Raw genomic sequence first — 72,089 nt, 5'->3', positions numbered from 1 at the left:
CTTGTCCAAGTAAGTATTCTGACTAATTCAAATTAGTCTTTTACTTTTGTTTCTTAATATCCTTATTCCCAAAATACAGGCAGCCTCTCCGAGGTCCTTCATAGTGAAGCACTTCCCAAGTCAGGACTTTGCTTTCTGCAGCGTCGGGATGTCGTTTCCTATGATTAGTATGTCATCGACATACAATACGAGGAAGCTAACTATACTCCCACTGACTTTGACATATACACATGATTCATCCTCACTTCGTAGAAAACTAAACTCTTTGACTTTCTCATCAAAACAAAGATTCCATTTGCGAGATGCTTGCTTTAGTCCATAAATGGACTTCTCAAGTTTACACACTCTATTGGGATGCTTCACATTGATAAAACCTTCTGGGTGAGCTATGTAAACATCCTCAGCCAACTTTCTATTAAGGAAAGCGGTTTTGACATCCATTTTCCATATCTCATAGTCATGAAATGCAACAATGGCCAGCATCACCCTAATAGACTTTATCTTTGCAACTTGTGAGAATGTCTCATCATAGTCAACTCCGGGAGTTTGAGTAAAGCCCTTCGCAACCAATCACGCCTTATAAGTGTGCACATTCCCATCCATTCCGGTCTTCTTCTTGAAGATCTATTTGCACCCGATCATCTTACGACCCGGTACATGATCAACCAAGCTCTAAACTTGGTTATCGTGCATGGAATGAATCTCGCTGTCCATTGTCTCTTTCCACTTTACAGACTCCGGGCCTACCATGGCTTCCTTATAGTTGTTAGGTTCATCCAAATTTATTTGTGTACTATCACTAATATATGTATCACCCATGATTGTTATATGAAAACCATACAATACAGGTGGAACACTAACTCTACTAGAACGTCTAAGAGGTAATGATTCGTCAATCGGTTCAACCAGAGTTTCCTCCTCGGGTTGAATGCCAGTGTTAGAGGTTCCTTCATCGCTCAACTTTTGAAGCTCTTCAAGATCGATTTGCCTCCCACTGTCCCCTTGGCTTATAGGTTCTCGTTCTCTGAAAACCCCTCTCCTCGCAACGAAGACAACATTATCACTCGGACTATAGAAGAGATATCCAAAGGAATTATGTGAGTAGCCGATGAAAATACATCGCTCACTACGAGGCTCGAGCTTGTCGTGAGTCTTTTTTCTTATGAAAGCCTCGCAACCCCAAACCTTAATATGTGCTAATGAGGGAGCTTTCCCTGTCCACATTTCATGAGGTGTTTTGGCAACCTTCTTCGTAGGGACTAAGTTAAGGATATGGGCGACAGTCTCTAAGGCATACCCCCAGAGTGAGATAGGTAGTGAAGTACGACTGATCATGGAACGAACCTTGTCTAGCAAGGTTCGATTACGCCTCTCAGCTACACCATTCAATTGTGGTGTCCTAGGTGGCATCAGTTGGAAATGATTCTACATTCCTTGAGGTAGTCATAGAATTCAAGACTTAGGTACTCTCCTCCTCGATCGGATCGAATCATCTTGATTTTCTTGCTCGACTGATTCTCCACTTCTTGTTTAATCTCCTTGAACTTTTCAAAGGTTTCTAACTTGTGCTTGATTAAGTAGATATACCTATATCTGCTATAATCATCGGTGAAAGTCACATAGAAGTGGTTTGTATCCCTTGTGGTGGATCTAAAGGGACCACACACATCAGTGTGTATGAGATCCAATAAACCCTCCCTCCTTTCACAAGTGCTAGTGAAGGGTGAATTAATCATCTTTCCAAATAAAGAAGACTCGCACACGTCATCGTCCTTAAGGTCGAATGACTCCAACACTCCATCCTTTTGCAGTTGGGCTATGCGTTTCTTGTTGACATGTCCAAGATGACAATGCCATAAGCATGCTTTATCCACACAACACATCATTTCCTAAATTATCTACAACCATCACAGTTTCATATATTCCATTACAAGACAATGCTTCAAAATATAAAACACCATTAAGAATAACATAAATAGAACCCTTTTCATTATCAAACGAATATCTAAATCCTTGTCTATATAAACCATGAAAATAAATGATGTTTCTTGCCATATATGGCGAATAGCAACAATTATTTAAATCTAAACCTAATCCATTACTAAGCACTGAGGAATAAACTCCAATCTTGGTGATAGGCAACAATCTTCTGTTTCCCATGATTAGGTTTATCTTCCCATGCTCCATATCCCTATATCTTCTTAGTCCCTACAAATCAGAACATATGTGAAAACCACATCTTGTATCAAGAACTAAATAAATAGCATGGGATGAATCATTAGATTTAATAGTGTAAATATCTACGAAGGATGGCTGGATCTTCCCATCCTTGATAGCTTGCAGATATTCTGTGCAGCTTCATTTCCAATGCCCTATCTTATGGCAGTGGTGGCACTCTACCTCCTTGGGGTTGGAGTTGGGTTTAGCAGAACCAACCTTGGTTCCACTAGAAGAGGTACCATCTTGGGAATTTCCCTTGTGGTGACCCTTTGAGGGAGCCTTCCTCTTTTTACCCTTCCCTTGCCCTATTGCCAAGACAGGGGCAGCAGTGGGAGTTGGAGTTGCTGCAACAGACTTATCTTTTAGATTGATCTCAGCAGCCCTTAGCAAGCCTTGAAACTTGCTCAAAGTGACCTCTTCCTTATTCATGTGGTAGGTCATGCGGAACTGGTTGTAGCAGGGAGACAAGGAGTGAAAGATGATGTCTATTACCAGCTCTTCATCTAAGTTAACATTTAACTTCAGCAGGCGATCAACATATCTCTGCATCTTTTGTAGATGAGCGGTAAGGCACTCTCCATTACCCATTTTGGCAGTGATCATCAAAGTGATGATCTTGTACCTTTCTTTCCTGACACTTTGGGGGTACTGTTCCAGCAAGTTTTGATTCATTTCATAGGGATACATATCCTCATAGGACTTCTGGAGTTCTGCAGTCATAGTTGCCAACATGATGCAATGGACTTTCGTAGCATCACGCTCATGGGCCTCAAAGGCAGCGATCTCTTCAGCAGTGCCAATGTTGAGGTTGATTTCCTTCATCTTTTAATATAGTACATACTCTTTGTCTTCATAACGAGTGACCATTTGGATGTTGCGAATCCAATCATTGAAATTGGACCCGTCAAAGATCACTCTCCCGCACAAGTTCATGAGTGAGAATGAGCCAGAGGAATTTGAGCCGGAAGCGTTGTTGTTGACATTCGGCATCTGAAATAGAAAAGGACAAGGTTTGATTAGAAATGAATCCCCAATTAAACACCCAAATGAGGAATTAGGGCTAGGATCCAACAACATTATTTACAAATTAGAAGAGGGATGCCATAATCTAACATGAAAATAATTTGAAGGTAGGTGAATGACGATTCACTAATTCTCCACCATTAAAAATCAAAAAGAGATCAAGTTATAAATGTATTGAAAACTCCTATATCTTTTGAGATTCATTGAACTTTTCAATGGCATGTTTGTATCTCAATATGTCCCTCTAATTTGTGATTGGGATGCCGAGGATCACAAAGCGGGTGTGAATAACCATGCAAATGTACATGGTGCCCTCATTGTTATAGTCACCTATTCGATGTGCCGGTTAACCACACACGCTCCATCAAACTATGACAAACAATGAGTCACTCTTTGCCACCTTTGCTTAGAGCCTAATTAGTGTGTCGGTAAACCACACACGCTCCACTAACGTCTTAGCAAGGATACAAAGTATAATTTCATGGAATTGCATCTATTCACTTTTGCCTAAAGTAACTAAGATTGAGAATTTTGGAAAAACATTTAGTTACTTTTATAATTCCTTAAACTTTTTAATGAGGAAAAGGTTGCCCCATCCTACCCGTTTGGCTAACAACTCTCCACCAATCAAGGAAGGGGTGGGTGAGAGTGGACACCCATTAAACAGCCATTTTATAGGCCATAACCTTATACCCCCTTATAGACCGGCTTCGTGAATAAGGCCTACTAATGGTAAGACTAGCATTTTAAGTTATACATACATACATACATACATACATACATACATACATATATATATATATATATATATATATATATATATATTAATCTTGTAATATTATAATAGTATATGGTGAATTTTAAACTTATAAAATTCTAGGGTTTCAAATTTAAATAGTTCAAATTAAACTTTTAAGCAAAAAAATTCAAATTTCAAAACTTGAGGGCAAGTTTTGAACTTTTCAAAACATATAGGATCAAAAAGCAAATAATTTAAAATTAAACATTTAATTTTATTGATTATCGAAATTTGACCTAATCCATATTATTTACAAGATAATTCAACAATTTATTTAAATAATCAAATATTATCAAATAAGGAATTTATTATTCAAACAATTGGTAATTATCTTTTGTCTTTGGCAAGGGTAATCATAAAACAACAATAAAATTTAGATTTTATCAGTTAAAAACGATTTTGGTAATTATCCTTAAGCAAAACAACAAGAAATACTGAAAATCCCTCTACTAGACGCTCCGACTCGCCGAGTCACTAATTGGACTCACCGAGTTGGATTGACTCGCCGAGTCCAGATAGTGACTCGTTGATTCAGGTCGGGCAGAAGGCAGAAGAACAATTTTCAGAGAGGATGAACATACAAGGCATCAATACAAAAGAAACCAACCTGGCTCTGATACCACTAATGAGTTTTACACAAAATAACATCCTATGTGTTTATGCAAACCCTAAAGCTTGGATCTAGGTTTCTCTAGTGTACATGCAATCCATCCAAGACTTACAAACCCTAGATCTAGCATGTAAGACTCGAAATTGACATAATAAAACATATCTAGTTGATTACCTTGATTGTTAATTGTAAATCTTGAAGCCTTGAGAACTTTAGCACCTCAAATGTTGTGCCTCTAATGAATCACACACACCAAGATCAACTGGATAAAGCAAGAGAGAGAGAGAGAGAGGGGATAAGAGAAATTCGACTCTAAGACTTCTAGGGTTTCAAGTGGCCGAATTCGCATGCCCAAGGGGTCCTTATATAGGTGTAAGAATTATGGTTTCAGTCATTATCCTTATCTGGTTACTTAGCCACCAAGCAGCCCATAAGATAATTCTAGAATCCCATTATGGACGAATTCTTAAGGCTTAATCCTTCGAATTCGTCCACCTTATCATCTAGGGTTTCCTTGCCCAACCTTGTAACTATCACATAATTACCGTTCAGCTCCTAGTTCAATTAACTTCTTTTGATTACAAAATTAATTCTTAATTAATTCTTGATCAATGTTAATTATGTCGGATTAGATGTCTAAGCCCATAACTATTATTGGTATGTATTTAACTCGACTTGGCATGGTCCATTTGGGTTGCATGGCGTCGGAACAATTGGATAGACAAAATGAGAAAAAGGATACTAAGTGATTCATATATATATATATATATATATATATATATATATATATATATATATATATATATATATAAGTTCTAATTTATTAATATGAAATCATATTATTTAATTAGTATTGATCTAGAATTAATTTAGTGAACAAAAGGAACTAATTAAATATGGACTCTTATATATGTGGTGGGCCACGTTCATTTAGGTTGGGCTAAGCTTTCATGGATAGTCCATGGAGTGTTTAACCCATAGATCCTATGGAAATGAAAGGTCATGGGTATTAGGGTTTACATGAATGCAACCCTAATCCTCCACACTATATAAAGAGGTCTATGGTTCATGAAATGACACTAGTGTGGATACACAAGAGGGCAAAACCGATTTGGTGCAAGTATCCTTATTCTCTAGTTATTCCAAGGGTTCTTGATGTTGTGTGAACCATTTGAGGTGTAACACTTGAGGCACTAGGCTCTTAAAGGTTCAAGACTTCAAGCTTCATCAAAAGGTATGTCATTCTACTAGATTATTGTATTGTATATACTTCATTGTATGCTAGTTAGGATGAAACCTTGGAATATTGAATATTTGCATGTATAATAGTGAAAACATAGATCCAAGGTTTATAGGGTTGCATGTACACCAGAGGAGTGTTAGAATGCTCAAAACCCATCAGTGGTATCAGAGTCTAGGCTTGTTTTCATTTATACCTTATGCAAATTACTAAAAATCGAAGTTTGTACGTTGTCTGGACAGCTGACTCGCCGAGTCCATTAAAGGACTCGATGATTCCATGCCTAAATTCATCCAACTCATCGAGTTGGTTCATGCACTTCTCGAGTTGGACCCCCTGAAAGCATATCTTCGAGTTTTATGGTTGGAATTGGTCTAGAATCATTACCTTAAACTTTATTGGACTTATAAAACATGTTTTTGATGTGGTAATGATTATGGTAAACCAATTTCAAGGTTGTTATCAAAATTTCAAGTTTTATGTGTTTTTACGTAATTCTTGAAATTGTTGATATGATTGTTCATACACTTATGAGTTTTGGTAGATCATAGTAATTATTTGCAAAATTGTTTGTTAGTTAATTCTTGATCTAAATGTGTTTTAATGGAGTCCATAATTTGTCTTCGAGTTATGGATTACCAAAAGTCATTTCTTTTAAATATCCATTAAAATGCATAGGTTACAAAAACTGAAGAGTTTTTGTTTTATGAATTCCATAACTTGTCCTCAAGTTATGGATGTTCAAGAGTCTCTTCATTAAAGGTTTTAAAACCTTAATTAAACTCATAAGTTATGAAAATCCAAAAGTTTTTGAATAGTTCAAAACTTGCCCTCAAGTTTTGGAATTTGTAAAGTTTCCTCTCATGAATACTTTAGTTCCAAGTAAAGCCTTTAGAATTTTAAAAGTTAAAATTCAAGCCTTATACTATTATAATATTAATAGTTAATAGTTATATATATATATATATATATATATATATATATATATATATATATATATATATATATATATATATATATATAAGAACAAAGTCAGTCTTACCGTTAGTAGGCCTCATTCACGAAGTCGGTCTATAAGGGGGTATAAGGTTACCGCCTATAAAATGGCAGTTTAATGGGTGTCCACTCTCACCCACCGCTTCCTTGACTGGTGGAGGGTCGTTAGCCGAATGGGCAGGACAAGGACTATAATTCTACCTTCATTATAAGTATAATGATAAATATAAAGTAATTAAACCTTTTATAAATTCTCAATCTAATTTATTTTAGGAAAATGTGAATTTGGTGCTAACCTATGAAATTATACTTTGCACTTTGTTTAAGTCGGTAGTAGAGCGCATGTGGTTAACTGGCACACTAGCTTGATTTAACAAGGTAGGCAAAGGGTAGATTAATGTTTATCATAGGATCGGTGGAGCACATATGGTTAACCGACACATCAATTAAGTGATAAATATTAAGGGTACCAAGTATATTTGCATGGTTATTCACACCTTGTTTTGTGATCCTTGGCATCCCAGTCAACAAACTTGAGAGGGCACAATCGAGATTGAAACATGTCATTGAAAAGTTCAATGAATCTCAAAAGATCTAGGAGTTTCAAATCCAAGTAAAACCTACTAAATTATTTCGTTTTTCATGGTGGAAATTGGGCAATCGTCATTCACCTACCTTCAAATATTTTATAGCTTGGATTATGGCATCCCTCTTCCAAGTTATAAAATAATTGTGTTGGGTCCTAGCCTTAATATTTCATATTGGGTGTCATATTAAGGACTTAAATCAACTAACTTGAATATCTCCCATTGTAGATGTCTGGTTCAGACAACTATGATCTTCCCAAATCTCTTGGAACAAGCTTTCCTAATGAAGATGATGTCCCAGAAATCATACTTCACTTCCTCCACCTCCTCCAATTATTCTCCCTAACCCACAAGTTCTTGAAAAGTTCAAGGTCACTCAAGCCCTATCGGCAAGAAAAGTCTATGTGTGCTCACATCTTGGAGATGAAGTCACATATTGACAAGCTGAGAGAGTTGGGTGTCAAAGTCCTGAGGAAGTTGGTTGTGGACTAGGTTCTTCAATCACTTTCTATGTCACATAGTGAGTTCTTTAAGGACTACTATGTAACAGACTATGACATGAACCTTAATGATCTTACCTATTTGCTTAATGATGTTAAATCAGAAATGATTTGGAGCACGGGTAAATCAAATTTGATTAGAAGATCGACTTCCCAAACTTCCATGGACATTGATAATGGTAACATTGTAAATCCAGAAAAACTTTCTTCCCAATGGAAAGGGATCGGCCATAGTCAACTCGATTGACCAAATGGTAAAGAGAAAGGCTAAGTCTGAGATTGTCATGTGTACCATTCCCAAAGGGTCCATATATTTCTATTGCCGAAGGAAGGGGCATTGGCTGCGAAGCTGCCAAATTTACCTGAAAGATCATAAGGATGGTAAAGTCAAAAAGTTTGACTCCACTTTGGGTAAAAATCCACTATCTTACTCTATTAAGTTCCTAATTGATGATTCTTAATACAAAATGTGACTCAGTTACATTTTGATGTTTGGCATGATCAAGCAAAGGGAAGGAAACTTAAAGGAAGAGTATGTTGAATCTGATTGCGAAGATGGATTTCAATTGCACGGTTCGAAGATCAGATTCTTGAGCTGCTACTTAGGAGTTATGATAGATTTCTAGGAAATATGTAATAGCATAGTTTTCATTTAAAGTTTCATTGTAAGGAAAAAAAATTTCCGCATTTTATAAATAAATAAAAATTTTGGTTTTATTTATTTTATATCTCCTTGCAATGGCTTTTATGGAAAATTGATGTATGTATGTTTCTAGCAATAATGGAAATATGAATTTGATTCTTTCATTTGTGGTGGTGTCTAAATTTACCAAATAAGGAAAGATTCTCATCACCTAATTTTCAATTTGACCGAAACTTGGAATCATGTAAGTTGTATGATGAATGAGAACTTTCATCTTTGGAAAACTAAGACTGATTCCTTGTTCACATGTATATGTGAGTCAAGTGAAGGACTAAGGGAGTGAGTATACATTCTTGTGTATTGGTCAAGTCCACCACAAAATATCAATAAGACTAGTCGTCATGATTTACTAAAGCTTAGTAAATATGGTTATACTTACAAGTTTAAGTATAATTCTGAAGCATTGGAAAAGTTTCGATGTATGGCAGAACGAATGAGAAGAATAAAATTTGGTAGAAAGATAAAAGTGTCTCAAATCTGAAAAGATGTGAGAGTACTTTAGTATCATGTTTTATGATCATCTTAATGATTGTGAGACCATATCACAATCCATCCTCTAAGGACATCTTAGTGCATTCTTATGGATAAGAAGATGAGTCATGAATTGTTGAAATGGTTGAATCAAGAAGATGAGTCATACTTCGTTCCAAAACAAGATTGTAACTTGGGTGACACATCTTAAAGAAGGTTTATTAACACTAGTAAAATGTAAGAGTAAAATGTGTCCTACTCTTGTACATTTGAAATTGGTAAGTTGTGATGTTGTGGATAAAACAGAGACCAACTAAGGCCAATTGTGTGAAGTGTTTGTCTTGATAAGAATCCACACTATCTCTTAAATATTTGTTTGTCAAGGAATGAGTCTTGGAAATATATTCTTATATGTCAAGAGGACAGTGGGAGTCTAAAAGATTTTGAAAGAGTTTCTGATCAAGAAGAAAACATGTAGTTTATCACTAGCACACGACTTGAGGTTTATAACCTATCGTGTTGACATATTCCTATTTCTGTGCCCATTCCAGCTAAATTTGGCTTTGCATATGAGTTTTGAGAATTCTCAATTGGTTGCATAACAACTTATAAGAAATGTTAGGCCCTTGTGCTGTTAGGTGGCAAGAACTTAAGATTGCACAAGTTCAGTCCATACGAGTTTGGATTTGTCACTAACCTTGTCTTGTGATTATGGTTTAGACAAATTCACATGGATAGGAACTCACACACCATAAAATCTAAGTGTCATAAGGTTTCTCTCCGATTCATGAAAATGATGGTGAGGAAACTCTTTCCCTAATTAGGTTTTAAGTAGATAGTAATTGTGATATTTGCATTCTTAAAGTCGTTAGTGGAGCGTGTGTGGTTAACCAACACACTAACATGGACTTGTGAGGAATGGAAAAGGTCTAAATAATTGAGACTATGATTACGACATCCCTTTTCATAGTTCTGAAATTGTATAGACACACATGTGTGCTATCTAAGGAAAGACATATGATTTTGATAAAGTTTTATCAAAGCATCTCGTATTAGGTACAAATCTGCACCTAATCTCTTGTATTGGATAGATCTCATGGATTTTGGGCTCTTTACCCTCTTTTGTAGCTAGGATATGAAGATGAGAGGTCCCTTTTCGATTTATACATTAGATATGGACGTTGATTGGTCCAGAGAGTCCCTTGAGCTTAGCTTTATGTAGTTCCATGAGTGTGTTGAGCCTAAAACACCATTAAGGTGGTTATTTCATCAAATAGAGTTTGATGTGTCATGCATGGACATCAAGTTCCGACCTTTACGTGACTTTTGAGTGCTAAAAGGCAAGATCTATGGATTAGAGGAACAGATCTGACCTTAGAAGGTCAAATGAGTAATGCCATGGAGGAAACTCGCTGAGTCCATTAGAGAACTCAACGAGTCGGATCGGGTAGCCCTGCTATTTGTGACCAGTGGTAACCTGTCGAGTTGGGAGGTTAGCTTGATGAGTCGAGTGAGGTCTTAGAATGATTCAAGGGTATACACATGAACTCGCCAAGTCAGCGAGTGCACTCGGCGATTCTGGTTAAATTTGACCATTGACTGGGGTTGACTTCCGAGGACCTTAGGGTTTTGGTCAACTAATTCAAGAGAGGCCATAGAGGGGTAAAATGGTCTTCTACCCATCCTTTAGAGATGAGAACATTAATAGAGTATTGATTTGAGATGTTATCATTTGATAGGAGGAGGCTAGACCGAGGATATCGGGCACGAGAGTTACTAGACATCTTACGAGGTGAGTCTTCTCACTATACATTACCTAGAGTGGTATCTATGTGCAGACCGGAGGGTCTTATGTGTATGTGTATGTTTGTGATTATGTGCACTGTGTTATATGTATGATATGTGATATATAGACTGGACTAGAGGGTCCAACGACTCATGAGGCCAGAGGCTCCTCGATCAGACCGGACTTGAGGGTCTAACGAGCTAGACCGGACTAGAGGGCCCAACGAGCTACGGGACTGGAGGGTCCCGCTGAGACACATTGACCGGAGGGTCATATCAAGTTATAGCCTCGAGTGGTTATGTGTTGTATGTGGTATTTTGGGGAACTCACTAAGCATTTATGCTTACCGTGTTGTGTGTTATGTGTTTCAGGTACTAGCGAGGATCGCGGGAAGGCGCCGACATGATCTGTACACACTGAGAAAGTATTGAGCATTTGAGATTCTAGGAGATGTTTTATTTGAGATACTATTTGATACATCGGGTTTTGACAATATTTTATGAAATATGTTATGTTGAAAAATGAAAAATTGTTTTAAAAAAATTCACATCGTTACAAGTTGGTATCAGAGCCTTGGTTTGAGGGATTTGGATGCACCTTCGGGCATATCTGAACTCAAACTGAGGATTTGAGAGAAATTTTCATAAAATAAACAATTTTTTCGATAAGTTAAAGATTTTGAGACATGTAGAACGAAGTAGTGAGTACGACCAGCCAACGCCCAAACGGTGATTTCCCAAAATACCCTTACATTATGTGATATTATGTGATATGCTATGCATGCTAGAGTAGGCTAGGTATTCATATTTAGGACTAGAGTGGCCTGATTTGTGATGCCTTAGCCTAAGGGATTACTGCTACTATGAGATGCTTCGAGAGTGAATAGGTAGCAGCGAGGAGCATATGAGTGGTCTACTAGAGAGTAGCATGTGCTTAGAGAGATATAGAGTACTTGCGATATGGGATCTGAGGAGGAGGACTTGGGGTGAATACTGATGCGGTGTGGAAGGTAGTATAGGGCCCGTACTACTGGAGGCACCAGGTTGGTGAATAGTCCAAGTAAGAATCCTTAGGGTACCAAGGAACAAGTAGGGTTGAGTATCGATTGTGAGTATACTCGAGTGAGTCTCTGATATCTTTTGTGTTGTGTTTCAGAGACATCATGGTTGGGATACACCATACACCAGGGGGCAATGGCGTTAGCGACGGGGAGATTCTTCGAATGATACATGACGAGGTGGCCGCGGTGATCCGGGAGGCCATTCCGGAGATGTTTGGGTCTATCAAGACCACGCTGATTGAGATGTTCGATGAGAGGTACAATGTTGTTACCGAGGCGGCTGCTGCTGCAGCCACAACAGTTGTTGCTGTCGCGAGGCCACAGGGGGTGACTCGTTGCTGTACTGAGACTTCAGCAACATGAAGCCACCAGAGTTTGATGGGACTCAGGATCCGTATTCCATGATGAGGTGGATTTCAGACATTGAGGGATGCTTCTACACCTGTTCTTGTATGGAGCATCTGAGGGTTCGATTCGCTTTAAACCAACTTCGCTTGGGAGTGAATGATTGGTGGAAATTTGTGATGGCTGATTTTACTTTGGCAGAGATTACAGTGGTGACCTGGGAGAGGTTCACCACTATGTTTCGAGATGAGTATGTTCCCCTGGTGGAGAGGGACCGACTGTCGTAGGATTTCTTGTCCCTCAAGTAGGGGACGGAGTCCGTGATTGTGATTACACGGATGTTTCATGAGAGGGCGTTGTTTTTCCCAGAACATGTGTCTACTGAGTAGGCACACATGAGTCGATATCTGAGTATACTGAGGAGAGAAATTCGTGAGTTCGTGGCGAACTCAACAAACCGGACATTTTCTGAGCTCCATACAAATGCCCAGAAGAAGGAGATCGAGTTGGAGACTCAGGGCAGGGAGGAGGTCGAGTCTCAGAGGAGGGATAGACGATGGGTTCAGTCTCAGCCGGCTGCCAAGCGGGCAAAGCTCGCTGATTCGAGATCTGGGGGTCAGAACGGTCGCACTTGTGGGAAGTGCGACAAGAGCCATGAGGGAGTATGCAGAGCAGAGGTGTGCTACAAGTGTATCAAGGAGGGGCATTTCGCGAGGGATTTCCCAAGGGGTTTGCAGTTTGCTTTCACTGCAACCAGACCGGCCATTGAAAGGCCGAGTGCTCGCAATTACTTCAGGGATCTGCACCTGCTGCTAGAGCTACCGAGGTCCGGCCAGTGAAGGCCGAGGCACCAAAGGCTCGCGGGAGAGCCTTCCAGTTGACAACGGAGGAGGTCCGCGCAGCGCCGGATGTCGTGGCTGATATGTATTCTTTTATTTATTTATGCTGAGTTTGAGATATTGTGATGATATTGTGGTATGTTTAGGTACTTTTCTTGTGAATTATGTACCTGCTTTGGTGTTATTTGACTCGGGTGTGAGTCGGTCCTTTGTATCTCTAGCATTTAGTAAGCACATCAGTATCCGATGAAAGGCATTGAGTCGACCTTTGCGAGTTTCTATAGCCGACGAGTGAGTGGTGTATGCTATGGATGTGATTCGAGGATGTGTACTCGAGATTTTCAGTGTTGAGTTACCAATAGGTTTGGTACCGATTGCAATGGGGGATGTCTGTGTCATCATGGGCATAGACTGGCTGAGCTGATTTGGAGCTGTTATCGACTGCGAGCGTCAGTTGGTGACCATTCTAGACCTTAGTGGGGGAGTACTTACGGTATATGGCGAGGGTACCCGATCTGGGTCGGCATTTTACTCGTCTGCCAGGGCAAGGCAGAGTCTACAGCAGGGCTGCAGAGGGTTTGTAGCCTACGTGATGGATACACAAATTGCAACTGAGAGGCCGGGTTCAGTCGATGAGGTCCCGATAGTGCGTGAGTTCCCAGATGTTTTCCCCGAAGAGTTGTCGGGTGTGCCTTCGGAGAGGCTGGTGGAGTATCACATTGATTTGGTTTCGGGAGCAACGTCTATTGCCAAGGCACCCTATCACCTTGCGCCACCAGAGATGCAAGAGTTGTTGGGGAAGGGATTCATTCGGCTGAGTAGCTCACCGTGGGGAGCATCGATCCTTTTTGTCAAGAAAAAGAACGGAACACACCGGATGTGTATTGATTTCCAAGAGTTGAACAAGTTAACAGTCGAGAACCGTTACCCACTATTGAGGATCGACGATCTGTTTGATCAGTTGCAGGGAGCGTCTTGGTTTTCCAATATAGACTTGAGGTCGGGATATCATCAAATGAGGGTGCGTGATGAGGATATCCCAAAGACGGCGTTTAGGACTCGTTATGGGCATTACAAGTTCGTGTTGATGCCTTTTGGGCTCAGCAATGTACCAACAACATTCATGGATCTCATGAATCGAGTATGCAGACCGATGTTGGATCGATCGGTGATAGTGTTCATTGACAACATTCTAGTGTATTCAAGGTCCAAAGAGCAGCATGAGGAGCATCTGAGAGAGATCCTCAGAGTATTGAGATCAGAGAGGCTTTATGCCAAATTCTTCAAGTGTGATTTCTGGTTACGAGAGGTCTACTTCTTGGGGTACCTCGTTAACCAGAATGGGATATTGGTCGATCCGGCCAAGATTGAGGTTGTTATGTGTTTGGAGGTGCCGAGATCCCTCACCAAGATCAGGAGTTTTCTGGGATTGGTCGGCTAGTATCGGAGATTTATTAGGGATTTCTCCAAGATTGTCATTCCCCTCACCAGATTGATCCGGAAGGGTGTGGCTTTTACTTGGGGTCCAGAGCAGCAGACCTCGTTTGAGACTCTTCGCCAGAGTTATGCGAAGCCCCGATGTTAGCTCTTCCAGAGGGAATGGAGGATTTTGTGGTGTATTGTGATGCGTCCATATCAGGGCTGGGTGCGGTGCTTATGCAGAAAGAACACATGATAACATGCGCATCGAGGTAGCTGAAGCCTCATGAGACGAGGTACCCCAACCACGATTTGGAGTTGGGGGAAGTAGTGTTCTCCCTCAAGATATGGCACCATTACTCGTATGGGGTTCGATGTACCAGATACACAGACCACAAGAGTTTGAAGTATCTGATGGATCAGCCCAACCTGAATATGCGCCAGAGGAGATGGTTAGATTTGGTAAAGGATTATGATTGTAAGACCCTGTACCACCCGGGCAAGGCTAATGTGGTAGCCGATGCTCTGAGCCGCAGGGTGGAGATTGCTCCGATTTGAGACATATGTATGAGTATGACGGTGATGACTCCGGTATTGGATACCATTCGAGAGGCCCAGGCAGAGGTTGTAAGATCGGAGAACCGCAAGAGAGATCGGGTGATTGGACAGGTATCCGAGTTTGTTACCGATGGTCGAGGGCTTATGACCTTCCATGGTCGGATTTGGGTGCCATTCATGGGCGGGGCACATAGCATACTGATGGAGGAGGCACACAGATCGAGATTTTTGATCCATCCCGGGGCCACTAAGATGTACTTAGATTTGAAGAGAGACTATTGGTGGCCTTGTATGAAGAGGTATGTTGCGTGGGTTGTAGAGAGGTGCTTGACCTGTCGCCAGTTAAGGTCGAGCACCAGTGCTCGCATGACAAGTTGCAGCCACTAGAGGTTCCCTAGTGGAAGTGGGAACAGATTTCTACGGACTTCATCACAAAATTGTTGAGGACCGTGAGGGGTGTTGATGCAATTTGGGTGATTGTGGATCGTCTTACGAAGAGCGCTCACATCCTTGCTATCAGTGAGAGCTCTTCTGCAGAGAGGCTGGCGGAGATATATGTGAGAGAGGTGGTATCTCGGCATGGAGTGCCGATCTCGATCGTGTTGGACCGAGATGTTTGTTTTACTTCCAGGTTCTGGAAGAAGTTTCATGAGGAGTTAGGCACGAGATTGCACTTCAGCACTAATTATCACCCTCAGACGGACGGGCAGAGTGAGCAGAAGATTCAGACGCTCGAGGACATGCTTCGAGCATGCGTTATGGACTTTGAGGGAAGTTGGGGCGCATACCTACCTTTGGCTGAGTTTTCCTACAACAACAGCCACCATTCGAGTATTGGTATGCCTCCTTTTGAGCTGTTATATGGGAGGAGGTGTAGGACCCCTATCTGTTGGGGCAAGGTGGGGAAGCGAGTGATGGGTAGCACCGAGAAAGTGCTTAAGACGACTAAGTAGATACAGCAGGTTACGAAGAGATTGCTGACAGCCCAGAGCCGCCAGAAGAGTTACGCGAATAGGTGGCGATCCGAGCTCGAGTTCCAGGTTGGAGATTTTGTACTTCTGAAAGTTTCCCCATGGAAAGGGGTAATTCGGTTTAGGAAGGGGGCAAGTTGGGGCCTCGATATATTGGGCTTTTAGGGTGATCGCCAGGGTAGGAAAGGTAGCTTACCGTTTAGAGCTACCCACAGAGTTGAGCCATATCCATGATACATTCCACGTATCTCAGTTGAGGAAGTGTATCGCTGATGAAACGGTTGTAGTGCCACTAGAGGATATTCAGGTGGATGCGAGCCTGAACTACATTAAGAGACTGATCGTTATCTTGGATCGTAAGGTTAAGGTATTAAGGAACTAGGAGGTGCCTCTGGTTTAGGTCCAGTGGCAACATCGGAGAGGGTCTAAGTCGGCCCTGGAGCCGGAGTCGGAGATGCGAAAGCAGCATCCAGAGTTGTTTACGGTCGAAGACTTCGAGGGCGAAGTATGATTCTAGTGGGGTAAAATTGAAACATCCAGATTGTTGGGTACGCTAGTTTAATTATTTATTTTGAATTAATTAGAGGGACTCGACGAGTTGGTACCTCAACTAGTTGAGTAGGGTCGCGTTTAGATGTCGAGTTTAATGAACGGACTCGACGAGTCGGGAATCCGACTCGACGAATAGGTGTTGATGAGGAAAACCCTAATTGCCTGGGTTTGGGACCTATTTAAAGGCCCTTATGGCCTTCATTTGCAGCCACACAAACCCCTGTGAAACCCTAATCGCCCTTGAGAGCTTATAGTGAGAAATAGCACCTTTGTGAGCTTCTTGGTGTGTTCTTTGAAAGGAAGGAGAAGAGTTTCAAGGTTTGGAAGCAAGGAGGTCATGGGATTGGCTGTTATTTCACTCCAGACTTTTGTATTAGGTACAAATCTGCACCTAATCTCTTGTATTGGATAGATCTCATGGATTTTGGGTTCTTTACCCTCTTTTGGAGCTAGGATATGAAGATGAGAGGTCCCTTTTCGATTTATACATTAGATCTGGACCTTGATAGGTCAAGCGAGTCCCTTGGGCTTAGCTTTATGTAGTTCCATGAGTGTGTTGAACCTAAAACACCATTAAGGTGGTTATTTCATCAAATAGAGTTTGATGTGTCACGCATGGACATCAAGTTCCGACCTTTACATGACTTTTGAGTGCTAAAAGGCCAGATCTATGGATTAGAGGAACAGATTTGACCTCAGAAGGTCAAATGAGTAATGCCATGGAGGAAACTCGTTGAGTCCATGAGAGAACTTAACGAGTCGGATCGGGTTGCCCCGCTATTCGTGACCAGTGGTAACCCATCGAGTTGGGAGGTTAGCTTGATGAGTCGAGTGAGGTCTTAGAATGATTCAGGGTATACACATGAACTCGCCGAGTCAGCAAGTGCACTCGGCGATTCTGGTCAAATTTGACCATTGACTGGGGTTGACTTCCGAGGACCTTAGGGTTTTGGTCAACTGATTCAAGAGAGGCCATAGAGGGGTAAAATGGTCTTCTACCCATCCTTTAGAGATGAGAACACTAATAGAGTATTGATTTGAGATGTTATCATTTGATAGGAGGATGCTAGACCGAGGATATCAGGCACGAGAGTTACTAGACATCTTACGAGGTGAGTCTTCTCACTATACATTACCTAGAGTGGTATCTATGTACAGAACGGAGGGTCTTATGTGTATATGTATGTTTGTGATTATGTGCAGTGTGTTATATGTATGATATGTGATATATAGATTGGACCAGAGGGTCCAACGACTCATGAGGCCAGAGGGTCCTCGATCAGGCCGGACCCAAGGGTCCAACGAGCTAGACCAGACTAGTGGGTCCAACAAGCTACATGACTGGAGGGTCCCGCTGAGACACATTGACTGGAAGGTCATACCGAGTTATAGCCTCGAGTGGCTTATGTGTTGTACGTGGTATTTTGGGAAACTAACTAATCATTCATGCTTACGGTGTTGTGTGTTATGTGTTTCAGGTACTAGCAAGGATCGCGGGAAGACGACAACGTGATCTGTACACATTGAGAGAGTATTGAGTATTTGAGATTCTAGGTGATGTTGTATTTGAGATACTATTTAATACATTGGGTTCTGAGAATATTTTATGAAATATGTTATGTTGAAAAATGAAAAATTGTTTAAAAAAATTCATGTCGTTACAAGTCTTTAGTTTCACTTTACATGTTTTGTCTTCCAAAATAACTAGGTTGTTCTTCCCAAATGACTAAGTTATTCAAACCATCCACAATCGATAATACGTTGGAAGTAGGTATTAAGACAAGACTGTCATGAAGTTGGTTTGTAAATGTCTAAGGTATTGGACCTAATGAGAGTTGCTACAACATTCATGAGTATTCATAAGTTCCGAGTATTGGATTAAACCCATGCTCATTTGAATCACTTCATGGATTTTATCACGAGTGATCATGAGACGGTAATGTCTTATATCCTTCAAACCTAGAGATATGAGTTGGTTATACATTGATTGCACAAAAACGCATTGGTAACTCGATGATATAAAATGTGCCTTTATGTATGATTCAACGAGTTGTAGAACAAGCATATGAGTCAAAATTTATCCATTCCTTTTACCCTTGGTGGGATAAAAACAATATCTATGGGCCCCTCGATGATTTAGTGATGAAACCCCTAAGTGTTTGGCCAAGCCTGGACTGATTTGATTTGTTCAATTGGTCGCTCGTCATAAATTGAAAATCGAGAAACAACAGATAGACAAACAGAATGATTATAATCACTACTAGAAAAACAGCCTTTTACGACGCTCATTGCGCGTCGTAAAAGGCTCAGACGACGCGCAAATGCGCGTCAAGGAAGACCCTGTCATAAAGAGAGACGACGCGTATTTATGACGCTCATTTAAGACGCGCAATTATGACGCACATTTATGACACGCAATGCGTATCAAGGAAGGCCCTGTCATAAAGGAAGACGACACGCATTGGCGTGTCGTAACATTACGACGCGCGTGTTAATGACACACAATGCGTATCATGAAAGCCCCTATCAAGAAAGGCCATGTCATAAATGAAGACGACATACATTTTTGCGTATCATAATTTTAAATGATTAAAAAAAATTATTATTTTTAGATTTACTAATTTTCGAATTAATAATACATTAAAAATCCCACAATACAAAATAAAATACCATAAATAAAAAAGATAATTCATTTCACTAATATGTCAAATACATATAATTATTCCAAAAGTGAGTAAATGTTATAAAAAATGAACTCATTTATATACAATTGCATCATCTAGCTTACTATGTGCCAACAACTCTCTGTGTGTTTTCTTTTGCTTGAGTCTCGTTTCCTCCAAAGCTTCTAGCCATGCCAAAATATGATATCTTGAGTCTCGTTTCAAGAACCAAAAGAAATAACAAAAGTGCATAATTGATGTATAAATATATTTTATGCCAACTTATGACATGAAAATATGTTAGGGGATTAAGTCGAAGAAACTACCCAGGACCAAAAGAAAGAAGCTAGCTCAAACACCATCTGCATACGGATTGATCATGAGTTATGAAGTTGTGTTATAGCCCTAAAAACAAACACTTTGTGGAAATGAAGAATCAAATGCAATAAATGCCCAACCTTCGATCCATGATAGCTTCAATGTTGTTATTTCTCATTTTCTTTTGTGCCTCCACATCAAAAGGGTCTGCATAAAGTAGCTCCTGTGTTTAAGAGTAACGACCAAACTTTTCTCATATTGTAAAGAAGACGCAACGACCAAACAAAATTGACTTAGTTTAAAAGTAAAGAAAAATGCATGTAGGGCTACGGTAGACTGAGAGAAAATGACTTACTTTAAGAATAAAGTAGCTCCATTCTTGGATCCGATACCACCAGGTACCAACAAAAAATTCAGAGAAACTTTTAAAAATCTATACATAATAGAAGCTTAATCGCACAAGAATAAAATAATCAAATTCAATGATTAACCTATAAATTAGAGAATATGAAAGAAGATAAACGTGGAAAATAAACAAATCAATTTGCCCTAATTCAAAGAAACAAGTAGACTGAGAGAAAATGTTATGTTTATTTCATTTATATTATTCTATAATAACTCCTGTTTATGAAAATAGTTATAAGAAGATTTAGGGAAATTCACATAGATAACTGCTTGGAAAAAAATCCATTATAATATTATAACAAACACTTGGAGTGCAGTAAGACGATAGAACTTACATAGTAGCTTCTTCAAGCATCCATGGAGGGTTTCGTATTAATTAAAATCAGATTACTTTCGAAAAAACAAAAAACATGAAGAGAACAAAGAAGCCCTAAAACAAAATACAAATGATGAATGAAGAGATTTGAGGAGGTGAAGGCAGACATAAAGTGTCCTGTCTCACCCAGTTGTTAGACGCATGCTAGAATCCTAGGGTTGTTTGACAACTCTGAACAATTTCTATTGCAAAACTCCTGTTGTGATATGTATTTCATAGTATAAATCATTAAATAAGTGTTCTCTGCCATTGAAGATTATACTTTGTTGTAGTTTCTTTTGATTTTAAACTTATATTCTTTAAGAGAGAAGGAGAGGAAGGGTGTTAATGGAATAACACAAATTAAAGCTATTTAAAAAAAACCACTTGCCTGGAAGATTATTTGAAAGGAATATCCATATATACCGGCATCTTTCTATCTTGACTTTCTCTGTAAACAAACAGTCAAACAAGATGAAGTGAGAGCTATTATAATGCTTCTACTCAGCATATATATATATATATATATATATATATATATATATATATATATATATATATATATATATATATATCCTTGTATGGCTTGCAAAGGAGTTCCAGTCAAACGCAATCTGTGAGAGCTATTATAATGCTTCAACTCAGCATTTAACTTGCAAGAAGCATTTTTTATATGATGCCCTTCATCAATTATAAAATAACGCTAATGTATCTTGCTCATTTTTGGCTTATCATGCTTCTTATATTATTCTTTTATCCAACTTAGTATATTTTAATTTATTGTACTAAAATTATGTTTCTTACCTTCAAGTCCACGTAAGTTTGATGGTTTGCATCATCAAAAGCACGCATTTTAACATCACGCCATCTGCAAATTTTTTACAAAAAAATATTAGAATTGATAATAATAATAATAATAAATAAATTTTTATTTTTTTTTAATGTAAAAAAAAAAACATAGACATTCCAGCTCTAAGCAGGGTCTCAACAGCTTCCACAAGCACTTGTACTTCAGACACTGAAAAAGGTCTCCTGGTTCTTCTTTGAGAAAGTTGATATATTTTAATTGAATCTGCCACTTGTTTTCCTTCTTCTTCTTCACTTATTGCATTCACATGTTCTACTTCATTCTTCTCCAACACAGGACTAGGAGGTATCAACAATGGAGTTTCTTTCTGTATAGGATATGAAGATGGAGATGGAGAAGAAGGCTCAGGTAAAGTAGGCTCCAATGTGAATCCTAAAGATTCAAGATTATATTTTTGGGAAATCCCTGTTTGTTCCAAAAGATAGATCCCAAAAACAAAATTCCACTGAACTAAAAAATAAACAGAAAATAACTTGCATTGTTGCTAAGAAACAACCCTCGAAAAGCATATAATTGTCCAAAAAAATATAACTATACCCTCTATACCAAAACAACTAGTCCAACTCAAGAAAGAAAAACAGAATTGGAACCAAAGATCCATAGAAAAATCCAACACAAAACATCCCAAATATTCCAGACCATAAAACTGGGACAAAAACTAGTCAAAAGGGTAAATATGTCCAAATCCCAAAAAAAATTGAATATAACTTCACAAATCCAGGTAAAACACAAAAAAAAAAAATAACCCTATACTATTACTAACACTTACATTGTTATTTCGACCAATGGAAGCTCCCCAATGGATTCTGCAGAATCAAGTGCATTTTCAACAAGTTCTCTCACAGTATTGTAAAGTGATTTTCCAGGCTGAAACTTAAATACAACATATAATTATAAAATGTTAAATACATAACAACCATAAGGCCAACTAATTACCTTTGATGTTTTATATTATGTGGTAATAGATCACATCATGTAAAGTTATGCTGAATCATTCATAACAAAACAAACAAAACATATACTAGATTACACAATACAACTTTCGTTGTGAAACCCAGCAATGTTCTTATTCTCCGCAAAGAACTCAGCAAGAGAGTCTGAAAAAACCAATGGAGACTCTGAAAGAAACAAAACTTGAAATTAAACTACAATCAACACAATACCATCTCCTGGTATCGAGGTTGAACAAGATAAATACATTTAATTAAAATGAGAAGTGAAAAAGAAAAGAATTATTACTAGTCAATTCTTATGAAAATACCAAATGATGTTGTTATATCCTAATGTTATTAAACATGCCAATATATCTTCCGTTTAATTTACCTGTGATAGAATTGAGCTTACATGGCTATCTGATATATCCTCCATAAATATGTAATATGAAAAAAAAACTTGCATCCATAAGTTTAACCATGATCGGAAGCATATAAAAAAGTATAGTATATTTGGAGCTTGTGAAATCAACTTTACCAAAAGATTCGTTGTTTGCACCCCACCCTAAACTTGAGATGAAGTTAACCATTTGTGGTGGGCACTTCCAGCCTTGAACAACACCAAGCATTTATCATTCATTGGAGATGAAACCATAAACGAAATCAGGACCGGATCAACTGCATAAAGATATAAAAGATAGTTGTAAAACTGGAAGATGTTTGTTTAGGATAAGCAATAATAAGCTTTGAGAAGAGGCACTAACCAGGAAGGTAACATAAATGAATCAAGGTGGCAATTCATCAAACAGTTGGTGTGCACAGCCAAAATCTACGTAAAAATAGAATTCCTCTCCATCACAGAACAATCACCAAACATCATATCCTCAACATCCATTTACGAACATGAAGCGCCACCTCACAACCTCACATTCAATTCGAAAAAAAAAAGAAATAACAAGAATGAAGAAGAGGATCTAATCGAAGCAGAAAAGGAAAAATCAATACCTGTAGTTCTTGGAGGTTCGATCGATTTCAAGAAAGGAAATAGATGACCAGTGATTTTAGGTGACCTGGTTTGTCGATCGAAGTTTGAAGAGGGAAAAAGACATCTGATTGATTAAAGGGAAAAGGAAGGTACAAACTTTGGAGGTTGTGACTGTTGATCGATAATTTAGAAAGGAACGATATGTAAGAAGGGTTTGAACATACCCTTTTTACGATCTCTTGTAAGTGTGGGAAGTTGCTGTGAGCTATGAATTATGTGAGGTCCGGTTCAAGCCCTAGTATCTTTATTTATTACGTGAAGATGGGCCATATGCGAAGATAAAAAGATGAAGACGGACCACATATGAAGAATTTTGGGTAAAGATATGGTTAGATCTGATTCAAAGCATATCTATAGGTATCAAAGCGGCCATGGAATTTGCAGAGTTTCATTAATTAGGTCATGGAAAAGAGAAGGGGTTTTTAGCTGGTAGAAGATGAGAATAAGGCGGGGGTTTTAATTTTTTGGGGTTTGATTTCCCCCCTTAGCTATTAAAGATGGAGAAGGCGCGTTTGATGAAAATTTTATAAAGCGACATGCATAGACGATACGTCTTTTATGCTGAGTGCCCTCCGTGTTTTTATTTTTTTTGTTCTGACACTAATTTTAAGGGCACGCAATAATGCGTCACCTAAATCCTTAAATTTTTTGAAGAGATGACACTCTTTTACTGTCACTCTCTTTTGCGTAACATAAATCAGTGAGTGTCATAGTTTACGCGTCGTAAAAGGCTGTTTTTCTAGTAGTGAATCCATGTCACAAACCATATGATATCTAGAATGGAGGAATATATGATCCCTTATCTAATGGACAAGTCATTAACTAGGTCAAAGTTCAACAACGACTTTAAGAGATACGATTGCTAGTCGGGTTTTAGAGTCATACGCAATAATAGTTTTAGACTTATCCAAGTGGGAGACTGTTGGATTAGATGTCTAAGCCCCTAACTATTATTGGTATGTATTCGACCCGACTTGGCATGGTCGATTTGGGTTGCATGGCATCAGAACAATTGGATAGACAAAATGAGAAAAAGGATACTAAGTGATTTACATTAAAATATTATAAGTTCTAATATATTAATATGAAATCATATGATTTAATTAGTATTGATCAAGAATTAATTTAGAATTAATATAGTGATCAAAAGGAACTAATTAAACATGGAATCTTATATATATGGTGGGCCAAGTTCATTTAGGTTGGGCTAAGCTTTCATGGATAGTCCATAGAGTGTTTAACCCATGGATCCTATGGAAATGAAAGGTCATGGGTATTAGGGTTTACATGAATGTAACCCTAATCCTCCACACTATATAAAGAGGTCTATGGTTCATTAAATGGCACTAGTGTGGATACACAAGAAGGCAAAACTGATTTGGTGCAAGTATCCTTATTCTCTAGTTATTCTAAAGGTTCAAGACTTCAAGCTTTATCAAAAGGTATGTCATTCTACTAGATTATTGTATTGTACATACTTCATTGTATGCTAGTTAGGATGAAACCTTGGAATATTGAATATTTGCATGTATAATAGTGAAAACATAGATCCAAGGTTTATAGGGTTGTATGTACACCATAGGAGTGTTAGAATGCTCAAAACCCATCAAATTAAACAAATATGAATATATAATTTCTCTTTTAATATATTATTCTTATAATATATTAATAAATCATAATAACGTCTTTCTATATTATTCATCCAGTCAAGTTGCTTTGGTGAAGGCAACCTAAAAGGACCATGCACAACCGGGTCAAGTACATACCAAATATAGTTATGGACTTAGACACTAATCCAACAAGTTTTGGTTAAGGGAGGCCCAGTTCTTAGGACACCTCGTTAACCAGAATAAGATATTGGTCAACCCTGCCAAGATAAAGATTGTTATGCAGTGGGAGACCCCGAAGTCTCCATCTGAGATCAGGAATTTCTTGGGATTACAGGGTATTATTGAAGATTCATTCAGGATTTATCCAAGGTTGCTATACCTCTCACTTGTCTGACGAGGAAGGATGTGGATTTCCTTCGAGGGCCTGAGCAACAGGCTGCATTCGAGACACTAAGACAAAAGTTATGTGAGGCCCCAGTGTTGACCCTCCTGAGGGTGGTGAGGATTTTGTTGTGTATTATGATGATCCATAACCAGTTTGGGAGCAATGCTTATGCAACGAGGGAGAGTTATTTCGTATGCTTCTAGATAACTAAAGCTGTATGAGGTTTGGTATCCAACACATGATCTACAGTTGGGGGCAGTGGTGTTTTTCCTCAAGATTTGGCGACATTATCTGAATGGGGTCCGATGTACCATTTACACAAATCATAAGAGTTTGAGATATCTCATGGATCAGCCGAATCTGAAAATGAGAAAGCATAGGTGGCTTGATGTAGTCAAGGATTATAACTACGTGATTTTGTACCACTCGGGAAAAGTGAATGTGGTCGATGATGCTTTGAGCCGCAAGTCGGTTAATTGCTTGGTTAGGAGTTTATGTATGAGGATTTTGATTGATTCATCATTGTTGGATTTGATCAGAGAGGCTCATGTTGATAGAATCAAGAAAGAGAATTGGAAATAGGAGCGAATCAGGGGTGAGATCGACAAGTTTTCTACCGACAATCGTGGATTGTTAACCTAGTGCGGTGGGGTTTGGGTACTAGATTTCGGTGGGATTAGGCAGACCATGTTGGAGGAGGCACTCAAGTCCGGATTTTCGATTCACCCTATGGTCACCAAGAAGTATCGGGATTTGCAACTTAGTTATTGGTGACCATGCATGATGAAGGAGATAGTTTGGTATGTCGAGAGGTGCTTGACATATGGGATGGTCAACACCGAGCCCCAGAGGCCGCATGGAAAGCTTCAGCCTTTGAAGGTTCCCATGTGGAAATGGGAACATATCACCATGTATTTCATCACTAAGTTACCCCAAACGGCTAAGGGGTTTGATGCAATTTGGGTGATAGTAGACCGTTTGACTAAGGGTGTCCACTTCTTAGCTATTCGGCCGAGAAATTAGTTGATGTGTATGTGCATGAGATTATTGCCCAACATGGTATCCTAGTTTTTATTGTATCACGTTGGGATGTTCGGTTCACTTCACGGTTTTGGCAGAGGTTCCACGGGGAACTAGGTATGAGGTTGCACTTTAGCACTACTTATCATCTGCAAATCGATAGTCAGAGTGAGAGGACCATTCAGACACTCGACAATATGTTGCGAGCCTATGTGATCAATTTTGGTGGGATTTGGGATTCCTATATCCCCTTAACTGAGTTTTCTTACAACAACAACTATCACTCCAGTATCGATGCGTCACCATTCGAGCTTCTCTATGGGAGGAAGTGTTGCACCCTAGTCTGTTGGGGAGAGGTTGGTCACAGAGTCATGGGAAAAACCAAATTTGTTCTTCAGATAACAAAGCTTACTCAGCAGATCATATAGAGTTTGCAGACAGCTTAGAGTCGACAGAAGTGTTATGTTGATAGGCGCTGGTCGGAGTTGGAGTTCAATGTCGGTGATATGGTACTACTGAAGGTATCACCCTGGAAGGGTGTGATACGCTTCGGGAAGAGGGTGAAGTTGGGGCCCCAGTAGATTGGGTTGTTTTGAGTGTTTTCTAGGGTTGGCAGGGTGGCTTATTGTGACATCCCCATTTTCACGGCCAGAAAAGACCGATTTTGTTTATGCTTTATAAAAACCAGAGTACCTCTTTTAATAAAAATGTTGCAGAATTTGTTCCCAGTAAAACATGATAAATACGTTATCAAAGCATTTCTGAAGAAAGTATTTTTATTCATTTTAAAACAATTGGGATGTCATCGTCAATATAGAAACATAAGCATAAGCAGAACTTATAATCATTATCACTAGTGATCTATATCTCCTTAATCTCTCAGTGTAATATGAGTTCATATCAACACCTGTGATATAAATAAACTGAGTGGGTCAGGTTGGGAAACCTGGTGAGTACAGAGGGTTTTCAACCCACAATAATATAATTATTATGTTTAATCGTCAAACAGTTAATCCAATTACCCATCCCCATTATCTTCTTTACTCTTAAGGGAAGAATCATCTACTCCTCGATAATTCAATCCTAAGGAATCGACACGAAATCCATCGTTTCCAAGGTTTACTCAACAGACACTAAATCCATAGCTGCCAAGAGTATTTTGTTTATCGACAATATCCATTCACAATACATGTCAATGGGTTTTTTTTAGAGTACACCGGTGAACACATCGTTCACAACACCTATAGGTTGCGAGCCTGCTAGTGTTCCACTGGACTGTCTAGAATAGTCTGTGGTTGTCATCCATACTCTGCTGAATGACGGGGCCATCATTTGGGAAAAAGGCTTCTCACATCGTCCACCTCTCACCCTCACCTTACGGTCTATTTCACCTCTTAACTCATCATCCAACTCATACTCCATCTATTTCATCTACCCATTTTTACCCCAACATTATCGTAGATATAAAACACATATACATTTTAAATCATTTAAAACATATCGTTCATCCAGCATAGATAGCAATTATACAGATAATATTCACACATAGCATTTAGTTTATATAAAATACTTCATATCTATGTGTAAGATGAAAGTAACCATGTACTCACATGATAAGGTGATGACTTGGTACTTGGACAACACTTCGTTACTGTTAAAACAATTTCCCTCGGACAAAACCTAGTATCATTACCACTAGAGTTTAGTCTAACGTTAACCGCGACTAATTAATAGTCTAGATATTATTACTATTATATAAGCATTAAGAAACACTCTTATATAACTCATAATAATAGCCCAAATATTCATTATAAGTTCCTAATAACGTTACTATATTAAAACATAAGCTATACTAAAGATAGGGTAGGCATAGCTCACTTACAACGAGTTTTTCGCAAAACCAGGCTTCGATGGAGCAGCGTTTCCGAGACAAAAGACACTTTTTCTTGAGACTCTGGGAGCCTCGGGGTTTCCTTTGGGTGCTAGGGAGGTTCCCTAGGCTTTTTTTTTGGGGGGGGGGGTTAGAGAGAGAGTTTAGAGAGAGAAAGTGAAGTTGGGAAGGTGTGAAGAATGAGGGAGCCCGACACCTCTATTTATAGGCTGGAAAATAGCTCTACTCATTGAGTAGGTCCTCCTACTCATCGAGTCCATGCCAGGTGTCACCCTCTGGTGGCTTGCCTTGGGGAGAAAGCCTTGGCCCTTATTCAGCCACGTCACCCCTTTTGCAGCAGCACCCTGCCGACTTCTAAATCCTGTAACTTTTGCATACGAGCTCTATTTTCGACATTCTTTTTTTCCAAGCATAGGTAAAAACAAGATCTACAACTTTCATTTAGACTCCGTTGGCTAATTCTCGACCGATCTTAAATTTAACAGTAAGAGGAGATTAGACTGTTAAATGACCACGAAGAATTCGTAACTCCTTCATACGGAATCCGTTTTCATATGTATTTTATGGTTGAGTTCCTATTAATGAGATATTCAACTCTCATCAAGGTTGCGTAAGCCAAAAACCGCTCGAACTAAAATTCGAGTTTCGGGTCGTGCACTACTAAGCCGAATCTTAGAAAAATCATAACTTCCTCATACGGAGTCAGATTTGGGCGTTCTTTTTATAGACGTTCTCGATTTAACATATATTAAAACTTTGGTTTAGATCACTAAGGCTAAAAATCCCAGTGTCGTGCCGGTTTTGCCGTAAAACTTTGACGAGTCATAACTTCTTCGTTATAACTCGAATTTCGGTATTCTTTATATGTACGGAACCCTTGAGACCTATTTTACAACTTCGTTAAGATTATTCCTTTTAAATAATCTTTCATCAAAAACTTATTTTTTTGATGTCTATTGTCTCTAAATTGACTAGCCCGGATCTACGGGCGTTACACTTATTGGTTGGATTTTCCTGAGGAGCTCAATTAGATTCACAACACCCTACTTGTCTCCTAACTTCGGAAGTGTGTGGATGATGATTCAATGGTTGTTCCTTTGGATGATATTCAGTTTGATGACCGCTTGAATTATGTTGAGAGACCAGTGGTGATCTTGGATCGGAAGATGAAGGCCTTGCGCAATAAGGAAGTGTCTTTCGTCAAGGTCCAATGGCATCATCGAAAGGGTTTCGAATGGACTTAGGAACCCAAGGCAGAGATGAGAGAGCACTACCATAAGTTATTTGTGACATCGGATTTCGAGGACAAAGTCTAATTCAAGTGGGGGAGAATTATAACACCCATTTCAGGTAATCATTGCATTAAGTTTAATTTGGAAGTCTCACCTGGCTCACAACATGAGCTATGCTTGTCATGGCGTGAGGGGTATGTTTGAAAACACACATCATCTTTAGGCTCACGATGTGAAACCGACCTCAGAGGAAATCCCTAATTTTTAGGCTTGTGTTTGTATTTAAAGGAAGTGAGGGCTAGGGTTAGCCCACCCTTAGCCTCCACCACCTCTCAACACTCCCCTTTGAACCCTAGCAATCTATAGTTGATTTTGAGCTTATTTGTGGTCATTTCTAGCAAAAAGGAAGAAGAAGAAGAAGAAGAAGAGCATCTAGCTATCTCCTCAGCACTCAAGCCTATCCATCATTCATTTTCACTCATTCTGGACCTTTATAAGTATTCAGTATCATACCTTTATGGGTTTATAAGCTTAGATCTTGGTTTTTATGCACTTTCCTTCATGGATTTGAAGATGTAGTGGGTGGAATCCATAACGTTGCCAACATTATGGATCTCCAACATCCCCTTGATCAAATGGATGCAAAATATGAAATATGGTTGAGTATTGAGACTTTTGCATGAGATTTGGTGTCATTTCTTCCTTTGGTGCCCTAATTTATGTTGGGACATGCATATCCAAAAGCCATGATTTTTATGCATGTCCAGGGGTTTGACCAAGTTTGGCTTAGGGGTATTTTGGGTAATTTGTGTAGTAAATTGAGTTTGGGCCACCACTTATTGTATAAGTGACCAGCAGAGCCAGTAGTTAGAGTAGTGATCAGTTCAGCTACATTTCAGACTACGAAGTGAGTTTTCCTGACTGTACTTATGGTTCGAAGGCACCAATGCCGACCCATTGGATTTGATATCCTGGTATATTGATTGATTTTATGTTGAGTATGTGGTAGATCTATATAATTACCTGATGACTACTAATATGCATTAGTTTGGTAGATCTGTATTATTACATGTATTACTGGTTATTGATTGTTATTGTATATGTTGACATGTTCTAGTGGTTGGGTTGAGGCGGTCATGCTTTGTGCTGAAGGCCAAGACACTTGGGGTGACCCGGATAGACTGAAGGCCCAAGAGGCGATCCAGTCAGGCCGAAGGCCCTGAAACTGGTCCAGATAGGCTGTAAGCCCAGTGCAGAGGTCCTGTCATGCTAAAGGCTCTAAGAGTACTCCAGAAAGTTTGTAGGCCTGGTGTGGTGGTCCACTCAGGCTGAAGGCTCATGTATGCATGTTATTATTTGTACGGGTGAGCAAAAATCGAACCGCAAACCAAAAAAACCGCATAAACCGAAACTGAAAAACCGAAACCGAAATGAAAACTGAGGTGCGGTTTTTAGTTTTACAAAAACCGAAAATACTCGGTGCGGTGCGGTTTCTAGTCTCGCAAAAACCGCAAAAAATCGAACCGCATCACGCATATATATATATATATATATATATATATATATATATATATATATATATATATATATATATATATATATATATATATATATATATAAAGTGTTGATATTTGTAATACCCAAGAACTTATGACAATTAAAATTTCTATAAATGTAAATATCTATCTTATCTATCGGAGGATGATTGTATATTTTTAAGCATACATTCATTTGTATTTACAATAACAAATAATGTTTATGATATTTTTTTTAACATTCAAATATGAAGAGTACTGGTGATATAGTATCATTTTTATGAATACATTAATTGATATTATCGTATGTACTTGTGAAACAAATGTTATACATAATTCATATTATATTGAAGCATTAGAAACATGTTGGATGAGTGGTTATGTAATTTGATTTCAAATCAACAGATGGTGGTATCGGTTTATCTCCAATTAATGATTAGCACTCCTCATCTAAGTCAAAGTAACTCGCTGAGTTACTTGAGATTGAGTAAAAAGGCAAAACGAAAAAAAAAGTAACAAAAACCGCAAAAAAAAACTGAACCGCAAAAAAAAAACCGCAAAAACCGAACCGCATAAAACCGAACGGTGCGGTTTCTAAATTTTAAAAAACCGAAGTTGTGGTTTTCGGTTTGGTTTTGGCCCAAAACTGCACCGAACCGCACCATGCTCACCCCTAATTATTTGTATGGTTGTGTTTGGTACTTTGGGGAAACTCACTAAGCTTTGGCTTACGGTTTCAGTTTATCATTTTCAGGTATCCCAGATGATCGGGGGAAAGTAAAGGTGTAATCGTGCATATCCTTCTGATTTTTTTTTATGTTATTGGATTTTAGGATATTTTGACTTATGATTATTACTTTTAGAACAATGTTTTGTAAACAATTATGATCTTTGGAATGGTTTTGTTGATTGACAAATAAAAAAAATTACTTTGATTTTTGGGATATTACAGTTATAGCTCATCTTGTGGACTAAAACTGTCAAACCTTCTAAATTAGTATGACCAAAAGTCAAATTTTCTAAATTAGTGTGGCCAAAACCTAAAGTGGGTAAACTTCAATGTTCATAAATGTTTTATGAATTAATATAGTACTAGTATAGGAGCCCATGCTTTGCATGGGTTAGAATGATGTTTATTTTTTTGTTGAATGTGTACTTTCAACTAAAACATACAACAAAATGAAAGCATTACAAAAACTAATAAAGTTGATTACTTGAGATTTTATCAATATCTAGTCAGACCATTATGAAAAAAAAATATTGTGTTGTGTTCTGTCCCAAAAGAGGTTCCATTACCATTTCCAAATCTACATTTACTCTTTTTGTTTGTCTTCCAGAAATCCCACACTTCTCTACAGTTCCAACCAAAGAACTTCTCACTACTTGCCAACCTAATGACTCTATAACTTTCTCAACAACCAAAACCTCAACATACCTTTACTTTACTTTCATTTATAATTTATAGCTTCTTAATGAACTTTTGTTTCTTAACATACATACTTGAAAAATTGATACCCATGACTGATTTGATAATCTGTGAGATACTATCGACTCATTTGAAATAAAGGTTGGAAATTCATGTGTAAATTGCATAATCAGTTCACTTGAAGAACTTTCTTCTTTTTGAAGATATATGGATTGTAGTAGAGCCCCAAATTTTCCTGTTCACATAAAAATTTAACAGAGTATATTATTTACAAAGATAAAAAAATCAAGAGCACAATCTTGTTTCGATACATGGTAATATAAAAGGAAGAAAATGAAAAGATGGATATGGCAGAACCTCATTTCAGCAAAGGAAGTAGCTTACATATGTTGTTTTCAGCAATGTCAAACCCTCAAAAAGAGAAGCCACACACAAATATTAGAATGTAATTCATATTTTATATTATATTGAATCGACCAAAAAGCTTTACCACCCTACATAAAGATTCAGGATATAAAAAGTTAAATTATTTAGGTATGTTATTGAATATTATATTGAATCATTAACATATTATTTAATCAAAATTATAGAATAAAAATTAAAAACAATAAGATGTAACTCACATTGACATTATAGCGAGCACTTGGTAGACCAGAATTGGTAGCGGGTTTTAGCAGTCTTCAATCTTTATGTAGTGATGGTGTATACAAGCATAGATAAGACCCTAATAAGTTCATAGGATGTGGTGGTAGTTGGAGCGAACAAGAATGGAAGTCAGCAGAAGACTTTGCACTTCATCATATCTGAAGACATGTACATGACAAAAACGAAAAAAATTTAAGCCTAACAAGGAAAAACAGGAATGCGAGAGTTAAAAAAAAAAAAGGCGTAGAGCCCTAATAGAATACAGAAACAGATGGAAGCAAAGATGATGTAAAATCAAGAATTAGTTCATCATGTGAAATTTTTTAGGAGTGGAAGCAAGAAGGAGACGCAATTGGGGCGGACGAAATTCCAAAAATCGCAAAATGACAGATAATTTACAAATAAGAGTAAGAAGAGTTATACATGTATATCAAATCAGATATGAAAGTATTGGACAAGACACCGTACACCAGAGGAGAGGCTACCGGGAGAGGGGATTCGATGGAGAAAAAGGTATTGGACATGACACCGTAGATTGCAGGAAAAAAGAAGCCGATGAGAGATAGATGAAGCAGCCGATGAGAAATAGATGAAACAAAGATTCAGTAATAAGCGGTCGGAAATAACCCGGTAAACAACTAGCCTGATGAACAGTACCCATGGTAACGTACTATTCATAAGGATGTTGAGATTTACTTAGTATATATTAATATATTAATTATTAATTATTAATATTAACATATATTAATATTAAATTAATAGCATTAGCCCAGTTCTTTTAACGAGAATTATCTTTATAAACAAAAGGGGCTGAAACTGCCAAATTTTCAAATAATTGGTCTCATTGTAAACACATAGAAGTTCTAATGTTACAGTAGTACCGTACTCGCTAGTTTCGAACATTTCGACATTAGTTGATTCTCCCGCAAGCTTCAATTTAGGCTTCCTTCCGCTTGAGGTAAACTGTAAAATATTGTGCGAATTGACGATTGATGTCTGCATATTTGATTTGATATCCTGCAACATTTTGTTAGATGGACTGATGATGTAGATTAGGGTTGACTGATTCAGAATCTATGTTGACTAGAAGCTACTTTCATCTGATAATTGTTCCGTTTCCTTTTAGTTTACATCATACAGGCGTTTAAGGTTGAAATTTGATCAAGCGATGGTGAAGAACAGGCGTGATGGGGAAACGGATGAGAATTGCAAGAAGTATGGAGTTCCTTTCTTTGGCGCTTCTTTCGTACCACACAGTGCACTCAGATTATCCGACACAGAAACGAATCACGAAGACGAAGATTCCGGTAATGGATCAAGCTATGTGATATTTTCCGGTGGCGGTGGTGAAGGTCGGAACGGGATCCCTAACGCCCTAGTCATCTCACGCTTCGATCCCGCTTCCAATTCGCTTTCTGATCAGCCTGTGAGTCAGTTCCAATTTTGCTTATAATCCTTTTAAAAATACCTTTTAACACTTAGACTCTGTTCATCAGGTGGAAAAACTTGACTCTGGTGATGATCTGCCTTACAGAATGGCTGTTCACCCTGGAGGAGACGGTGTAATATGTTCATTACCAAAAAGTTGCAGGTAATTCTGATTTCTGATCTATGGTGTCACACTGTCACTAGCTTATTCTGTTGCGACACTTCTATATTTCAATTTTTGATCTGTAGATGGTATCAATGGGATCCAATCAAGAATGAAGATCTCATCAAATTGAAACTAAAACCATCTGATAAAGTTCTTGATGAATTAGAAGATATCGGACAACAATTAGCAGTTACTTTTAGCCATGATGGTTCTTTACTTGCAGTTGGTGGTGAGGTAGAAGAATCAATCTTGAATCTTCCACTTTTTTTTTTCAAAATTTCTCTATAAAATCCTCTTTTAATATACGGATTGTGACTATATTCAATATATGATCCAGTATAGGATGGTAAATTAAAGGTGCTAAAATGGCCCAGCATGGAATTAATACTTGAAGCACCTAATGCTCATACATCTGTGAAGAATTTAGATTTCAGGTATTCTATATAAAGGTTAATCTCTTTTAAAAAGTTTATGTTTTCTCATGTTATTCGAATTTAATCATTTATTTGTTTTTCAGCATTGATGGGAAATTTCTTGTTTCAGTAGGAAGTGGCCCTGCTAGGGTTTGGGATATCTCCTCATTAATAGCTAAAGCATCTTTGCCACAAGAAAATGTAAGAAATGAATTTTATTTATTATTTTCCAATAAAAACCTATTTTCCTCACTTTTGATTCTAATTTCATTCAGGATGAAATTTTCGGATCTTGTAAGTTTTCACTAAATAGCAAGAATGATGTTATTCTCTATGTGACTACAATGCGAGGTGTAACATTCTTTTACTAATTTTACTCTTAATTTCTTTATATCATTTAATTCTTTGTATATCGAAAGTTTGACCAAAAATAGAAACGTGACATGGATTTTGACTTTGGTAGATCGAGGAGGAAGTATTGTGAAATGGAACACCGCAACATGGAAGCGGATAAGCTCAAAGCATGTTGTGCGGGACCCGATTTCCGCCTTTAGTGTATCAAATGATGGAAAGTTACTTGCCATGTAAGCATCTTATATTATTATTATTATTATTATTATTATTATTATTATTATTATTATTAATGTGAACATGAGGAATATTTGGTTGCTAAATCATGTGAATTACAGTGGTACAAATGAAGGAGATGTTCATATTTTGAATTCAAGTAATATGAAGGTGCATACTGTGGTTAAAAAAGCTCATATTGGATTTGTAACAGCACTCGCATTTTCAAATGATTCAAGGTTTGTTTATGTTCTCTATTTTGATTATTTATTTATTTATTATCAGTGTGTTTTAAAATTAAATAATTGTGTTTTTCTTTTATAAAATATACAGGGCTTTGGCTTCTGTATCTATGGATTCAAGTGCAAGAGTTACAATGATAAATGAAACTACGAAAAATGGTATGCACCTTCTTAGTCAAATGTCTAAAATACCCTTGGTAATCTGATATTGGTTTGTTTTTTTTTTTTTTTTTTTAGGAGTGAGCATATGGGTCGTACTTCTCTTTTTGTTACTTGCTGCAGCTTTATATTATGCCAAAACCGAAGGTTTTCTTCTGTAAATTTGGGGAATTATAATGTTTTTTTTTTTTTTTTAAAAGTTTAGTAATTTGTGTAATTTTTATAGTAGCTGTTGATTAAACTGGTTTATTGGGTACCTTAAGAGTTAGTGTGCTAAACATTTGTAAGTTAATATGTTTTATTACCACAAAAGAAAAAAGAACAATTGTAGTGTCTTAACCGAATATGACCTTTTATTAACGAGTTATTGTCTTTTTATTTATAAATGGCAAAGGGATGGCTTTAAAAGTTACAACCATGAGGAACATTCATATTAATCTTTGAAAAGCTAGACTAAGTTTGGTGCCAACCATACCAATCAAAATGTAATTTACTCGTTTTTAAAAGTTTAAAAACATGATTAATCATAATAACTAAATTTTATGTGTGCCATGTTACAAATTCAGCTGTTTTGTTTTACTAAATTGCAAGTTCAACCCAAAGCTACTTGTCTCTCCTTAAAGTTGCATTTTGTTTTCGATATGGCCCAAATGTTTTACTCAACATTGAAATTTCAGTCCAAAATTTTGAAATCATATTATATAAGATAATAAAATAAATGCAATTTTGTATAGATTTCAAAAAGATATGGAGATGCGGGGTATCGATCCCCGTACCTCTCGCATGCTAAGCGAGCGCTCTACCATCTGAGCTACATCCCCATTTTGTTATATCATTTATTTTCCGATCTAAAATTATAAACGTTAATGTTTCTATTAATACGTACAAACTTTAATACTTTTAGAAGAAACATAATTAACTAAAATCAAACCATAATATTATCAACAAAACAATTTTTATCCGATTATCTTTTTTGGTTATACAGCTAAGATTTTTTTTTTCGGTAACGAAATCTGTTTTAGCAACTGAAATATACATATTAATCCGGTTTTCTAGTTTATTGAACAATTTTTCGTTACTGAAAAATTACTCTACAATCGACATTGAAAAATCAAAAATCAACATGTTTCCGTTTAAAATCTTTCCAATTGCAACCCACAATATATAATCTCCATACAACATAAACAAATAGATAAACATTCAAACAACACTTTTCTCAAATCCATAACACAACTAATAACAATACGCCTTCTCTCTATAAAAACAACACGAATTCTAATCCTCTTCTTCCATGAGTGATTGAAGAAGTGTGGTGCAACCAGACAAGATTTCATCCTTCATGAACCCCATGGCATTTGCAAAACGAGTATCGGAGACAATCCCATTGTAGCTAGTGAGCACAACACGAGCACGATCACGCCCAGGGTCAGCATTCCTGCAGTGGCCCAATGGGCTGCTCACAAGAACCACATCACAGGTCTCATCTCCATGATCTTCATGAACAAGAATGTGGTATGTTCCAGTAGCATCAGTTGTTCCTTCAATGCTGTACAGAAGTTTCTGTTCTTTGTCCTTGCATTCAACCCTAACCTTAGCACCTATTAACCAACAAGAAATACCAAATTAAGATCGATAATTGCTAACTTTTTGGTGTTTCCATGAATTAGGGTTGAGAAATTAGATCTTAGAAACCACCGGATCATACAATAGTTCAGTAAAACTGTTACTCGGAGTTCAGATCTACTAAAACCTTAACATAATACAGCTTCGTTTTATCTAGATCTACGAAATTTGTTGTTGAATAACCAAAAATATATGTATAGTAAACTAGTAATCACCGTGTTTTGTGATAGAATAGCATAAGAACAAAAGTAAAGAGAGAGTTAAACAGATGAATGAACATACGGGGAATGTAAGTGGTGGCGGAGGTCTCGAAACCGGCACGGCAAGTATCGCAGTACACTCTCCCCTGTAAACGGAACGGACGGGACATCGGACGGGAAGCGCTGATTAGCACTGGTAGCAGCACGCATAGTGCCAAAATCAATACAACTTTCGCCATTGTTGTGTGTTTTGCGTGTAACTGTGTGAGAGAGAAAGAGAAAGCTTAAAGAGAAAGGAGGGGGAATGGGGATAGCCGAATGGGGGCAGCAGTGTTTGAAGGTGAAGTGGAAGAAAAAGTGATAGGAAAAATAGTTATGTGTATCGCGGTACACGATAAACGATTTAATTTATAATAAGGCGGACATAGTTTTAGCTTATGTATATTTGGTCCCTAAAGTTTAAATTAGATCCTAGGAAATAACTTTTGTATATCTACTATTACCATATGTTTTATTTTCTTAATGCGATAATTATAAACACTATAAAAAAAAATGTTCAGATAGGTATGCAAATATCCATCTAATTTTTTTTATTGGTAGCTTATAGCTATCAAGTCTATTGAAACTACATGTGATGTAGTTGTGACGTTTTAGTTAAAAAGGGGCTAAACTGTTACAAAATAAAGTGGAAGGACAAGTTCTTAGTTTTGTGATACTTTAAGTTATCAAAACACAAGACTCTTGTCGTGGTAGGAAAAGAACATGCAGCTGGCTGTGTCGGTGGCAGCTGGTGGTGGATAATAATTGATTGAACAGCGACGCGAATCCGGCGCGTGTTGGTGACGGTGCTAATACTCGAGGTCGCGTGTTTGCTACAAGCATGTGAAGCTAACGCCGGGTTAAAATAAAAATGGGAATAAAAGTTTAAAAAATATTAAAGAGGTGTTTGTTTTTTTAAAATATTTTCAAATTTTTTTTTTTACGCGGTACATCTCACGCAATATTTTCTCTCACGCAATATTTTGTTTTTTAGAATGCTTCACTCAAACTACAAAACATCTATCAATATGCTGTGTGGCGTAGCATTTGATTTGTCTATTCAAACCTTTTTGGTTTTCATTTTTTCCAAGTGTTTTTTTAGCATTTAGGTATAACTTTTTTTAACTTTTATAGATTACTAGGAGATGAACAAGGTAACGGTGAAGAACCGTTACCCACTCCCGAGGATCGATGGTCTCTTCGACCAACTACAGGGGGTATCTTGGTTTACCAAGATAGACTTGCGTTCAGGCTTCCATCAGATGAGGGTCAGATACGAGGATGTATAGAATACTGCTTTCCGAACTCGCTATGGCATTTACGAGCTCGTGGTGATACCCTTCGAGCTCACCAATGCTCCTGCTGCGTTCATGGACCTCATGACCCGCGTATGCAGACCGATGTTGGATTAGTCTGTGATAGTTTTCATTGATGACATCTTGGTTTATTCCGAGACACGGGGGCAACACGATGAGCACTTGAGAGAGGTGTTGGATACCTTGAGGAGGGAGGGCTTGTACGCCAAGTTCTCCAAGTGTGAGTTCCGGTTGCGCGAGGTGCAGTTTCTTGGGAACCTTATAAACTAGAACGACATTTTGTTCGACTCGGCCAAAGTAGAGGCCATGATGAGATGAAAGGTTCTGAAGTCTCCATCTGAGATTCGGAGTTTCCTGGGATTGGCAGGCTATTACCGGATATTCATTCAGGACTTCTCCAAGATAGTCGTACCCTTGACCCAGTTAACGAAGAAAGTCATGGTTTTTCACTGGGAGCCTAAGCAGCAGACAACATTTGAGACATTGAGACAGAAGCTTTGTGAGACGCCGATCTTTGCCCTACCAGAAGGCATGGGGGATTTTATAGTATACTGTGATGCGTCTATTTCAGTTTTAGGCGTAAAAGTATTACTTATTTTCAACTGGTCTAATTAATACAGACTTCTTGTCCATTTTTTTTTTGTTTGAGCAGTGACCTGAAAAAATTCTCTCTTAAACATGTTTTTTCTAAACTTGAAAATCTTTATATTTATTCATCCACTAAGAAAGTTTTTTATTTATTTATTTTTTTAGATTTGAAGCTTTATAACTAAAATGTAGTAGTCAAAAGTTAATTAACATAAGAAGATATACAAAAATGGGTCCCTAGAAATTTAAAGGTATTCGGCCATCACTCAAACTGCTCTACCTGTTGGCACGACCGTGTTTAAATTCTTGAAAAAAATCATGAACTCTCCTTGCTTGTGGTTGTCTACTTGTAAAAGCGGGGTTTGGGTGTAATATCGCTAAATTCAATTTGGATGTCGGTAATATAACATTCTCATTGCTTTTTGGAGTGATTATTGGGTATGTGCGTCTCCCCTCTCATGTATTTTTCCAATTCTCTTTGATCTAGAATCCACCAAAACATACCCATTTTTTAATAGATGCTTGGTCTCTAATATCCGATTTAGTGGATTTGGAACTAGAGAAGGCCCATTAGGCCCAATTTGGAATCAAAGGAGCTGGAGCAAATAATTAGGTTGATTTGAATCACACATTTAATGTCCTAGTTTAACAAAAAAAACATTGTAATGTCCTTTTCGAAAACTAGGACAAATTCAATGGGTTTTTTGAATTGATAAGTACACCTACTCATATACCTATTTAATTATATTTATAAATCTATATCTTTTGTCCAAGGTTAAGACACATTATTGATACACCAAATATGATATTAAATCATTAGTCTACTAAATTTTAGTTTAAATAAGCTACATATTCAACTTTAGCTATAAATTTAGAATAGAACGTTGATTGAAAATAAAATAGAAAAATCCAAACAATAACATGCTTTCTAAAGCAAACATCACTTCAAAGGCAACATTTTAAGATGTAATCGCAGCACATCTTACTTCTTAATTATTTAATTACAACATAAACAAAGGCCTTCCAGTTACACGATGAATATTATCATACACACACTTGGTTATCAAACCCATTCCATGATGTGGTTCAACAACTCTTCAACCGATCAACGGAGCTTGAAAGTTACATGTAATGGTTCTTTCTTGTACAATGGGAAATCCAAAGCATCATCCATGTTAAGGTCTTCGGGATTCATTGTGTCATTCACGAGGAACAAGTCAAAGTTTTGAATCAAAGAAGCCACAGATAGGAGTATTGTCTTCGATGACAACGCTTCTCCGGGACACATTCTTCTCCCAGAACCAAATGGCAGGAATTCAAAGTCTTTACCTTTGTAACTCATCTCCGATCCCACAAATCTTTCAGGTTTGAAGCTCAAAGGGTCATCCCAGATCTTGGGATCACGACTGATAGCCCATATGTTAACCATCAGTTGACTATCTTTTGGAATCGTGTATCCCATCACCTCACATGTTTGCATAGCTCTATGAGGTAGAAGAAGTGGTCCTGGAGGATGCAATCTTAGGGTTTCCTTTAAGCATGCTTCCAGAAATGGAAAATGAACCAAATCTGACTCTTTCACTACATTCCCATCTATCTTTTTCCTGACTTCATCCCTAACCTTTTGCATTACCTCTTGGTTTCTGAGAAGCTCCGCCACTAACCACTCGGTGGTAAAATTCATCGATTCAGTCCCAGCCGTAAACAGCTCCTGAGATAGAAAACGACGACTTAAATGATTGCGCATCAACTTCAATGTGTGTGTGTGTGTGTGTATGAGAGAGAGAGAGAGAGAGACCTGCATCATAGCGTTGATTTGTTGATGTGTACTACCTTTTTCAATTAAAATATCAGTGAAATCTTGTTGATCGGATGATGTATTACTTCCGTTTCTTTTCTTTTGGAGGATATTCTCCCAAATAGTTCCAAGCTCATGTTCTATGATTTGAACAACCTGTTTTCTCCAGCCTTGTAGATCCCATCGACCAAATATCGGATATAAATTTGCTAATTGTGGTTGAGCACCCAAGGTAGAAAGTCTTCTTACAGAGTCCTTAATCCCTGCACCTATACCATTGCCTTCGAAGTCCACAAGATCTATCGATAACAACGTATTGCCGATGATGTTGGTGGCAGTTACAAGCATGACATCTTTTATACCGATACTAGAATCACCTTTTGAAGCTATGTACTTCACCATCTCCATAACTTTCTTCTCTCTCATGTCCACACGAGATTCCAAAGCTTTGCTTGAAAAAATCTTTGATGCATAAAGATTTCGGATTTTCCTCCAACCATCACCCGTTCCTGATGAAAAGACAAGATTCATATTGTGAACAATCGATTCCTTACCTTGAAGCAATCTTGGTACATCTCGACCAGCAAGCAGATGATCATGGGTCTTGAGAATCTCGGAAGCTGCAGAAGCTGATGATCCAACAATGGTGATTTGTTGACCAAGGCGAAGCGTCATGAGTGGTCCATGTACTTGGGCCATTTCTGCAAGTCGAATATGAGGAATCTTTCCCATTTGGAAAAGGTTGCCTACTATTGGCCATGGATAGGGACCTGGTGGAAGTGGTTGCTTTTTCGAAGATTTAATCATACGAAAGAAGAAGATGATGAAGAAGAAAAGGAGCGACCAAGGAATCAAGAACGTGATCATCTCATCCATTGTAACTCTTCCCAGATTGTTTTCGGAAATGCTAAGACTGTAACAGATTGGAAGTAAAGATTCGTTGATCAAAAAATAGAGGACATTTATTTCCTTTTTGCTTGGGATTGATTTCACAAATACCAGGAGTATCTAACAATTTGCAAGAAGCTTAGACATGGTAGGCAAGTAGATGAGAATTATTGTCAATGGTAATATTGACAAATAGGTAGCAAACAAATTATCTTCAAAATCTTTTATGTTTACTTTATTTAGTTATATTAAATATTGTTCATATATATTATAACAATTATACATATCATGCGCTACACATGGTGCAAATATATATATATATATATATATATATATATATATATATATATATATATATATATATATATATATATATATATATATATATATATTGTATGAATGCATGATCAATTTTTATCTATTAGATTTAAAAGATTAAAGGTTAAAATATGATAAATTCTAGTCCATTAAATTTAAAAGATTAAAGGGTTAAAATATGAATGTACACATTGTGAACCTGTACTTGCATTTACTCTATAATTACATTTAATTAATTTTAACGGCAAAATTGTAAGAATGGTAAAAATATATATGAAACGTGAGATTTTCATGGATATCAATTTAAATTACAATTTAAGTATTGTAATAAATTTTTACACAGTAGTCAAAAAAATATGAAACATATTTCATTCTTTAAAAATTAAGTTTTTTTTTTTAACTATATAAAATTAGATTTTTTTTCTTCATCGTGGGAACACTTTAGAGTTAATTGTTGTGACTTATTTTATGTCATTGTTATGCTTACAAATTACAATCTTTTAACAATTTGCATGGTTGATACAACGTTAAGAATTAACTTTTTTAAAATAAAGCTACTTATATATCATGAAAATGGTTAAGAGTCAATTTTTTTAGTGAAATGATAATGCTTGATGATAAGAATGATTACAAATGACATTCTCGTAAGACATTGTTATGAATAAGACATTAATTACATGGTCATAACTGACATTCTTGAAGAATAGGTTAACATTCTTGAATAAGAGTTTAAAATTCTCTAAGAATAGTGTAACAACCGGATTTTTCAGGTATCTTGTATATTTGTATTTTTGGTGATTTGAGAGGGGACTCGACGAGTTGGAGCTCAGACTCGCCGAGTAGGGACGCGGATCTGGTCGCGGGATCGCGCCTGGACTCGGCGAGTCCAGGATATGGACTCGGCGAGTCAACGTTGTGTAATGAAACCCTAATTTCTCGGGTTTGAGACCTATTTAAAGGGCCTAATGGCCGTCATTTGTGCTCACCAGTCCCTTGAGTGAAACCCTAATCGAGTGTGAGCATTTGGAGCTAAGTAGGAGGCCATTATTGATCTTGGAAGTATCATTGTTGCAAGGAAGGAGAAGAACTAGCCAAGGGAAAGCAAGTGGAGCCACTTCTGAGGGTTTGGAGTCCAGAGCATCACTATTGTGGTAATAATTTCGAGTTATCTTCTTCCTTGTTGTTGTTTATCTAGATTTAGGGTTTGTTGAACCCTTTTATGGCAAGATCTAGTGTCCTCTTGGTCCCTTATGAGGTTTGAACCATAGATCTGGACCCTTAGAGGTCCAGAGTGTCCCTTTACCCAAGCTTTTTGGGAATCAATGGAGGCTTTGGATTGGAATCCTCATGCCTTAAGTCAAAACTCCATTTATGAGCCATGGGGTGTGTTATGGGCACCAAGATAGAAGCTTTACGTGATGAATCAGTCTAGGGAGGCCAGATCTATAGATTGTGGAAGCAGATCTGACCTTAGAAGCAAGTTGGAGTGGTTGCATGGCATGGACTCGCCGAGTCTGTTCATCAGACTCGGCGAGTAGTTTAAAGATTGCCTTGGGATTGCTCAGTGAGTGGTCCAATCGAGTCATGGGTAGACTCAGTGAGTCAGGGTGAGTTGGAGAGGGATGACGAGTGGACTGAGTCAAACTGGGACTCGCCGAGTTGTTCTTGAGATTCAGCGAGTTGAGTCGGGGTGGCCCCGCGATTCTTTCAGGTGAAACTCGTCGAGTAAGGGGGGGGGGGGATACTCAACGTGTAGTAAGGGGATTTCATAGGGTTGGTGAAAACGTCTAGACTCGCCGAGTCGCCGTAGCACTCACCGAGTCCGGTCAAAGTTGACCGTTGACCGTTGACCGTTGACCAGAGTTGACCTGTGTTGACTTCTTAGGGATAGTCAACCTTAATGATATAAAGTGTTAATTAGAGACATATAATGTTATAGGAGGATTAGAGCTCGGAGGATCGAGCACGAGGGATTTCCAGGATTCGTGAGATACCGAGATACGCGAGGTGAGTCTTCTCACTATACTTTACCTTGAGTAGGTAATCAGAGTTATGTGATAGAGTATTTGTATGCTATGTATGTTATGTGTTGTACTGCATTATTTCTATGTGATTTATGTGGTGCATGTTTATCAGAGCTAGAACCTGAGGGTTCACAGAGTTTGGGTGCACGGACCCACAGAGTTATAGCCTCGAGTGGCTAATATGTGTTATATGTGGTATTTTGGGGAACTCACTAAGCTTTGTGCTTACAGTGTTTGATGTTATTGTTTCAGGTACTAGTGACGACTGCGGGAAGGCGCCGACTTGATCCGTACACACACACTCGGAGTTTTCACATTGTGATATTGGGATTTTGTATTGATCTATATTGGATAATTAATATGGTTGTTTGATGAATATTAATCAAATTATGTTTTATAAGAAAATTGAAAATTTTGTTTTGAAATTTACGGTGTTACAATTTGGTATCAGAGCCTTGGTTTGAGGGATTTGGGTACACCTTCGGGAGTATTTGAACTCAAACTGAGGAATTGGAAAGATATTTTCAAAAGAAAACCTAACTTTTCTAAGAGTAAAAGATTTTCTTGAAAAAGAAACAAATTCCAGGAAGAAACGTGTGTACGATCAGTCAGCGCCCGAACGGTGAATTCCCAAAATACCTTTATATTATGTAATATTGATATTGATATGATGTATCTGCATGATAGAGTAGGCTAGGTATTGCTAATAGGACTAGAGTGGCCTGATTTGTGATGCCTTAGCCTAGGGAGGGGTGAGCTGCTATGAGATGCTTGAGAGTGAGTAGGTAGCAGCGAGGGGCTTATGTGAGATCTATTAGAGAGTGGTCTACGCATGATAGAGTACTTGGGAATTGGGATCCGAAGAAGAAGATTTGGGGTGTGTACTGAGATGGTGTGGACAGTAGTATTGGGCCCGTACTACTGAAAGCACAGGGGCGGTGCACAGTCCAAATAAGAATCTTTGGATACCAAGAATCAACGAGGGGTGGATTGTCGAGTGTAAGAATGCTCGAGTGAATTCTAATTTATCGCATGTTGTATTTCAGAGGTTGATCATGGTGAGGACACGTCATATGCCGGAGGGTGCCGGATCTAGTGATGAGGAGATTCGACAGATCATTCATGAGGAGGTGGCTGCGGTCATCAGGGCTGAGATACCAGAGATGTTCGGATCTATTAAGACCGCGCTGATTGAGACATTTGACGAGCGTTACGCCGCTCTTTCTGAGGCTGCTGTTGCAGCGGCTACCGCAGCGATCGCTGCGGCGAGACCCCAGGGAGGTGATGCGTCACTGTTTCGGGAGTTCAGCAACACCAAACCACCAGAGTTTGATGGTACATAGGATCCGGTGGCAGCTATGAGGTGGATATCTGATATGGAGGGGTGCTTCTTCACTTGCTCATCTCCTGAGCATCTGAAGGTTCGGTTCGCGCTGAACCAGCTTCGCTTGGGAGCGAAGGACTGGTGGAAGTTTGTGACGGCGCATTTTACGCCTGCTGAGCTTTCGGCAGTGACTTGGGAGAGGTTCACTACCATGTTCCGGGATGAGTACGTTCCCCAGGTGGAGAGGGAGCGTTTGGCACAAGAGTTTCTAACCCTCAAGCAGGGTACTGAGTCAGTTACAGCGATCACGAGGATGTTCCATGAGAGGGAGATGTTCTACCCTGAGCACGTGTCCACTGAGCAGGCAAGTATGAGCCACTACCTGAGCATTTTGAGATGGGATATTCGGGAGTTCGCCGTGAACTCCTCGTATCGTACATTTGCTAAGCTTCAGGCAAATGCCCGGAAGAGGGAGATTGAGCTTGAGACACAGGCCAGGGAGGAGGCAGAGTCTCTGGGGAGGGATCGGCGGCCGGCACAGTCCCAGCCGGCAGCCAAGCGGGCCAAGCCCGCTGATCCCAAACCCGGGAGCCAGAAGGGCCGCACTTGCGGGAAGTGCGGCAAGGGTCATGATGGAGTCTTTCGAGCAGGATCTTGCTACAAATGTGGCAAGGAGGGGCATATGGCCAAGGACTGCCCTAAGGGGTTTGCAGTGTGTTTTCACTGCAACCAGACCGGACACCGGAAGGCGGAGTGTCCGCTGTTGCACGGAGCATCTCAGGGATCTGCTCCTGCCGCCATCAGAGCTACAGAGAGTCGGCCTGTGAAGGCCGAGGCACCGAGAGCTCGAGGGAGAGCCTTTCAGCTGACTGCGGAAGAGGTCCGCGCTGCACCCGACGTTGTGGCTGGTACGTTTCCTTCTATATATTTATTTTGGTGTTGAGATATTACGCTTATATTATGTTATGCATAGGTACCTTCCTTGTGAACTCTGTGCCTGCTTTAGTGTTATTTGACTCGGGTGCGAGTCGGTCTTTTGTATCTTTGGCCTTTAGTCAGCATATCAGTGTTAGCCGTGAGGCATTGAGTCGGCCTCTGCGGGTTTCCATAGCTGCCGACAGAGTGATTTGTGCCACGGAGGTCCTCCGGGGATGTGTGTTAGAGATTTTTGGGGTTGAGTTTCCGATCGATCTGGTTCCTATTGCGATGGGTGATGTCTGTGTCATAGTGGGGATGGACTGGTTGAGTCGATTCGGTGCGGTTATCGACTGCGAGCGTCAGCTGGTGACCATACGAGATCCTAGTGGGGGAGTTCGGGTACACGTTCTGGATCAGCCTTTTGTTCGGCCGCTAGGGCGAGGCAGTGTTTACAACAGGGCTGTAAGGGTTTTGTGGCGTATGTGATGGATACGCGAGTGATCTCCGAGAGATCGAGTTCAGTGCATGAAGTTCCGGTGGTGCGTGAGTTTCCAGATGTTTTTCCCGAAGAATTACCGGGTATGCCTCCCGTGAGGCAAGTAGAGTTCAGTATTGATTTGGTTCCGGGAGCCGCGCCTATCGCTAAGGTGCCTTATCGTCTTGCACCTCCAGAGATGCAAGAGTTATCCTCGCAGCTTCAGGAGCTGCTGGGGAAGGGGTTTATTCGGCCGAGTAGCTCGCTGTGGGGAGCACCCATTCTGTTCGTGAAGAAGAAGGACCGCTCGAATCGAATGTGTATTGATTACCGAGAATTGAATAAGCTGACGGTCAAAAACCGTTACCCGTTGCCGAGGATCGACGATTTATTCGATCAGTTACAAGGAGCATCTTGGTTCTCCAAGATCGATTTGAGGTCGGGCTATCATCAGGTGAGAGTGCGGGACGAGGACGTCCAGAAGACAGCATTCAGGACGCGTTATGAGCATTATGAGTTTGTGGTGATGCCTTTTGGGCTCACCAATGCCCCGGCTGTGTTCATGGACCTCATGAACAGGGTATGCAGGCCGATGTTGGATCGGTCGGTGATTGTATTCATCGATGATATTCTGGTATATTCGAGATCTAGAGAGCAGCATGATGAGCATTTGAGGGAAGTTCTTGGGGTTTTGAGATCGGAGAAACTTTATGCAAAGTTTTCCAAGTGCGATTTCTGGTTGCGGGAGGTCCAGTTTCTGGGGCACCTCGTTAATTAGAAAGGGATATTAGTTGATCCGGCTAAGGTTGATGCGGTGATGAGTTGGGAGGTGCCAAAGTCATCCTCTGAGATCAGGAGCTTCCTTGGGTTGGCAGGGTACTATCGAAGGTTTATCAAGGATTTCTCCAAGATCGCAGTGCCACTCACCAGATTGACCCGGAAGGGTGTTACATTTTTATGGGGTCCCGAGCAGCAGACCTCCTTTGAGACGCTTCGCCAAAGGTTGTGCGAAGCTCCGATATTAGCTCTTCCGGAAGGGATGGAAGATTTTGTGGTATTTTGTGATGCATCGATTTTAGGGCTGGGAGTAGTGCTGATGCAGAAGGGACATGTGATAGCATATGCATCGAGGCAGTTGAAGCCTCATGAGACGAGATATCCCACACATGATTTAGAGTTGGGGGTAGTGGTGTTCGCCCTTAAGATTTGGCGACACTACTTGTATGGGGTTCGTTGTACGATATACACGGACCATAAGAGCTTGAAGTACTTGATGGATCAGCCTAACCTAAATATGCGGCAGAGGAGGTGGTTAGATGTGGTCAAGGATTATGATTGTGAGATCCTGTACCACCCAAGCAAGGCTAATGTGGTAGCCGACGCGTTGAGCCGCAGGGCGGAGAGTACTCCACTGCGAAATGTATGTTTGAGATTGACCGTGATAGCTCCAGTTCTGGACGCCATTCGTGGGGCACAGGCCGAGGCTGTGCATCCGGAGATGCAGAAGATAGAACGGGTCGTTGGTTTGGTTTCAGAGTTCGTTTCGGATAGTCGAGGGCTTATGACTTTTCAGGGCCGGATTTGGGTACCGTTTGTGGGCGGTACGTGTACTACATTGATGGAGGAAGCTCATAGATCGGAATTTTTGATCCATCCCGGGGCTACGAAAATGTATTTGGATTTGAGGAAAGAGTATTGGTGGCCTTGTATGAAGAGGGACGTCGCATGGTTTGTCGAGAGGTGTTTGACCTATCGAAGGGTTAAGGCCGAGCACCAGAGACCGTATGGCAAGTTACAGCCATTGGAGGTTCCCGAGTGGAAGTGGGAACAGATCACTATGGATTTCATCACCAAATTGCCGAGGACTGCCAGAGGAGTTGATGCAATTTGGGTGATTGTGGATAGGTTGACGAAGAGCGCTCACTTTCTTGTCATCAGTGAGAGTTCTTCGGCGGAGAAGTTGGCGGAGGTTTATGTGAGAGAAGTGGTATCTCGGCATGGGGTGCCGATCTCGATTGTTTCGGACCATGATGTGCGCTTCACTTCCCGATTCTGGAAGAAATTTCATGAGGAGTTGGGTACTAAATTGCATTTTAGTACCGCATATCATCCCCAGACAGACGGCCAGAGTGAGCGGACGATTCAGACGCTTGAGGACATGCTTCGAGCATGTGTATTGGATTTTGGGGGTAGCTGGGATACGTATTTACCCTTGGCAGAGTTTTCCTACAATAACAGCCATCATTCGAGCATCGGTATGCCGCCCTTTGAGCTGTTGTATGGTAGGAGGTGTCGGACTCCCATTTGTTGGGGTGAGGTTGGGCAGAGAGTGATGGGCAGTACAGAGATCGTGATTCAGATGACCGAGCAGATACAACAGGTCAGACAGAGGTTATTGACCGCCCAGAGCCGACAAAAGAGTTATGCGGACAAGCGCCGATCCGAGCTTGAATTTCAGGTCGGCGACTTCGTTCTCCTGAAGGTTTCTCCTTGGAAAGGAGTGATTCGGTTCAGGAAGAGGGGCAAGTTGGGGCCCCGATTTATAGGTCCATTTCATGTGATTGCGAGGATAGGCTGGGTAGCCTATCGGTTGGAGTTGCCAGCAGAGTTGGGACAGATTCACGACACTTTTCATGTGTCACAGCTGAGGAAGTGTATAGCCGATGAGTCGGCAGTGGTTCCGTTAGAGGATATTCAGGTGGATGCAAGCCTGAATTATGCCGAGAGACCAGTGGCCATCCGGGATCGGAAGATCAAGGTTCTGAGAAATAAGGAGGTACCTCTAGTGCTGGTCAGTGGCAACACCGGAGGAGATCAGAGATGACCTGGGAGCCAGAGCGTATGATGCAGGAGCAACATCTGGAGCTGTTTTTAGAGCGAGACTTCGAGGGTGAGTCTAGTCCTAGTGGGGGAGAGTTGTAACAGCCGGATTTTTCAGGTATCTTGTATATTTGTATTTTTGGTGATTTGAGAGGGGACTCGGCGAGTTGGAGCTCAGACTCGCCGAGTAGGGACGCGGATCTGGACGCGGGATTGCGCTTGGACTCGGCAAGTCCAGGATATGGACTCGGCGAGTCAGCGCTGTGTAATGAAACCCTAATTTCTCGGGTTTGAGACCTATTTAAAGGGCCTAATGGCCGTCATTTGTGCTCACCAGTCCCTTGAGTGAAACCCTAATCGAGTGTGAGCATTTGGAGCTAAGTAGGAGGCCATTATTGATCTTGGAGGTGTCATTGTTGCGAGGAAGGAGAAGAGCTAGCCAAGGGAAAGCAAGAGGAGCCACTTCTGTGGGTTTGGAGTCCAGAGCATCACTATTGTGGTAATAAATTCGAGTTATCTTCTTGTTGTTGTTTATCTAGATTTAGGGTTTGTTGAACCCTTTTATGGCAAGATCTAGTGTCATCTTGGTCCCTTATGAGGTTTGAACCATAGATTTGGACCCTTAGAGGTCCAGAGTGTCCCTTTACCCAAGCTTTTTGGGAATCAATGGAGGCGTTGGATTGGAATCCTCATGCCTTAGGTCAAAACTCCATTTATGAGCCATGAGGTGTGTTATGGGCACCAAGATAAGAGCTTTACGTGATGAATCAGTCTAGGGAGGCCAGATCTATAGATTGTGGAAGCAGATCTGACCTTAGAAGCAAGTTGGAGTGGTTGCATGGCATGGACTCGCCGAGTCTGTTCATCAGACTCGGCGAGTAGTTTGAAGATTGCCTTGGGATTGCTTAGTGAGTGGTCCAATCGAGTCATGGGTAGACTCAGTGAGTCAGGGTGAGTTGGAGAGGGATGACGAGTGGACTGAGTCAAACTGGGACTCGCCGAGTTGTTCTTGAGATTCAGCGAGTTGAGTCGGGGTGGCCCCGCGATTCTTTCAGGTGAAACTCGTCGAGTAAGGGGGGGGGATACTCAACGTGTAGTAAGGGGATTTCATAGGGTTGGTGAAAACGTCTAGACTCGCCGAGTCGCCGTAGCACTCACCGAGTCCGGTCACAGTTGACCGTTGACCAGAGTTGACCTGTGTTGACTTCTTAGGGATAGTCAACCTTAGAGATATAAAGTGTTAATTAGAGACATATCATGTTATAGGAGGATTAGAGCTCGGAGGATCGAGCACGAGGGATTTCCAGGATTCGTGAGATACCGAGATACGCGAGGTGACTCTTCTCACTATACTATTACCTTGAGTAGGTAACCAGAGTTATGTGATAGAGTATTTGTATGCTATGTATGTTATGTGTTGTACTGCATTATTTCTATGTGATTTATTTGGTGCATGTTTATCAGAGCTAGAACCTGAGGGTTCACAGAGTTTGGGTGTACGGACCCACAGAGTTATAGCCTCGAGTGGCTAATATGTGTTATATGTAGTATTTTGGGGAACTCACTAAGCTTTGTGCTTACATTGTTTGATGTTATTGTTTCAGGTACTAGTGACGACTGCGGGAAGGCGCCGGCTTGATCCGTACACACACACTCGGAGTTTTTATATTGTGATCTTGGGATTTTGTATTGACCTATATTGGATAATTAATATGGTTGTTTGATGAATATTAATCGAATTATGTTTTATAAGAAAATTGAAAATTTTGTTTTGAATTTTACGGTGTTACAATTTGTAGGATCTGTTCGCCACCCAAGGTGAGTCTTCTCACTATAATTATCTGTGTTATAAGTTGTGTATGACCAGAGGGTCTTAGTATATTATTGACCAGAGGGTTTCAGTACATATAGACCGGAGGGTCTTAGTACACTATCGACCAGAGGGTCTTATTTGTTTATTATGTGTTATGTGTTATCGTGCATAATGTCTTTGTGACTTATGTTGTTATGGTAATATGTGTATATATTGATCTTATGTGTTTATTAGAGTACAACGATATCCTGCATTATGTCTACGTGAATTATGTTGTGTATTTATTATGAGCTTATAGAGTTAGGACCGGAGGGTCCATTAACTGGAGGGTCCCACTGAGACACATTGATCGGAGCGTCTACAGAGTTATAGCCTCGAGTGGCTAATATGTATTTGTGGTATTTTGGGGAACTCACTAAGCTTCGTGCTTACCGTGTTGTGTGTTATGTGTTTCAGGTGTTTCTCAGGGTCACGGGAAGGCGACGGTTCGATTGTACACACGTGATAAAGAGTTATCTTTTGGAGGATCCTGGATTATTAATTTAACTATTATGGAATTATGTTTTGTTAATTGATTATTGGGATTTTTGTGGAATGTATTATGAGAATTTTTGTAGTTTAACATGAATTTTTTTTTTGAAAAATCACGGTGTTACACTCTCTATCTCTTCCTTCCGTCGAACACTAGGCTAGAGCCTCAATACTTATATCTTTATATTCGATCACAAGCAAACGAAAATAAGACAATGAGGGTGTTTGGAATTTCATTGAAAAACAACTTATCGACTTTTTGAAAAAAAGGTGTTTGACAATATGAAAAAGACTATTAAAATAATTTTTCATCAACCCTTCAAAAAAGAGATTTCAGTAAGCTAGGATTTCTAACTTTTCAAAACACCTTATGACTTTTTGGATTGTAAAAGACAAATATTGCTTAAAACATGTATAAGCTAATACAAACACTTTTTGAAAAACAACTTATACACTTATTGACTTTTTCTATCACAAATCTAATCCAAACACTTTTTTAAAAATCTCATTTTCTCACAATCATAAGTCAATAAGTCAATAAGTCCTTTACCTAAAATTCATTTTGAGGATTAAGATGATATCTTAACACTACTAGAATATAGGCCTTTAATGACACGCAAATCATGACACTCAATGATTTACGATACGCAAAAACGTGTGTTCTAAAAATAATATCATCTCTTCTAAAATTTAAAGGATTTAGAACATGCATTTTTGTGTGCCCTTAAAATTAGTGTACGAACAAAAAAAAATTAAAAACACGGAAGACACTCAGCATAAAAGGCGTATCATCTAAGCATGTCGTTTTATAAAATTTTCATCAAACATGCGTTCTCCATCTTTAACAGATGAGGGGGAAATCAAATCCCAAAAAATTAAAACCCCCACCTTGTTTCTCATCTCCTACCAGCGGAAAGCCCCATTTCCTTTCCTTGACCTAATTTATCAAGCTCTGCAAATTCTATGGCTACTTTAAAATCTATAGTTGAATCGGATCCAACCATACCTTTGCCCAAAATTCTTTAGATATGGTGTGCCTCCAGCTTTTATCTTCACATATGGCCCATCTTCACATAATCAACAAAGATACTAGGGCTTTGAACTAGACCTCACAAAAGCCTTGGTGCTCACAGCAGCTTCTCCCGCTTACTATGCGTCTCTATTTCTTCCTCTCACACCGGCGATTTAGGGCCATCCCTATTTCATATCTTCTGGTTGCTAGAGCCTGGAAGTTATTAAAGAAACACAAAATCATCGTATTCTTATCCTCTTCATGTTCTCTTCCGCCGACCACCCTAAGCCGGTCAAAAAAACCCTCTGTTAGAAACCCTAAGTCGTCGCCGCCTTAATTAGTTCATCCATCGCCCACCAGGCGTGTTCTTCTCCAGCATCAAGCAGCACCAACCATGCATTCTGTTACTCCATATACAAATTCTTTTTCCTCCAACCCTCTTGCCGACCACCCCTTCTCCTCCCCCTTGCCGGTACTCTTCTAGCCCTTTTTTTTTCTTTTTGAAAGCAGATGTATGTTTGGTGAAAGAAACATTACCTTTATGCAGAAATCAGTTGTTGAATGTTTATATATAGATATGTGTATATCGTTTGCTCCATTTCATGTTCTTTTCTACATTTGGCACAGATGTTGATAAGTTTTCTCAGGTCCAAGTACTCGCTTCCCGAATGTCCCTTTCCTTGCCGCCAAACCACTAGCTTGCTCGCATTCTAGAAACGGTAGCTTCCGTGCCCTTCCTGCCTACTGAAATGGATGTGAATGATCGTGACAGGATGAAAGCACCCTCACTATTAGAGAGATAGTAGGCAGTAGACATAACATAACCCTAGATGCCAAGAGGAGTGGGCAAGGTTGGACCGGGTGTAAAGGATGAGACTAAGGGAGGTTGACTGGGGAATTTCTTCCAAAAGAATAATAAGGAGTTGTTTAAGCGTATTTTAAAATGTGTTTCCGGGCTCACCTATCTAAATTTCAGCGAGATAGGGTGCGGATAGGTGGTGAAAATATTTTAAGCTAATTATTTTGGCTTAATTCTATGCAAAACATCTCATTTATGGTGCAAAACACCCCAGTTGGAAGAACAAGAGTTTCAGAATCTAAACAGGTTATGGAAAGTATCTGTAACCTCTCAAGATCTTCGGATGATTGGCAATATATGGGGATCGACTGTCTTCTGTTACTTCTTCATGTCAGGTAAGACCTACGTATCTCACATTCTCTGACTTTTGTGTTATTACATGTGTGTAATTGGTCATTTGGAAATATAGTTCGTCTTTTCTATCAAAAATATCAAATGAATTCGCCAAAAGGAAGAGATTTTCATTTTTGATGGTTAGATGAACCAAGATTGAACATAAACACTGAAATCATTTCTGAAACTTCCAAAGCATAGTAATCAAAACTAAATAACCAATTATAAGAATCAATACCAAATAAACTAAATAAAACTTGAGAAAACGCCATACACTATTACATACCTGACTACCTATGTTTGACATCGGAAGTCAAGGGTAGATATGATTTTTATTTAGAATAAAATGTCTAAAACAGAACAATATATCATGCAGGCAATTTTGTATTCGAACTTTTTGCACGGTTATATACCATTTTAGAAGATCCTGTAATCAAAAAAGATGGAGATACTAAAATAAAAATATACACACAGTTAACCATAATGGTGGGCCACTTTGTATATGTTTCGACAACTTAGTCCCCACAAAGCTTTTCATCCAAAAATGGTAAAAAGCTAAATCTCACAATGCTATGCTCTAAGTGTAACGTGTAAGCTTTTTGACAGCAACAAAGCAACAAGGACAGAAAACTCAGGAGAGGAAAGGAAGAACTAGTAAAATACAGGCACAAGCAAGTATAATTGGCTACATATAATCTATCAAATTTATGTTTTTTTTTTTTGTGTTTTTATCATTTTTATTTTGTTTTTCGTGTTTCCATGAAGTTCTTGAATACCATGTATGTACAAATTCAATCTACCTTCTGAATCACCAGGTTTTCTATCTTTTTTCTCTTAACAGTCAAGTATAATTTTTATATTTACTGTTCTAATGCTTTGATTTTGATTTGGATGAAACCTATGTTGACAAAAAGTTATATGTATAGATTTTGGTAAAAGATTAACTTAACGCCCAATATCTGTTGAAACTGGAGTCATTGCTCAGGTAAAAACCTTTTCAAATTCTTTTTTATTTAATAAAAACACTTAGTTTATCTTCTTAATGAGCTTAATTAATGACAGGCATATGGTTCCGCAAGAGTGAAGATGGGTAAAACTGAAGTCATACCTTTGACTTGTCGTCTCAACTTGTTGACCATATCAAACATCACTGCTGGCAACAAGGAGCAGATTCAGGTCATAATTTGAAATTTTCATCAAGATTTAAACATCAAACATTATTTTCTTGACTGATATATCTACTTTATGATTTTTACAGACATTCAATGAAGCAAATATCATTGGTCCTCTTATTCATCTGCTTCAAAATGAAGAATTTGACATCAAAAAGGAGGTTGCATCAGCTATCTCAAATGCTACTTCTGGTGGAAGCCATGACCAAATCAAGTGGGATTCATAAACTTAAATTTTCATTATAATTTGTTTAGTATTTACAACATCTCAAAAGCTATATATTTATTGATGATAAAATGGTGGATGCAGATATTTGGTAAGTGAGGGATGTATTAAGCCTTTGTGTGATTTACTGATATGTCCAGACCCAAGAATATTGACAGTTTGTTTAGTGGGGCTCGAGAATATATTAAAAGTTAGTGAAGCAGAAAAGAATTTGGGAAGATCAGGGGATGTGAATCTTTATGCACAGATGATTGATGATGGAGAAGGGTTGGAGAAGATTGAGAATTTACAGAGTCATGATAACAGTGAGATTTATGAGAAAGCAGTGAAGCTTCTTGAGACTTACTGGTTGGAGGAAGTGGATGATGCCATTCCACTTGGCGATGCAGCCGCAACTCAGCCTCCTGCTGGTTTCCATTTTGGAGGTGGTGATGTTTCCGTTCCTTCTGGTGGATTCAACTTTAACTAAGGTAGGTAATAATAATATGTGTTCTTTTGAATACCTTTGGAATGGAATGACTGATTCCGTCGGAATTGAAAAAACATCATGTTTGGTTTGAATTTCATTCCATGAGGGAGGGGTGTTTTTTTTAATACATTGAAGGAAAGGAATGATAATGTTATACTTATAAATTAGTTTTATTTGTATTATCTATTTTTTCTTCAATAAGAAAAATCTTTTTATATTTTTTCTTAAGTTTCAATCAAATCAATCTTTTTCCTAATTAACGTCAAAACAATTATTTAATTATGTTATGTTAAGATTTTATGGTATATAGTTTTTTTATAAACATTTAAGAGCTTTTTTATTTGCTATTTGAAATAACATATACAGTATATAATAAAATGGTTCATTCCATTGGAATGAAAAATAAGTTTTTTTTCTTGATGGAATGGAATTTGATCTTTTTTTTATAGAAGGTAATGCTTTCCATTTTGTTAAGTTGGGGGTGATTCTTTTATTCCATTAGTTTTTTAATATTTTTGAACTTTTTTTTATTATTTATTTATTGATTTACAATATTATTTTCTGAAAATAACTAGATATTAATTCTATCTAGGTTGTAATCAGCTTTTGTTATGTTTGTACTTTGTTGATAGCACTCTAAATTAGGAAGACCAAGTTGTTTAACCCCTGACAAAGGAAACGTTTCCGTATACATCGATTGCAGTCCCATAGCAGCACCACAATACAAGGTTCAAATGACCGTTTTACCCTCACAAAATCTTTCAAAACATGTTTTTGTATGGCAGGAGCTGGAATCAATCTTTCATCTTTGTCAATTGTGGATGGGAGAGTGTGTTGGGATTTATATATTGATGGTCTTGCGATAAATATAGATGGGAATATACTCGTAAACTCAAAACATTTGTTGTTATTATAAGTCCATATCTGTGTGTTTAAATGCAAGAAATAGCAACCAACTTTAATTAATTTATTTATTATTTGGAAAATTATTCTTAATGCAGGCTTCTAGTTTTGGTTCAAATGGATGTTCTTCGATTGTTTCTTCATTCGAAACACCGTGTCCCCAAAACCCTTCAGGAAAGTCTAATCTTCCAGGGTAGATGTCTTTGTTTCCACAACAGATCTAGATAAAGAACCACCTAATGCCCAATTTCATACAGGTAATGGCCAATGGGATGAGTATTTTTTCCAATGTGAAGTTAAATCCCTTTTCATATACTAAAATTACGATAATGTCGTTTTTCTTAGGGCATGTACAAATTACGGCTGGAATATTGGAAAGAGTTAGATTTGTATCGTTAGCTCTACTTGGTCATGTCATTTGGTGAAGAAAACTTCTATTTTGGGGTCATCCACCCATCTTAGGTCTATGGGTGGTCAAACTTGTAATCATTGCTTTGTTTGCTGCATTATCATTGGCCAACATTGTAAGTTTTTTTTATTCAAATATTCTTAATCTGTTTTCAAATAATTTTTCAATTCACACCTCTCTAATATTTTTCAATTTTTCATCTTAATTACTTATAAGGTATTATGTACAAGGATTCAACCTGGTTGAGAGCAACAAATAGTTCTGCTGCCTCGAGACTCATATCTTCAGGTATGATAAGCTTCTGATACAACTATTTATAAAAATTTGAGCTTATGTGGTAATATGTCAACAGTTAAAACATTTTAAAAATATCATTTCTTTTGCAAGGTTATTTTAATAATGTCTCAGAGTATCTCAGAATTGGTCCGCCTCTATATTTTGTTGTGAAAAAATATAATTACAGATATACTTTTCTTTTCTTCTTAATGCACGCTTCTGGTGAAGTTCATTTCAACTTGTAATGTAGACTAAAAGGTTTTTTTTTTTTTTTTTTCACATTAAGTTTTTCTGTTTTCTCAGTTCAATCAGAATCAAGACATACAAACCAATTGTGCTCCATCAATCATTGTGATGCAAACTCCCTTTTGAATGAGGTATGAAAGTGTTAATTACTTGGGGAACCGTTTGGTTGGATTGAATGGAATTATAATGAAAGGGGTAACAGAATGAGTTGTTAATTCTATTCTGAATATTAATGTGTTGATTATGAAAATAGGTATCATGTGGAAACAGAAGCATAAAAATGAGAAGTAGAAACAAGGTGTCCCTTAGCAATGTAGTATTAGGTTATATAGTTAGGGAAAACCTCTTAATAACAATGTACAATCAGATCCCCTTAATACTAATGTATTACAATTTTTGGACATGATGTTATTGGATGAAATTGATTATTTTGATTTATATTTGTTTCCACATTTTTGTCTTATACGTAAATGACTATCTTAAAGACGCGTCGTAAATGTATTCCGTAAATGGTTGTTGAAGTTTATGACACGCAAATACGTGTCATCTTTATTTATGACAGGGGCTTTAATGATACGCAATGCGTGTCGTCTTCCTTTACGACACGCAAATGCGTGTAGTTTTCCTTTATGACAGGGTCTTCCTTGATACGCATTGTGTATCGTAAATGTGCGTCGTAAATGCGCGTCGTCTCTCTTTATGACTGGGCCTTCCTTGGCGCGCATTTGTGCGTCGTCTGAGCCTTTTACGATGCGCAATGAGCGTCGTAAAAGGCTGTTTTTCTAGTAGTGTAAACACCCTCGAAGAATATGGAAGAATTCCTTGTGAGCGTGTGTATTTTTTCTGATTGAATAGAAGATATTGAGTCTTACAAATTATGTGTGTTTGTGTTCGATCTCACCCCTTTTTACTTTTGATTTCTTAAATTGCATGTGAATGGGAATATAGATAGTGGTTGTTGGCGGTGTGCAAAATATAAACGAGGTAAAGATGATGGGAACTATCGTGTGAAGGTGATGAACTGATGGTGTGAATATGGCGTTGAAAGGTTTGGTCGGTTCTAATGGTGTGTGAATATGGTCCCAATGGGGATACAAGGGAGATCGATGGTGTAGGTTGGGTGATGATGGTGGTAGTGGTTATATGGCTATGGTGGTGAAGATTTGAAAGGTTCTTTTATCCATACCAAACTTCTAAAATTCGAGATCCAAAGTCAGTGTTGATCTTATTATCCCCTCCCAGTCCAAAGTCACCTACATGTGTTATATTGAAGATCTAGGTTTCGATTTAGAGCATGAATTTTTTTTTTCCATCTTTTGATTTATGTGCAAGAAATCGATGATATGTGTTCGATTTAGGGCTAAAATATTAGGTGGCATTTTTTTTTGGTTTTCAACTTCTGATTTCTGGGTTGGCGTCAAATATTTCTAGCTTACTTTGTTTCTCTAAATATCTTTTTGAGGTATGAGATCATTTTTTCTGCTTCGGTTTGAAGGAGGGATGGTAATGGTAATGAGAGATACAAATGGAATTGATGATGACGATGATGAGCAGATGGTGAGTGAGGAGGAAGACTTTATACAATTATTTTCAAGGTATGTGAATTTGATTTGTGATCTTGATTTTTATTTGGCAAAATATGAATTTGGAAGTGAATTTGATTTTGATTTTGATTTGCGATGTTGTTTCTAGTTACACAATATCTTATATATATATATATATATATATATATATATATATATATATATATATATATATATATATATATATATATATATATATATTCATTTGATATTGTATTTGTTCTTTTACCTACGATTTTGGTATTAGATTTTGATATTGTATAGCTACACAATTTTGTGCTTTCTGATTTGTAATTCATGTATTTTATTTTGTTTCGGTAGTGGTGGGAGGTGGAGTGTGGGTTGGAGTTAGATGAATGTTGGCGGTGGTGGTAGTGGGTGGCGGATAGGTTGGAGGAAGAGGGTGGGAGGTTGGATATGGAATGAAGGCGATGGATGCGATGTTGAGTATGTTTCATCTACAAACTTTTGGTAAGATCCATATCGGCTTGGTCAAAGTCCATGTAAGCTACACTTTACCGGATGACCACTTCAACTTTCGTAAAATGGTTTTTTGACATAGAATTTTATACTTTAATGGCTTAGAATGCACAAAAAATAGTTTGGTGAGCAAATTAAAAGCATAAGTTTGTAGGGTTTTGATTACAATAACTTATTTTTGTTATTTGTGTAAGACTATAAGTCGTAAAATTATATCTTTTTGAAAATCCTAAAATGAAATATTTTCTTTCGTTGCTATATAAATATGCAAAACAACGCATGATAATAATTTTGATAACATAAGGTGCATTCATACGAACCATTTTAAGATGTAGTCGCACAACATCTTAATTATTTAATGGGATCCCTTATTTAATCACCAAATACACAAACACAAAGGCCTTGGAATTACATGCATATGAGTATATGATCACTATTAACAAGTCTTGAACTACTGACGGGGTTTGAGATTTACATGTAGTGGTTCTTTCTTCTGCATTGGTAAATCCAAAACCTCGTCCATGTTAATGTCTTCAGGATTCATGTTGTTGAGAAGCAACCAGTCAAAGTTTAAAATCAAAGAGGCCACGGCTAGGAGTATTGTCTTGGAAGCCAATGGTTCTCCAGGGCACATTCTTCTCCCAGCACCAAATGGAAGGTATTCGAAGTCTTTAACTTTGGAATTCAACTCCGATCCCATAAATCTTTTAGGTTTGAAGCTCAAAGGGTCCTCCCAGATCTTGGGATCACGACTTATTGCCCAGACGTTAACCAGTATTTGACTATCTTTTGGAATAGTGTATCCCATCACCTCACATGTTTCGATAGCTCTATGAGGCAGAAGAAGTGGTGCTGGGGGGTGTAATCTTAATGTTTCCTTGAAGCATGCTTCAAGAAAGGGTAGATGAACCAAATCTGACTCTTTGACTACATTCCTATCAATCGTTCTCAGGACTTCATCCCTAGCCTTTTGCATTACTTCTTGGTTTCTGAGAAGCTCCGCAACAAACCACTCGGTGGTAGAAACTATAGAATCTGTTCCAGCCGAAAATAACTCCTGAGAATTAACCAAATGAAAAGTTATAAAAGACTTAGTTTTAACTTCAATATTTAAGAGAGAAAGAGAAGAAAAACCTCCATCAAAGCATTGATTTGTTGATGTGTAAAGCCTCTTTCAATCAAAATATCAGTGAAGTCTTTTTGACCCGAGGAAATATGACTTCCGTTTCTTTTCCTTTCGAGGATATCCTTCCAAATATCTCCTAATTCGTGTTCTATGATCTGCATGACCTTCTTCTTCCAGCCTTGTGGATCCCATCGACCAAATATAGGACAGAAGTCTGCTAATTGTGGCTGTGTACGCAACAAAGCAAGTCTTCTTACAGTGTCCTTAATCCCTGCACCTATACCATTGCCTTCGAAGTCCATAACATCCATGGATAATGTTGTATTGCTCATGATGTTAGTGGCAGTAACAACCATGACATCCTTAATACTTATGTTCTCACCACCTTTTGAACGTATGTAATTCACCATCTCCAAAACTTTCGTCTCTCTGATGTGTGCACGAGATACCATAGCTTTGCTTGAAAAAATGTTTGATATGTAGATGTTCCGAATTTTCCTCCAGTCATCACCGCTTTCCGATGTAAAAACAAGACTCATATTGTGAAAAGATGATTCCTTTCCTTGCAGCGATCTTGTTACCTCTCGACCAGAAAGCGCATTATCATGGCTCTTGAGAATCTCCGAAGCCGCAGCAGGTGATGATCCGACTACGAAAATTAGTTGACCAATACGGAATGACATGAGTTGTCCGTGCACTTTGGCCATCTCAGCGAGATGGATATGAGCGTTCTTTCCCATTTGGAAAAGGTTGCCTACGATTGGCCATGGATATGGACCTGGTGGAAGTGGGTGCTTTTTCGAAGATCTTGTTATGCTAAAGAAGAAGAAGAAGAAGATAAGGAGTGAGCAAGGAATCAAGAACAAGATCATCTCTCCGATTCTAACTCTTGCTCGATTAATTCAGCGTGTTCTTTCTTCCAACTAAAAGTCCTGGAAAGTTATGCTTAGAAGACTGTATCGAATAGGAAGCTATGAGTCACTGATAAGAGATCGGGCCGGGAGTATTGTTTCTTTTTTGCTCGTAAATACAAGAAGAGCTTTGATTAATTTCAGTTGTTTGTATAAAGAGTATTTAACAAGAAGAAGTCCACTAAGATGATAGATGAGTAATATTGACACTTGATATTGAAATATAAATGGTTATTTATTTTTTAATTTTTATTTTTAGGATTTTTCTAGGACTGGTAATGAAACGGGTTTTGATCCTGATCCGATCTAAACCCTTAAGAATTATATGGATTTGGAGCATAGTTTTTGATTCGTTTACCCGTTAACGACCCATACTCACTAATCCTTTTATTAAAAGGATCGGGTATGGATCATCACTGATCCGCTTTGTTTATAACCCGCCCCATATAAATTTTGAATTATTGATTTATATTTTATATTGCTTAAAGTTTATTTTTAACTCCAATCAAAAGTCCAACGGGAAAATGCCAAAGTCCAAACTATTTATACATAAGAATCAAGGAGTTGACTTTTAGACTTTCAGTCTTGTACTAAGAATTATGATGTCATTTCATTTATATTTCATCAAGCAATTATCATATTTCATTCATAAATCAATAAATTCATTCATCAACCGAAAGAAAGTTTATTATTGCTATTTTCTATCACTACAATTAACAGTAAAAAATAAATCAGAAGTTACTACAATAGTGATTTTTAATTCCAATAAGAAGTCCTCAAGTACGTAATGTGTTTTCTAAATCAACATTTGTTTTATTTAAGAAATATTATTTTATGAATTAATTAAAATGTGTTTGAGAATTCAAAAAGTCTATGGGTTATGGGGCGGGTTTGGATATCCGTTGATTCGGTGGATAAGGGTATGGATTTGATTATTCAAAACCTTGCGGGTTACGGAGTGGGTTTGGATCGGATTTTGAAATTTGTTAAAAGGGTTTGGATCAAGGTCGATTCACTCCAAACCCGCCCCATTGCCAGGTCTAGATTTTTCTATTTAAACCTATTTTTTTTCCAGTTATCTTAATGTGATACAACTTTTTTGTCCGATTTATTTTATTTTTTGAGAAAATACTATCACATTTGACAAACCTTATTATTTGAACCAACTCAGGGAGGACGCAGGAATTAGTAGTAGGGATTGCAAATTTTTTTTTTCTCGTCACACATAATATAAAACATTCAAAAAAATTCCGGTCAAACATAATATAAAACATCTAATACAATTTTTTTTTTCTGGTTAAACATAATATAACAACGATCTATTAGAATTTAAATTTGTCCTGTTCGTGCAGACATCTTTTGAAATCACACCATTATTTTTTCATTCTCAACTTTCGCAAGTGCTGCGGTCTCAACATTACAAAGCAATGCGTCGTTCAAAAATTCATCGTCAATTTTGTTACACAAGTTGGTCTTCAAGACCTTCATCTTTGAAAAACATCTTTTTACACTTGCGGTCGCTACGGATAATATCAAAGCCAATTTTAATAGCTTATAAACCAAATAATAAGAATGACGATTTCACCTAATCAAACAATAAGTTCAATAAAACATATCAATTTCACCAAATCAAACAATCAATTCAATAAAAAAACATAGCAATATAACCTAAGCAAACAATATAACTTCAACAAAACAAATCAATTTCACCCAAGTCAATCAATAATTTCAAAATAAACATATCAATTTCAAATATCTAAATGAATTGGTAAAACTTACTTGTTTCATTGTAGTGTAGAGCTTTGAAGTGGATTTTGTTAACCAAAACAGTAGAAATTGAAAGAAGAGAGAACTTGATTGATACTTGCTTCAAGAGATTGAGTGATTGACTATTGTTGAAATCGATCAAGGATTGTGATCGATCCAACAATGAAATCGATCAAGCCCCAAGGATTGTGAGGTCAAGAGTCAATGAATGTCGACAGTAGCCATCGCATGATCGCACATCGAATGAATTTTGGATGCAGAAGCCAGGAAGTCGAGTAGTCGTGCGTGAGTCGTCTAGTCGATAATCGTGTTTTTTTTATGCCTTGTACCGATCAACAATTACACACTCAATTAATTATAATTAGCCTATTTTTTTTACAAGCAATTAGCCTAATTGCTAATTTATCCAATTAAGTTTTATTTTGGGCTTTAGGCAATTGGATTATTAAACAATAACTAAATAAAACATTTGGCTTGTTATTATTTTTTTTCTTTTGGTAATTCCCGAAAGAGTGACAATATTTTTTTATGTAGTTGCACAATTTTTTTAGTAGTTGCACGAATTTTTTTACGTAGTGGCACAATAGGTAAAAGTTTTAAAAAAAAAATAAAATTTTTTCTACTATGTGCGCAAAAGCAAGATGTTGCCGGTGCCACACCGGGCACCAAGCTAGGACCGCCTCTGAACCAACTTCTTTTGTATTATCATAATTATCATGTTTGTTGCTTATAATGTGGTTGATGGTTTTTAAGATTATAATCTATAAGAAGCATCAGATTGTTTTCCAAACAAAAAAAATGTTTAACCTGATTTTTTGTTGCAAATACATATCAAAATCTATTTAGATGATTCTTACATATTACCTCCATTCAAAAATTGCTTGTAATCTAATTAAGATTGTTTTCTCATTCTAATAGAAAGAGAATAGTCACTACTAGAAATGTTGGCATTACCGGCGATTTCTTTAGCGGCAACGCCGGACAATATCGGCAACATGTAATTGACGCGTTACATGTCGCCGCTATTACCCAATCTTATTGTACGTAAGTGAATACCATTCTATGTGTGAAGTTATGTTTTCCTTTAGAAATATTTACGTGCTTTTTGTTTTTTGGAAAAAAAAAACTTCTTCAGACCTCTTATTGCTGTGCAGCGCAGTGCAACACTTTTCATCTCGCAGCGCAGTACACGCGCAACACTTTTCAACACGCGCAACACTTTTCACCTCTGCGCGTGCTCTGTTTGGCGCAACACTTGTACTGCCTCTTCCAACCTCTTCCAGCCTTTTTTTTTCTTGCTGAATTTTTTATTATATGTTGAAATTTTATTTCACTTTTTTTTTTCGTTTTTTTGTTTATTCTTTTTGAATTTTTTTTGTTTTTTTTAAATATTGAATAATGATAATTTTTGATGAAATATCATTATTTTTTTACTAAATATCTTTGTTTTTTTGTTGAAATATCATTATTTTTTACTGAACTATCGTTAATTCTTGCCGAAATGTTATACATTATTAAAATTTCCGTATTAAAAAACTATTTTTGATTTATAAAATTAGTTTATTTTATTTTTTTAATATCTGCAGAAGTATGCAAATGTTCAAAAAACAAACACGCTTCTTATTACAGTCTGCAGCAGTTTGGTCCACATCTTCTACTGCAGAGGGTTATAGAGGTGGTCCGCAGACTTCATGAATTTTTGTTTCAGAAAATCAAACAACACCTTACACTCTTAGGGTATGTTTGGGTTAGCTTTTTTAAGTGAAAAATGATTTTTAAGAAAAGTGCTTATTAGCTTATGATTTTTAGAAAAAGCTGGTTTTAAAAAGTGTTTGAATACGAAAAGCTGTTTTTTCAGGAGTAAAATGGTTAAAAAGCTAAAAATGTAGGATTTTCCAGCTTTTTGAAAACTTTATTTTTTCCTATCTAAAAAAACTGTTTTAAAAAACACTTTTTAAATAGAAAAATACTTTTTTTTAGCTTATTAGCTTTTTAAAAAGCTAAAAAACTAATAAGTTTTTTTTTTTTTAAAGTTATCCCAAACACCCACTTAATAGTGTTTTTGAACCATAATAATCTTATTAATTTCTTTTAAGACTCATTTTTTCGATATTGATACTTATATCAATATAATGGAGGTTTTTTTTTTTTTTTTTTTTAAACGGAAAATAAATTATTCCTAAACTATTTTTTAAAGTCACTTATGTTTACAACGAGACTTGAACCTTCAATCTTAAAAAGGAAGGACAACACTAATACTTAATATGAATTATAACAGATGAACAACAATATTTAATACCGATCTAATTTTAGATTATTTTTATAATAAAACAAAACAAAATGTTTGGAAATATAACCTCAACTTTCATGTGTTCTTTGTGATAATTGCTTTGGTTTTTTTTTCTTCCAAAAATAATAAAATAATAATAATAAAGAAAAATTAATAAAAGAAATCTCTAATTGATTTTTTAACCTTTTCGTTTAATTATCTCATATTTCTCATGTTTCCTACTTATAATGTTCATGATGGTCCTTTATTAAGATTATAATCCAAAAGAGACATTAGATTGTTTTTCGAACAAATTTCTTGCAAATACATATCAAAATCTATTTTTATGATTCTTGCATACTGTAACGATTAAAAAACAATATTCAACACAAGCTTGACATCTAAGTATATTGTTTTTGCATTCATATAGAAAGACAGTCGCTAAACACCAATTTATATTTGGAATCATGTTTTACTCACTACAAATATTTTCGATTTCAAGAATGATTTTATCCTTAATAATCCCATTAGATTCTTTTAATACTTATTTTTTTTTTCAATCAATAGTCATATCAACAAAAGTCAAGCTAATAAAGAATGTACCCAGTGAAGAGCAATATTTAAAATGCAATTTCAATCCCAAGAATGATTTGATTCTTAATAATCGCATCATATTCCTTGAAGAACTAATTTTTTCTTATCAATTTCTAGGCATTTGCATTCTTATTGATTTTCAAATTAACATACACAAAACCTTTAGTTAGAAAATTTGAAACATTCATTCTCAAAATTAATAGACATAGAACCGTTAGTTATATACCAAACTAGAAACCTTTGATCTCTAAATTAGTAGTCGCAAAACCTTCAACATCCATGTTAGCTAATGCAAAACCTTCGGTTAGCAAACACCAAACCAACTGTCTCCAAATTAGCAGACATATACATAGAACCTCTAGGCACTTGAGACAAAACCATTTGTGATACTATTTCATCAAAGTCTCAATAGAGGTAGAACTTTCAATCTCTAAATTAGCAAACACAAATACAATTGAACATCCGTTTTCCTCTATCTAGAACATAGTAAACACCCACAAAAACAAAAACATATGAATTATGAGACTAAACGAAAACGTTTGTCAAATTTAAGGATTTTGTTTTTAGAAAAAACCTGCCTATGTACAACAGAAAGATTACCAATAAAAAGGACACAACAAAATATAGAAAATTTTGAGCGGTTGTTTTGAAATAAATTCGTTTTAGCTTTAATAAGGAAAAAAAATCCCAAAATACAATGTTTTTTTTTTTTTTTTTTTTTTTTTTATATAATTAACCTAAACATATATAAATGGAAGCAAGGGTGTATTTTTGATTTCCTTTCTTTACTAGTTATATATATTGTAGGTAAATAACAATTTTTTAGGGTAGAAATCGACAATTATATATTTTCACTAGTTTATAATCCGTAGGAACTACGGTTATAAAATTAATTAAATTTTCATAGTAAAATCCAAAATTATTAATTCATTATTTTAAATAAATTATTAATTAATAGATATTTTTTAGTTATATAAAATTATAATCGTTGATTAAAATAAATACGTGAATTTATATCACCTTATAATCTTTATTATTATTATTTTATTTTTTATTCTAATATTATTAATTTAATATAATTAGAATGAAATTTTTTTAATGAAAAATCAGTAGATTGACAAGTGATATGATATTAATTAAGAGACCTATTATGATAATATATGATAAAAAAACTATTTGTTTATTAGTATATTAGTATTTGAAGATGAAGATACATTTATATCATTTTATTTTTATAAAACAAATTGTGCATTTAGTTTCAGTCTTACTTTCTAATATTCTAAGCTTTCATTAGACATTTAGACTCATGGTCCGGACCTTCCCCACACATACACAGGTTCATTTAGCAGTAGCACCACCAATCATTATATAGCCCCGGACTAATTGTTATTTCCTCCTTAATAAATGAAGATTTTTTTTGCCACATGTCAATCTCTCATGAGTTTTGATACCTGTCATTTGTGGTATTTTTAAAATAAATATTATCCACTTGTCAATTTTGTATTTTTTTCAATTTTTATAATTAAAGTCATACTTATATATGTAAAGTATTGAATATCATATATATGATATTAAATTGTAATAAATGCATTTCTTAATTTCTTATTTTAAAGTTGTACATTAAAAAATACTTTATGTTATACTTTAATGTTTAATTTTTTTTAAATCAACTCGTATAATATACGGGTCTCACACATAGTTTATACTAAGTGAGTCACACATTAATTTTTAATTTGATTTTACCATTTTAGTTCATAGAAGGGTAAACCCATAATTCGGATCTTTGTTGCATCTTACATAGCAACAAATCTTAAAGGAGTTGGCTAAATGAACACCCCATTTTACTATTTAGACACCTCATATAATTTTTAAGGTTTTTTTATTGGTTAAAGTTACATTGTTTTTTGAAAAAAAATAATTAAAAATAGTTACCTATTGGTTGACTTTTGATAAAAATGTGTATAGATGTCTAAAGGGTGTCTTAATAGCAACACCCATCTTAAAAATCAACGAGTTGATTAAATTGTTTGAAGAAGCCTTCTTTGGTAGACTATACTTCAATATCGATAATCGTCATCTTATACATCATGTGTTTTCCATTAAATTTGTGATATTCCATACACATATTAGCTTACAATGTTGGGAAAGATTTCAAAGCCAACACCATGAAACGTTAACATAATGTTGAATATTGAAGGGGAATAGTAGGGAGGGTTTGTATTAGCAATGCAACCACCAACAAAAGATGAAGATGGAGATGTGGCAGATTTTGAAACTCCATGTGAAACAACCATGAAACGGTACCAAGAACACAAGATGAACAATTATTTTTTATTCAAGTTTTATCGATATTCTGCTTTATGATTACACAGATTTTTGTATAAGTATAGGGAAACACACTATATAAAAGATTTGATGGAAATTCACCAGTAGCGTGAAGTCATGGGCGCATCTATTAGCACGGGCTATCCCTCAAAATTTTCCCTTCAATTATAAAATTAGTGAAATTTCGTCAAAATCCGTTGGAAACCCATCACAACAAATTCGTCACAAATCCGTTGACAATCCATCACGAAGTTTGGTAATTGTGAATTTAGTGTAAATTCGTTGGGTTTTGACAATTTTATGATGGAAACTGTCTTCAAAAATGGTTTTTTTTTTATTTTTTTTTATTTTATAGTAGTACAACTCTTAGAAAACTTATACAACCCCTGACTTTTCTTTCTAGATCCACCACTCGTTGAAGTGCCCTCCCAAGTTAATAAGACCTCGAAATTATAGGAGTTTCAATTTCACAAATAACTTCAAATTCAAAATGATGATGGTTGGTGACTATATGGTGACATTAATCATTCTAAGATCAATCATTTGTTACACCAATGTGTTTCTACTTAATTAGAAAGATGATGGTGTCAGAAATGTAAATCATTAAGTAACAAATACCAATCACTCATTTCATCTTTTCTCCTTAATTTGTATCACGATAATGATTAGATAACTTCTAGATTAAAATTTGTCATATATTGCCATATGATTTCATTTTAAAATAATTTTTAGTAAGACTTTCTTTCTTACGACGTATTATATTGAGAATTTCTATAACAACATTAGATTGTATAACTTCATGGTGGTTTTGAAAGCCGTATAAGTTTTGTACTAATCATATGAAGTGTGTGGTCACCCATCATATTTGATTTGACTTTTCAGAAGATTTTTGATTCATTCCTTTCTCTAATCGTTTACTAGTTGTGAGACTCATGTATTACATGAATTAATTTTTTTAAAAAAAAGTTAAATATAAATGTCAAAATATTTGAGAGCTTTGAATTTATAAGAAAATAAGAAAAATAATAAATTACTATAATAGAAATGTTTTTATATTTTAAATTTAAACACATAATTTAAATATGACGGCTCAGACCCATGTATTACATGGGTTAATTTAAAAAAAAAAGTTAAATATAAATGTCAAAAATGTTTGAGAGCTTTGAATTTATAAGAAAAAATAATAATGATTTATTATAATAGAAATATTTTTTATATTTTAAATTTAAATAAATAAAAGAAACTAATTAACTTTAATTTTCAAAATTTTGAAATTAAAATATAAGTTTATTATTTTTGACTATATAAAGATTTGATGGAAATTTACCAGTAGCGTGAAGTCATGGGCGCATCTATTAGTATGAGTTACCCTTCAAATTTTCCGGTCGATTATAAAATTAGTAAAATATCATCAAAATCCGTCACAAATCCGTTGCAAACCCGTCTCAACAAATTCGTCACAAATCCGTTGACAATCCATCACAAAGTTTGGTAATTGTGAATTTAGGTAGTATTTGTTTTTTGTCTGCAGATCTGCGTAGCCTCTTCTGTTTGCATCGCGCAGACCACACGCAGACATTAACCTTTGCAGACTTTTTGTTTTTTTGAAGACTGCAGACCTAAAAATGTCTGTGCGCCCTCTTCTTGGCGCAAATGTGGATTAGAGTTTTCTAACATCTTCAGACATCTTTTAACCTAATATATATATATATATATATATATATATATATATATATATATATATATATATATATATATACACACACACACACACATATATAATTTTTTTTTAATTTATATTTTTTCCAACTTTATTGATTATAAACAATTTGAAAAAAAAATTACAAAACTTAAAAAAAATGTTCGACGATACAAACATGATATTTTTGATAAATTTGTAAATAAATATTTATTACAATAATAATCGTTGAAGTTGTTTATATAAACATGAAAAAAAATCATAACATAATCTTAGATTTTTTTGCCAAATTTTGTAAAATATTATTTAATACAGTATCGTCGATTTCTCTAGAAAATATTTATGGTACGTTTTTAATAGATTTAATTGAAAAAATCAAAGTTTTTTTTCCGTCCATTTATATATAAAATTCTTTGATGACTAATTATAATGTTTACTTATAACTTTTCAACCAAAGTTATTGGTTTTTATCAAATACATACATTATATCATACTATTTTTATTTTTATTTTTTATACAATAATCAATAAAAGTTGATGTAGATTCCTTAATTATTTATAACGCCATAAAAGTATTAAAAAATCACTTTTGAAGTTTAAAAAAAATCAGTTTATTTATATTTCAATTTATTTTAGTAGCCCGTTGTGACATCCCCAAAAATCACAGTTAGAAAAGACCGGTTTCATTTATGTTTTTAGAATAATTTAAGAGTAAATCCTTTTGATTTAAAAGAGTTACCGAATTTGTTCCTAAAAACAAAATGTGATAAAA

The 72,089-nt window shown here is 37.2% G+C and overlaps 4 protein-coding genes, 1 non-coding gene and 1 pseudogene across 5 annotated transcripts; 2 read left to right on the top strand and 4 right to left on the bottom strand.

Annotated features, from left to right (window-relative positions):
• The first annotated feature begins 33,858 nt into the window (after window positions 1-33,858).
• LOC145013960 (SEC12-like protein 2) lies at window positions 33,859-36,351 on the top strand. Its single transcript, XM_078972313.1, has 11 exons — window positions 33,859-33,967; window positions 34,136-34,435; window positions 34,506-34,600; window positions 34,687-34,837; window positions 34,946-35,037; window positions 35,121-35,217; window positions 35,292-35,367; window positions 35,480-35,600; window positions 35,706-35,822; window positions 35,917-35,984; window positions 36,063-36,351. Exons 2-11 carry the CDS (start codon window positions 34,178-34,180, stop codon window positions 36,143-36,145), a joined length of 1,158 nt encoding a protein of 385 aa, XP_078828439.1. The 5' UTR covers window positions 33,859-33,967; window positions 34,136-34,177; the 3' UTR covers window positions 36,146-36,351.
• Window positions 36,352-36,732: 381 nt separating this feature from the next.
• On the bottom strand, window positions 36,733-36,805 carry TRNAA-AGC (transfer RNA alanine (anticodon AGC)). The gene has a single exon. It is a non-coding gene; the product is annotated as a tRNA-Ala (tRNA).
• A 305-nt stretch (window positions 36,806-37,110) lies between these two features.
• On the bottom strand, window positions 37,111-38,171 carry LOC145015596 (protein DOWNSTREAM OF FLC-like). The gene is made up of 2 exons (XM_078974067.1): window positions 37,890-38,171; window positions 37,111-37,582 (listed from the first exon to the last, which is right to left on the bottom strand). Exons 1-2 carry the CDS (start codon window positions 38,044-38,046, stop codon window positions 37,260-37,262), a joined length of 480 nt encoding a protein of 159 aa, XP_078830193.1. The 5' UTR covers window positions 38,047-38,171; the 3' UTR covers window positions 37,111-37,259.
• Window positions 38,172-40,608: 2,437 nt separating this feature from the next.
• LOC145015714 (putative (S)-N-methylcoclaurine 3'-hydroxylase isozyme 2) lies at window positions 40,609-42,635 on the bottom strand. Its single transcript, XM_078974187.1, has 2 exons — window positions 41,549-42,635; window positions 40,609-41,461 (listed from the first exon to the last, which is right to left on the bottom strand). The coding sequence occupies exons 1-2, from the start codon at window positions 42,422-42,424 to the stop codon at window positions 40,856-40,858; spliced, it is 1,482 nt and encodes a 493-aa protein (XP_078830313.1). The 5' UTR covers window positions 42,425-42,635; the 3' UTR covers window positions 40,609-40,855.
• Window positions 42,636-54,725: 12,090 nt separating this feature from the next.
• Window positions 54,726-56,730, top strand: LOC145016214 (importin subunit alpha-1b-like). Its single transcript, XM_078974600.1, has 5 exons — window positions 54,726-54,865; window positions 54,940-55,003; window positions 55,926-56,039; window positions 56,122-56,249; window positions 56,346-56,730. The coding sequence occupies exons 1-5, from the start codon at window positions 54,726-54,728 to the stop codon at window positions 56,728-56,730; spliced, it is 831 nt and encodes a 276-aa protein (XP_078830726.1).
• A 4,268-nt stretch (window positions 56,731-60,998) lies between these two features.
• Window positions 60,999-62,680, bottom strand: LOC145018078 (putative (S)-N-methylcoclaurine 3'-hydroxylase isozyme 2 pseudogene; annotated as a pseudogene).
• Window positions 62,681-72,089: the final 9,409 nt, after the last annotated feature.

The sequence above is a fragment of the Lactuca saligna genome, chromosome 9 (genome assembly GCF_052625555.1).
Source record: "Lactuca saligna cultivar CGN05327 chromosome 9, ASM5262555v1, whole genome shotgun sequence".
Lineage (NCBI taxonomy): Eukaryota > Viridiplantae > Streptophyta > Magnoliopsida > Asterales > Asteraceae > Lactuca > Lactuca saligna.
This window is presented reverse-complemented; position numbering and strand designations above follow the sequence as displayed.

Coding starts and splice junctions, on each gene's coding strand:
- LOC145015596 (XM_078974067.1), bottom strand. CDS start 38,046: ATGGCGAAAGTTGTATTGATTTTGGCACTATGCGTGCTGCTACCAGTG. Junction 37,583..37,889: donor CGCCACCACTTACATTCCCC/GTATGTTCATTC, acceptor GTTGGTTAATAG/GTGCTAAGGTTAGGGTTGAA.
- LOC145015714 (XM_078974187.1), bottom strand. CDS start 42,424: ATGGATGAGATGATCACGTTCTTGATTCCTTGGTCGCTCCTTTTCTTC. Junction 41,462..41,548: donor AAATCAACGCTATGATGCAG/GTCTCTCTCTCT, acceptor TTTCTATCTCAG/GAGCTGTTTACGGCTGGGAC.
- LOC145013960 (XM_078972313.1), top strand. CDS start 34,178: ATGGTGAAGAACAGGCGTGATGGGGAAACGGATGAGAATTGCAAGAAG. Junction 35,218..35,291: donor CATCTTTGCCACAAGAAAAT/GTAAGAAATGAA, acceptor AATTTCATTCAG/GATGAAATTTTCGGATCTTG. Junction 35,985..36,062: donor AAATGAAACTACGAAAAATG/GTATGCACCTTC, acceptor TTTTTTTTTTAG/GAGTGAGCATATGGGTCGTA.
- LOC145016214 (XM_078974600.1), top strand. CDS start 54,726: ATGGTGCAAAACACCCCAGTTGGAAGAACAAGAGTTTCAGAATCTAAA. Junction 56,040..56,121: donor GCAACAAGGAGCAGATTCAG/GTCATAATTTGA, acceptor TGATTTTTACAG/ACATTCAATGAAGCAAATAT. Junction 56,250..56,345: donor GGAAGCCATGACCAAATCAA/GTGGGATTCATA, acceptor TGGTGGATGCAG/ATATTTGGTAAGTGAGGGAT.